A 72089-nucleotide genomic window follows, 5' to 3' on the forward strand; every position below is an offset into this window, starting at 1 on the left:
TTTTTTTTTTTAAGAATGGACGTCGAAGCAGCACGGATGCTCGCCAGGGGCCTCAAGGTCCACAAAAGAAAAGGTGCCGCTGTTGCTCCTTAGATTGATTTTGATGATTACAAAGCAGTTGAAGGGGTACTAATGTTTCTCACTTGAAAAAGACTTATTTCTATTCAGGGGCAAAATTATAATTTTACCAAAATCCTGATTTGATAGTATCAAATGATAGAACAAAAGATTTATGATCCAATGGTGAAAATTTTATTGATTTTGGACTTGTATTTTGAAAGATATGCATGATTGAAAATCATGAGTTGACCCATGAGTCGACTCATGGCACATGAGATGACTGGCACACTGAAATTTCTGGCCGGTACAAACTTGGCACACCCTGTGAGTCGACCTATGAGTCGACCCCCAAGATATGAGTCGACTCATGAGTCGACCTCTGCGGGTTTTAAGCCAGTTTTACAGAACCTTGGATCCCGTTCGATTCTGTGATGATTTTCCATAGAGGTCGACCCATGAGTCGACCCCCAGGCATGAGTCGACTCATGAGTCGACCCCTGTGACGAAATTTTTCCACAACGGCTAGTTTTTAACCCATTTTAAATACTTTTAATGCTCATTTAATATGGTCTAACGGCTCTTTTTCCAGTCTAGAATGATTTCCACTATTTCTTAAAGCTATAAAAGGGACAAAAAGGTGGGAATCAAGAAGAGTATTCAAGAAGAGAGATTTTGAAAAAGGAATTTCAAGCAAACTTTTCAGCCCTAAGCAAGAGCTCACTCAAAGTATTCAAGAAGCCTTTAATCCAAGCTCACCAACTCCTCAAGTGCACATTCAAGTCTCCAACCACCTTGAGAAAATCCAAAAGGATCTTCTTCTCTTTGAGTAAAGTGTATTTAAAGTCATATTCGCTCATTAAAGGAGCTTTCTTTGTACTTATTTGTGCTATTGATTGCTATACTCGGTTTGAGTGATTGTTTTTGTTTTGGAGGGGTTTCAAAACAAGGGAAGGTTGATCCGAACCTAGAATCGGAGTGTATTGGGTTGGCTTGTATCCGAAAAATAAGTGGACTAGCTTGGGATAGCTAGAGTCGGAGTTTTCGACGTTTGTATTCGGATTGAATACAAGATTAGTGGATTGAAATTCTCAAGTAGGAGCTTGGGGAGTGGATGTAGGTGCAAGGTTGGCACCGAACCACTATAAATCTTTTTGTTTGGTATGTGTCTAATTGCTCTTCTTTAACTCTTCATTATTCTCTTGCATTCTTGCTCTTGCCATTAGCCTTGAATTAATTCTACTCTCCCTATTTATTTAGCTTTGTCAAACATTTCTCATAAGTCATAAGTTAAGCTTAAAATTTTTATAAACCCAATTCACCCCCCCTCTTGGGTTGCATAGCTGGGCAACAAGTGGTATCAGAGCCCGGTGCTCTAGCCCTTCTTTGATCTAAACAATCAAAGAGCCAAAGATCTATGGCAACTCAAGTCGGCACTTCTCTAGACGAGGGGCAATCCACCAACCGACCTCCACTTTTCAATGGGTCTAATTACACCTATTGGAAAGCTCGGATGAAAATATTCATTCAAGCACTCGACTATGATATGTGGAGTATCATAGTAAACGGTCCTCACACACCCACTAAAATTATAGATGGTGAGGAATCAGTCAAATCCGAGAAAGAATGGGATGAGGTTGATAAGAAGATGGCCCAATTAAATGCTAAAGCAATGAATGTCCATTTCTACTTGCTCATCTGCTAAAGAAATATGGGATAGGTTAGAAGTAACCCATGAGGGAACCAATCAAGTAAATGAGTCTAAAATCAACATGCTTGTGCATAAATATGAATTGTTTAAAATGGAGCATGATGAGTCCATAACTGGAATGTTTACTCGCTTTACTGATATTATAAATGGTTTAAAGAGTCTTGGTAAGTCCTATACTAACAGTGAGCTTGTAAGAAAGATTCTCAGGTCCTTACCAAGAACTTAGGAAGCCAAAGTGACCGCCATCCAAGAAGCCAAAGACTTGAACATTCTATCCTTGGAAGAGCTTCTTGGATCATTGATGACTCATGAGCTAAGCATGAAGCAACATCAAGAGGAAGAAGTCAAAAAGAAAAGAACAATTACCCTCAAATCCACAGCTCCACCAGATGAAGAAACTGATGACACTGAAGATGAAGAACGGGATGAAGAGATGGCACTCATTACCCGAAGATTCAAAAAAATTTTGAGAAAAAGAAAAAAAGGGATGAGGAAGAGGCCATTCACAAAAAGGGAACAGAGCAAAGAAAAAGAGAAAGACCAACCCCTTATCTGCTACGAATGCAAGAAGTCGGGACACTTCAAATCCGAATGCCCACAACTGAAGAAAGGTCCCAAGAAGTACAAGAAAAAGATCATGGTGGCCACTTGGAGTGCGAGTGATGACTCAAGTTTCGAAGAAGAAAACTCAACCGAACAAGCTAACCTGTGTCTTATGGCACACGAAAATGAGGTAATTTTCGAAACTCCTAGTGACTTTACATTTGAAAAATTATATGAAGTTTTTTATGATTTAGTTGATGAATTAAAGAAACTGGGGATGAAGAACAAAGATCTAAAATTAAAAAATCAATCTTTATTGAAACAAAATAAAAATATTTCAATTGAAAAATCCATCATGCTTCAAGAAAATCAAAGTTTAAAGAATGAAATTGCCAAGCTAAAACCAATAGTAGAAAAATTCACCTTGAGTTCAAATAAACTTAATATGATTCTTGATAATCAAAAAGCCGTGTATGATAAGGCTGGACTTAGCTATAACCCCTTGAAGAAACAAAAATATCTGAAAAATATTTATGTAAACTCTTTAAGTAACAAGTCTTCTAATATTACTTGTTTCAAATTTGGTAGAGTAGGACATAAGTCATACATTTGCTTCTCTAACAAGTCTGCAAACTCAACTATAAAGAAAATATGGGTTCCAAAAGAAACCATTATGACTAACCAAAAAGGATCCAAGAAAGCTTGGGTACCTAAAACAAAAACTTGACTTTTGCTTGCAGGTGTGTCTAGCATCCCAAGGAGGAAACAGGAAATAGTATCTTGACAGTGGATGCTCGAGACACATGACTGGTGATGAATCTCAATTCATCACTCTTGATGCTAAGAATGGAGGGATGGTCACCTTTGGAGATAATGGCAAAGGAAAGATCATCGGTATAGGTAACATTGGTATCACTCCCTCCAAATACATTGAAAATATTTTGTTAGTAGATGGTTTAAAGCATAATTTACTAAGCATTAGCCAATTTTGTGATAAAGGATATAAAGTTATTTTTGAATCATCTGTTTGCATTGTAACTAGTCCTATTAATGATGGCATTAAATTTATTGGACATAGACATGGTAATGTTTATATGGTAGATTTAAATGATTTAGCCAAAATAAACATGCAATGCCTAGTATTCTTGAATACTAAAATTAATGAGACTTGTTGGCTTTGGCATCGCAGACTTGCACACATTAGCATGCATTCTCTTTCAAAATTAATTAAGAAAGAATTAGTTCTTGGTTTGCCAAAATTAAATTTTGAAAAGGATAGAATTTGTGATGCATGCCAACTAGGTAAACAAACAAGAGTTTCATTTAAATCCAAAAATGTTGTTTCAACCTCTAGACCTTTAGAGCTTTTGCATATGGACTTATTTGGACCTACGAGAACCACTAGTCTAAGAGAAAAATGATATGGTTTTGTAATTATAGATGATTACTCTCGTTTTACTTGAGTTTTCTTTTTAGCACACAAAGATAAAATTTTTCATGTTTTCACTAAATTTTATCGAAAAGTCACTAATGAGAAAGGATTTTCAATTCAAAATATTCGAAGTGATCATGAAACTGAATTTGAAAATCATGACTTTGAAAATTTTTATGATGAAAAGAGAATTGGCCATAACTTCTCTGCTCCTAGGACACCTCAACAAAATGGGGTAGTAGAAAGAAAAAACAGAACCTTAGAAGAAATAGCCCGTACCATGCTTTATGAAAGCAACCTTCCAAGATATTTTTGGGTGGAAGCAATTAACACAGCATGTTACATTTTAAATCATACTTTGATTAGACAAATTTTAAAGAAAACCCCCTATGAGCTTTGGAAAGAAAGAAAACCTAATATTGCATATTTTTATGTTTTTGGTTACCGATGCTTTGTATTAAATAATGGTAAAGAAAGACTTAGAAAATTTGATGCAAAATCAGATGAAGCAATCTTTCTTGGCTACTCCTCCACTAGTAAAGCTTTTAGAGTTTTTAACAAAAGAACTTTAGTAGTAGAGGAGTCGATACATGTTGTCTTTGATGAATCTAACGATCTTCCTTCAAGAAAGAATGAAGGTGTCGATGATGCAGATCCTCTTATAGATGGAATGAAGGAGATCACTTTGAAAGATTCAATAATTCAAGAGGATGAGGAACATGAAGATAAACAGGATGAGGGAGGTGAAGAACATCAAGAACAACCTCAAGGTATAAATAACCTACCCAAAGAATGGAGGTATGTTCACAATCACCCTAAGGAGATAATTATTGGTGATCCTATGCATGGGGTAAAAACTCGTTCTTCACTTAAAGATGTATTTAATCATTGTGCTTTTATCTCTCATCTTGAACCAAAAAATATTGAAGAAGCTGAAAATGATTATAATTGAATTAATGCAATGCAAGAGGAACTTAATCAATTTGAAAGAAATAATGTATGGACTTTAGTATCAAGACCTAAAAATTATTCAATAATTGGCACAAAATGGGTCTTTAGGAATAAATTAGATGAACATGGAAATGTAATAAGAAATAAAGCAAGATTGGTTGCTAAAAGTTATAATCAAGAAGAAGGAATTGATTTTGATGAGACCTTTGCACCTGTTGCAGATTAGAGGCCATTAGACTTTTACTTGCATATGCTTGCTTTATGAAATTTAAATTATTTTAAATGGATGTCAAAAGCGTATTTTTGAATGGATATATTACTGAAGAAGTCTATGTAGAACCAACCCCAGGTTTTGAAAATCATACTTTTCCTAATCATGTTTTTAAATTAAATAAAGCTCTATATGGTTTGAAACAAGCACCTAGGGCTTGGTATGATAGGCTAAGCAAATTTTTACTAAATAATGGTTTTTCAAGAGGTAATGTAGACACAACCCTCTTCATTAAAAGAAATCAAAATGATATGTTAATTATACAAATATATGTTGATGACATTATTTTTGGATCTACTAATGAATCTCTTTGTCAAGACTTTGCTAAGCTCATGCAGGGGGAGTTCGAGATGAGCATGATGGGAGAACTTACATTCTTTTTCGGACTCCAAATCAAACAAACAAAGAAAGAAATTTCCATCACCCAAAGCAAGTACACCAAGAAATTACTCAAAAGATTTGGAATGGAGAACTCCAAAGCAATTGGCACACCCATGAGCCCCTCATGTAAGCTTGACAAGGATGAAGAAGGTAAATGTGTAGACTTAAAATATTATAGAGGTATGATTAGCTCTCTATTATATTTAACTGCAAGTAAGCCTGATATCATGTTTAGTGTTTGTCAGTGTGCTAGATTTTAATCTAATCCTAAAGAGTCTCACTTGAATGCTGTTAAAAGAATCCTTAGATATTTAAATGGTACTCAAACTCTAGGATTATGATACTCTAAGGATTCATTAATCGATTTAATAGGATATTCAGATGCTAATTTTGCTGGATATAGATTAGATAGAAAAAGCACTAGTGGAACCTGCCAATTTTTTGGAGTTAACCTAATCTCCTGATTTAGTAAGAAACAAAATTCGGTAGCACTGTCTACAGCTGAGGCCGAATACATTGCAGTCGGAAGTTGTTGTGCTCAAATCTTGTGGATTAAGTAACAACTCGAAGACTTTGGTATCAAACTTAATAAAACACCCATAAGATGTGATAACACTAGTGCCATAAATCTTACTAAAAATTCAATTCAACATTCAAGGTCTAAACATATTGAAATAAGACATCATTTTATAAGAGAACATGTTCAAAACAAAGATATAATTCTTGACTATGTTTGCACTGAAAATTAATTAGCCGATATCTTTACAAAGACCTTAAGTGAGGATAGATTCTGTGAAATTAGGAGAAATCTAAGAATTCTTGATCCATTTGCCTAAATATTTCTCCAATTCCAAGGAATCGATGTCAAAATTTTTTTGAGCTCAATTTTCATCATTTCTCTTGGATCTAAAAGCTCAAGATTATCATTCTCACAACTTGTCATTGAGCAAAAATTCTTCTCCCAAAATTTTGAATTTTTTCGGACTTTATTCATATTTTTTCTTGAAATTTTGTGAATCATGAGTCGACCCCCTAGGGTCGACCCAATGGCATACTTGAAATTTTCGGCCATCATCCCACGAATTCATTTCTTTTTTAACCAAAAGCCCATTCATGAGTCGACCCCTCCTTCCTCGTCTTCCTCCCTTCAAGACTCATCGTCCTCATCTTCGTTCTCTCCAAAACCAAGGATTTAGCCCAAGATCATTCTCCCATCACCTCTCCACCTCAAATCACCCCTTGGGAAAGGAGCTTTTCACATCTTTCTCCCTTGATTGAAGCGGTTGGACCGTGCCCTAGCTTCCACCGTTCTTCTCAAAATCATGATTTTTCTCCGCCAAAATCCCTTTCCATCTTCTAATAACCCTCCTTCTCTTCACCCATTTGATCTTCCGAGTCTCCTTGCTTGCTCTTGTGGTGAGAATGGCCCCAAAAATGAAACTCTCTCAAAGAAGAAAATCAGTCCGTGAGCTGGAAGAAGGCGTCTGCAGGAAAAGGCAAGCTTCTCAGACCTCCTCTGCTCCCATTCTGGCTTCAACGTCTGCACCAGGTCCCTCTCAGTCTCCTCTCAGCCCTAGTAAAATTTTTCTCTCTGACAGGAAGGTAGAAACCGGTAAGAATGTGGACTTCAGATTCTTTGAAAAAGAATATTTCTCCTTTGGATCAAAGATCAAAAATCAAGGTTGGGAATTTTACTGTTCTCTCAAAGAAGTTACATATGTAGACTTGGTTAGAGAATTTTATCTGAATCTGCACTATGGCAATGGAACAGTAACTTCTACTGTAAAGGGAATTGATATATGCTTAGATCCTATTATTTTGGGAGAGATTCTATATTTGCCCTGTGAGGGATATTCTAACATGGAACTCCCAGTGAAGGAAGAAGGGATCAATGTAATTTTAGGAGGAACCTACTCAGGAAGTCTAAATAAATTAGAAGCTAAGATCTTGTCAATTGAAATGAGAATTCTATATCAATTAGTGACAAAGCTTTTCTTCCCGAGAAGTGGTAGACATGACCTCCTTTCTGGTCGAGACATATGTATAATGTTTCATGTGATCACCCAAACCCCCTTAAACCTCCCTGCTTTAATGATTGAGGCCATGAGAGAAACACTGAATAAATCCAAGGCACATCTGCCTTTTGATATGGCCCTCACACTAGTATTCAGAAGGTTTGGAGTCAGTTTTGAGGGGGAGGCATCAGCTAGGCTCTCTCACTCAGACACCATCAACCAACACACTCTGCACCGCATGGGATTCACTAGGATTGATGGTGGTTGGATCAAGGGTACAGAAGAGAGAGCTGAGGATAGAGCTGAGGACAGAGTTGAGGACAAAGCTGAGGAAGAAGGTCCCTCATCACCTCTCCATGACTTTAGGGCAGCATCTCCAGACATCCAGTTTGTTTCAGATCCAGAGGCTGGCCCTTCAGAGTCCACCAGGAGGCACACACCATTTCAGCAGCCAGACAACAGAGCACCTCCCTCAGAGTTCAGATTGGCTGATGATCAGATTGAGCAGATTTCTCAGCGTGTGGCTTCCTTGCTTTCTCGTCAGTGGAGCACTTCTGTGTTTGCACCGAGATCCACATCATTAGATGCATCTGATCAGACCTTGATCCCCCATATCTCCACTGTATTTTAGATGATCTCAGATCAGTCAGTTCGGATTCAGCAGCTCGAGGATTACATTTTGAGACTGACTGGGAGAGTACTTGACTTGCAGGGGTAAGTATTAGCTCTGGCCCATCCACAGCCACAGGAGTGCACTATTGAGGTCACAGACCTAACTGCGGAGGCTGGCAGACTCAGAGGTGTATTAAAGGGTGGATTTGATTTCTTGAGGAGAGAGATCAGAGGCTCTAGTGAGCATGCTTCTACACAGTTCACTGCACTGCTTCAGTCTGTTTCGAGAGCTCTGAACGTTCTTGATTCCATCAGGCTCTCTCTTGCAGTCCAGTCTATGGCCTCTCAGCCTTCAGAATCATCTCGCCCACCTACTCGTGCCAGCACCTCCACTCGTGGCAGAGGCAGACGGGGTAGAGGACGAGCTCTTGATCGTGATCCATCATCTCCCCACCCCATCTCTGATACATCTGATTCTAATCCATAGAGTCATGAGCTATACTAGATCATTGTAGTTAGTCTTGTCTTTTGTTTCGTTCTAGGATCTATCTTTTGGACCATGTAATGATGTTAACTAGTTGACTTTTATATTATGGAATATGTATTGAAACAACTATGGTATCAATCATCTTTTAATTATATATCTACTCTTTGTAATGGTATCAATCATCTTTTGATTATATATCTTCTCTTTGTTGCTAATTCATATCTATGGTACTCAATGGCATATTTTATTTTATGATTGCTGTATTCAGGGGGAGTAAACATTAATGATTAGCACAAAAAGTTTGAAGAAATACTAAAGAGAAAATGTATTCAAAAAAAGAGGAGGAGTTAACAATATTTGATGATGTCAAAAAGGGAGAGAAATTAAAGAAAAATATCAAAAGCAAGATTATTAAATGACTTAAAAATATAATGAGTGAATTGCTAAGCAAAAGTATCAAAAGAAAGATAAATAAAAGTTTTAAAAATAAAATGAGTGAATTGGGAGAAATTAAAATATCAAAAACAAGATTGCTAACAAAATGAATGAATTACTAAGCACAAAGCAAATGAGCAACCTTTAAAATTACTTCTTAGACATGCTCTGATATGCTTTAAAATTAGACATGCTCTAATACATCTTAAAATTTGACATGCTCTGACATGCTTTAAAATTAATTCTTAGACATGCATTGATACACTTAATTGTTAAACATGCTCTGATACTAAAACTAAATAATCAAATGAGAATGAGCGAATTTTTAAAAAATTTGAAAAACAAGCAAATGAGCAAATGAGAAATCATAAGGTAAATTCTGTCTTGCTCTGATAACAAAAATAAATTTTTTACTCTGATACCAAAATCACATAATCAAATGAGCAAATTTTCAAATCATTAAGCAATAGGCAAATTATTTATGTAAATGGACACATGTATCACATGCCAAAAGAATCAATCTTCTTTTCAATTTCCTATTTATCTTCAAACTACCTATAATGCATTTCATTCCTTTGAAATTCATGATCATTGATTCATATAAATGCTTTTGTTCAAATATTTTGTCATCATTAAAAAGAGGAAGATTGTTGCTCCTTAGATTGATTTTGATGATTACAAAACAGTTGAAGGGGTACTAATATTTCTCACTTGAAAAAGACTTATTGCTCTTTAGGGGCAAAATTATAATTTTATCAAAACCCTGATTTGATAGTATCAAATGATAGAATAAAAGATTTGTGATCCAATGATGAAAATTTTATTGATTTTGGACTTGTATTTTGAAAGATATGCATGATTGAAAATCGTGAGTCGACCCATGAGTCGACTCATGGCACATGAGATGACTGGCACACTGAAATTCTTGGCCGGCACAGACTTGACACACCCTGTGAGTCGACCCATGAGTCGACCTCCAAGGCATGAGTCGACTCATGAGTCGACCTCTGCGGATTTTAAGCCAGTTTTACAGAACCTTGGATCCCGTTCGATTCTGTGATGATTTTTCACAGAGGTCGACCCATGAGTCGACTCCCAGGCATGAGTCGACTCATGAGTCGACCCCTGTGACGGAATTTTTTTGCAACGGCTAGTTTTTAACCCGTTTTAAATGCTTTTAATGCTCATTTAATGTGGTCTAACGGCTCTTTTTCAGTCTAGAATGATTTCTACTATTTCTTAAAGCTATAAAAGGGACAACAAGGTGGGAATCAAGAAGAGTATTCAAGAAGAGAGATTTTGAAAAAGGGATTTCAAGCAAACTTTTCAGCCCTAAGCAAGAGCTCACTCAAAGTATTCAAGAAGCCTTTAATCCAAGCTCACCAACTCCTCAAGTGCACATTCAAGTCTCCAACCACCTTGAGAAAATCCAAAAGTATCTTCTTCTCTTTGAGTAAAGTATATTTAAAGTCATATTCGCTCATTAAAGGAGCTTTCTTTGTACTTATTTGTGCTATTGATTGCTATACTCGGTTTGAGTGATTGTTTTTATTTTGGAGGGATTCCAAAACAAGGAAAGATTGATCCGAACTTAGAATCGGAGTGTATTGGGTTGGCTTGTATCCGAAAAATAAGTGGACTAGCTTGGGATAGCTAGAGTCAGAATTTTTGATGTTTGTATTCGGGTTGAATACAAGATTAGTGGATTGAAATTCTCAAGTAGGAGCTTGGAGAGTGGATGTAGGTGCAAGGTTGGCACCGAACAACTATAAATCTTTTTGTTTGGTGTGTGTCTAATTGCTCTTCTTTAACTCTTCATTATTCTCTTGCATTCTTGCTCTTGCCATTAGCCTTGAATTAATTCTACTCTCCCTATTTATTTAGCTTTGTCAAACATTTCTCATAAGTCATAAGTTAAGCTTAAAATTTTTATAAACCCAATTCACCCCCCCCTCTTGGGTTGCATAGCTGGGCAAACAACCGCGGTCTTCGGATCAGCAAAGAAGGTCAAGATGGAGGAGACGAGCCTGGCCGTGCCTGTCCAGGCGGCCCCCACGATCGACGTTCCTTCGGACGTCGAACCAACGGCCCCCCGGGCCTCTTCAAGGAGTCCGCCGACTGGAGCTCTCGTTTCGAGGGTCCGCTCCATGGAGGCGCCCGTAGTCGAGAGGGGGAGGAGAAGGAAGTCGGTGGCTCGCAGGGTGGGTAGCCGCCGAGCCGCTGCTGACGAGTCCCTCGGTTCCGAAGAGGAGCCAGAGAATCCCTTCAATGACAGAGACCTGATCAAGCGGTTGATCGACGGCTGCATTCTGCCTGAAGTCGTCGAGAGGATCGACCGCGACAATCCTGAGCAGCGGGTTTGGGACTCCATAGGATCCTTCCTCGAGGTAAACAAATCTTCATTTAACCGACTATTCGACCCTTGCTCTGATCCCCTAGTCGTCGTTGCAGATTGGGCACCAGCTCCTCGCCAATATCGAGGCAACGAATCGGGCGAGGAGGGATGCCATCCAGGTGGAGGAGTGTCATCGGGCCGAGGTCGCTCGCCTCAAAGAAAAGGCAGCCGAAGTAGTTGCCCTTCAGGAGACCCTGGAAAGAGAAAAGCAGGCCCGGGAAGAAGAGAGGCAGACCTCGGAGGAGACGGTGAGGAAGGCGGAGGCCGAGGTCGCCAACTTGGCGGAGCAGATTTCGGTCCTGGTCTCGGAGGTCAGGGTTCTTGCAGTGGAGGAGTTCAAGACCTCCGCAGAGATGAGGGACTTGAACGTCAGGTTCGGTCAAGAAGCATTCATCAAGGGGTTCGAGCTCTGCCAGGAGAAGGTGGTCAGAAAATTTTTCGAGCTCGACCTCAACTTCTTGGGTGAGGAGTCTGAGGATGAGGCCGATCCTTCTCCTGCCGCTACTGCTGCCGCAGCCCCCCCTCCAGGAACACCGAGCTCTCCAACTCCTGCTTCTGAGGTCTGAGACCTCCGACCTTGTATCTTTATTTTACCGTAATTTTTCTTTTCCTTTTTATCTTCAAGAATCATTCAATCAAAAAAATTAAATTTCTCACCGTGGATGGCTTCTCTTCTCCCCCTTCCCCCCTTTTTATTTTTCTTTCTGCAATGAGACGCGCCTTGACGCTTCTGTCTCTCGATGGCAGTATCCTGCCAAGGCACTTCCCCTGCCCCAGGGGATCCCGCTGAAGTCCACGATCCAGCGGCTGAAGAAGGAGGTTCTTCACGCGATGAAAAGGTCGAAGAAGATGGAAGGCGAGCTTCGCAGGTTAAAGGAGGGTTACTCTGAAGCCACCTCGGAGGCCACCCGCTTTCGGAATCTCCACGTGAAAGGGATCATGGAGTATAGCCAGAGGAAGGCGGACTTCGCGAAGGAGCTTGAGGAATACAAGAAGAGCGCTAGCGACCGAATTTGGGCTCAAGCTGTCAAGATTAGTGCTCTCAGGGTGGAACTGTCGGCTGCGAAGGAAAGGATCGGCCAGCTGGAAAGAAGTTCATCCCGACTCTTGGCTCGGGCCGACGGCGACCGGGAGTGGTCGAAGAAGGTCTCCGACCTTCAGCAGCAGCTTCAGGACGTCGAGGTGAGCTACGACATGCATCGGGCCGGTTAGCGCAGGCAAGTGGATGAATATAAAGGGAGACTCAGGGTGGCGGCCGACGAAGTCGGCCATCTTCAGAGGCAGCTGGCTGACAGGGCTCAGCTTACTTCTGCTCGAGATTCTAATGAACTCCAGTCCCTAAGAGGAACCGTCGAAGGGCTTTCTGTCGCCCTCGGGGAAAGGACGGCTGAGCTGCAGCAATTGAAGATCCAACTGGCATACGAGCAGCAGGCCGTCACGGATGCGGAGGCGAAATCTGAGGTCCTGAGAAAGAGGCGTCGAGAGGCAGAGACCGAAAGCCAGCGGCTTCGTCGGGCGCTCCAGGACACGCTGCTGAAAAAGAGAGAGTTAGAAGAAGAAGTTGAGAATCTGAGGCAGTCCTGGATAAGGGGTGGAGTAGATAATTCTAGGTCGGAAGGAGCAGAGCTTCCCTAGGGCTCTTCTTGGCCTTCTGTCTTTTCATGTATACATTTTTCTTTTTGTTGTTTTATCTCGCTTTTGTCGTTTTGCTTTTCTTCCTTTGGCCTTCTGGGCTTCGTGGTGTATATTTTGCAAATGGAATGAAAAGAGAATTTTGTGTTATCTCATCCGCATATTGTATTAAATTATCATCCGCCGAACTTCTCTTGTCGTTCGACTTATCTGACGTTGACGTCGTTTGGAGGTGCCCAGTCGTCGATGCGCTGGTTTGCTTTCCTCGTCGTTCGTGGCCGTAGGCTCGAGCTTGGTGGTCTGAACTCCGCATTACTTCGGAGGCATCGCTGTCTTCTTGACCTATGTCGAGAGCCTTCTTAGAGGCCGGGGGTGTTTGGTAGGAACTTCCCGTCTTTGTTGAGACGAGGTTCCTTAGGTCTTTGGTGTGGTTTGTCCTTCATCTGTTTCCGACGTAGTTCGTCGCTCTTTCTTTTTAATTTCTCTCCTCTTTTCAGAGTGAGGGCCCTCCCCTTGCTTTTTGCAGAGTTACGTAGAAGTGTGAAGGTGCCGCTGAGGGGCCTTTCCCCTTCATCCGATCTTGTTGGGCGGTCGAGTTTCGTCACCGTCAGGACGAAGTTCTCCTTTCATTCCTGACGTAGTCGATCTCAGCTCAGGTTAGGACAAGGTTCTCCTCCTGTTCTCAATGGGGCCGCGGGGGCACATAAGGGCCATTGCAAGGGTCTCTCCCCCCATCCGGTCTAAAAGAACCGGGCCTTCGATTTTGCTCATGTCAGGATGAGGTTCTCCTCCTGTTCCTGACATGGCTGTGGGGGCACATTAGGGTGTTGTAAGGCCTCTCCCCCCATCCGGTCTAAAAGAATCGGGCCTTTGACTTTGCTCATGTCAGGATGAGGTTCTCCTCCTGTTCCTGACATGGCTGTGGGGGCGCATTAGGGCGTTGTAAGGCCTCTCCCCCCATCCGGTCTAAAAGAACCGGGCGTTTGACTTTGCTCATGTCAGGACGAGGTTCTCCTCCTGTTTCTGACATAGCTGTGGGGGCGCATTAGGGCATTGTAAGGCCTCTCCCCTCATCCGGTCTAAAAGAATCGGACCTTTGACTTTGCTCATGCCAGGACGAGGTTCTCCTCCTGTTCCTGACATGGCTGTGGGGGCACATTCGGGCGTTATAAGGCCTCTCCCCCAATTCGATCTCAAGATAATCGGACTTTCATTTTAGTTATGTTAGGATGAGGTTCTCCTCCCGTTCCTAACATAACCTTGTTTTAATTGTTTGAAGGGGTTATCCCCAGTCATAACAAATCCATGCCAAATGGGAGGAGCATGCAAAGTCGAAAGGAATTTAGGTTCAGGACAAAGTCGTAAGCGATACATTTACAGGTTTTCCGAGTTCCATGGTCGTGGAAGGTCTGCTCCTCCTTGAGGCCCTCCGGCGATGGAGTCGATGGTCCTAATTGGAGGCCGATTTCCGGGCTACTCCTCCCTCCTTGGCGGTTCAAGTTGCAGTAGGGCCCTTGGCCAATCTTCTCTACCCTCAGGCCGACGTCGGATGAACCTGTCGAGTCGACCTCATCGGATGAGCTCCTCGATCTCGTCTTGGAGCTGGATGCATTCCTCTGTGTCGTGGCCGTGGTCACGGTGGTAGAGACAGAACTTGTTGGGGTTGCACTTCCCGGGGTGTGTGCGCATCCTCTCTGGCCTAGGGAGCTTCTCCCTGACCTCCATCAGTACCTGGGTCTTTGAGGCATTGAGGAGGGCGTAGTTGCGGAATCTTCCCGGTGGAGAACCCCATCGAATCCCGCGATCCGAACTTCTCTACCTGCGTACCCGAGGTGGAGTATGGGCATGCTTGTGCCCAGGAGGGGATCGAGAACGCGGCCGAGCTTCTCTCGACCTTTTTTCGACTGCGGGCTTACTGGAAGGTCTGCTCCTCCTTAAGGCCCTCCGGCGATGGAGTCGATGGTCTCAATTGGAGGCCGATCTCCGGGCTGCTCCTCCCTCCTTGGCGGTTCAGGTTGTGGTAGGGCCCTTGGCCAATCTTCTCTACCCTCAGGCCGGCATCGGATGAACCTGTCGAGTCGACCTCGTCGGATGAGCTCCTCGATCTCGTCTCGGAGCTGGATGCATTCTTCCATGTCGTGGCCGTGGTCGCGGTGGTAGAGACAGAACTTGTTGGGGTTGCGCTTCCCGGGGTGTGTGCGCATCCTCTCTGGCCTAGGGAGCTGCTCCCTGACCTCCATCAGTACCTGGGTCTTCGAGGCATTGAGGGGGGCATAGTTGCGGAATCTTCCGGATGGAGAATTCCGCCGAACCCCGCGATCCAGACTTCTCTGCCTGCGTACCCGGGGTAGAGTATGGGCACGCTTGTGCCCAGGAGGGGATCGAGAATGCGGCCGAGCTTCTCTCGACCTTTTTTCGACTGCGGGCTTACTCGAGTCTCCCGCCTGCCGCTCTCTCGCGGTCTCCTCATTCTTTATTTTGAAGGCTTCTTCCACTCGGGTGTACCCTTCAGTCCGAGCCAACAAATCAGCAAAATCCCTGAGGTACTTCTCCAGAGAGAACAAAAGGTTATTCTTCTGAAGGCCACCCTTCAGAGCGGCCATTGCGACTGATTGGTCCAAATTCTGGACCTCTAGTGTTGCGACATTGAAATGGTTGATGTAGGCCCGAATGGAATCTCCTTCCCTCTGCTTGATATTGATGAGGGACTTCGAACCCTTCCGGAGGCGCCGACTGCTGACAAAATGGGCTACGAATTGGTGGCTCATCTGATCGAAGGAAAAGATGGTACCCAGCTTCAGTGCCGAGTACCAGTTTCTCGCCGCTCCCTTCAAGGTGGATGGGAAGGCTTGGCATAGAATGGCATCGGGAGTGCCATGAAGCAGCATCATCATCCGGAAGGCTTTCAGATGATCAACCGGGTTCGAAGTCCCGTCGTAGCTTTCGAACTGGGGGAGTTTGAAGTTTGGTGGGATCGGTTCCTGCATGATCATTTGAGAAAAGGGAGGGTCAGTGCAAATATCCTCACCATAAGCGGAGGGAGCGTGGTGGAGTTCTTCGATCCGCCGGTTCATCTCTTGGAGTCTCCGGTCTAGGAAATTCTCTCAACTTCGGGTCTCGAGGGTCCTCTGGCAGAATGGGGGCAGGGATCTTCCAGGGGTGGAGTCGTGATCCGATTGAGGGCTCTCCACCATCGGATTCGTCTTCCCAGGAAAGATGGGACGACTGGCCCAAGTGGCCCGCCCCACCGTCGGATTCTGGTGTTCCGATGACACCCTTTCCAGGCGCACTGATGCCTGCGGCTGCTGCTGCTGCTGCATGGTCTGCACAGCTTCAGTGAGGCCTCTGACCTGCTGCGCTAGCAGATCAAACTGCTCCACACCAACCACTGTCGTCGGAGGAGGAGGAGGAGGTTGGAAAACAGGAGGTAAGGTCGGAGCCTGAGATCTGGCTGCGGAGGTCGTGGATCGTCGCGTGGATGCCTTGCGGGGAGGCATCGAGCAAAGACCAAGTAGAGGAAGGAGGAGAGGATGCCGGAAAAGATGCCCGGGGGTGGTCCCGTTGAGCACTCCTTTAAGAACAAGGATATTGCAAAGATACACCCCTTCCTCTAGCGCCAATCCTGTTGGTGCAAAAATCTGTCTGCACCGGAGAAGCTGGAGTCGAGGGAGTCGCGGTCGCCGTCGGGACCTGCAAAAGAAGTCCAAACCGGAGGTGGGGTTGCTCCGGCAAGACCCTCCGATGCTCAAGTCAGTTCTCTGCCTCAACAAGAATGGAGTGCTCGAACAAAAATTTTAGCAGAGTTTCTAGGTAAAAAATGAGAGCTTAGAGAATAACATATCTGGGGTTTCCCTTTTTATAGGCGGATGATACAACAGACTGATAGCGACGTTCATAACCGTCTGGTAGTGGACTGTCCATAGTCAGGAGGAATTTATTGCGAAGGATAGTGGAGCGGAATCATGGCTGTCGCCGTAGCTCGCCATGTGGAATCAGTTGCGGGGAGTGGAGCGGCGTCCGTTGTCGTGACTCGTCAGGGAGTGGTGGAATCTCACCAGATCCGCTGCAGGGGGTGGAGCAGAATCGTGGCCGTTAGTACGGCCTGTCAGGAAGTAATGGAGCTGCGTAGGGTCCGCCACAGGGAGTGGAGTAGCATTATCTGTTACTGTGGCCTGCCAGGGAGTAATGGAGCAGCATGGAATCCGTCTCCGGAAGTGGAGCAGGATCATAGCCGTTGCTGCGTCACGCTAGAGAGTGCAGACCTGTCGGCTGAAGTTCGGTTGGAGTGTCTGGCGGAGAGGGGTGGTTAGCTATCCATTTAAGAGGAGCCCGGAGTCCGGCTCCCGTAAGAGTCCGGACGAAGTCTTCCTTCAGTCGAAGTCGGGGATGGGGTCCGACTCCCGTAGGGGTCCGGGCGGAGTCTTCCTGCAATTAAAGTCAGAGGCGAAGTCCGGCTCCCGTAGGAGTTCGGACGAAGCTTACCAGCAGTTAAAGTTGGTGACGGAGCCCGGCTCCCGTAGGAGTCCGGGTGGAGTCTGCTTGCGGTCGGAGTTGTGGGCGGAGTCCTGCTTCTGTAGGAGTCCGGACGAGGTCTGTCTGCAGTCGGAGTCGGGGATGAGGCCCGGCTCCCGTAGGGGTCCGGGTGGAGCCTTCCTGCAATTAAAGTCAGGAGCGAAGTCCGGCTCCCGTAGGAGTTCGGACGAAGCTTACCAGTAGTTGAGGTTGGTGACGGAGCCCGGCTCCCATAGGAGTCCGCACGGAGTCTGCTTGCGGTCGGAGTTGTGGGCGAAGTCCGGCTCCCGTAGAAGTCCGGACGAGGTCTATCTGCAGCCGGAGTCGGGGATGAGGCCCGGCTCCCGTAGGGGTCCGGGCAGAGTCTTCCTGTAATTAAAGTCAGGGGCTAAGTTCGGCTCCCGTAAGAGTCCGGACGAAGCTTACCAGCGGTTGAAGTTGGTGACGGAGCCCGGCTCCCGTAGGAGTCCGAGCGGAGTCTGCTTGCGGTCGGAGTTGTGGGCGGAGTCTGGCTCTCGTAGGAGTCCGGACGAGATCTGTCTGCAGTGGAGTCGGGGACGAGGCCCGGCTCCTGTAGGGGTCCGGGCGGAGTCTTCCTATAATTAAAGTCAGAGGTGAAGTCCAGCTCCCGTAGGAGTCCGGACGAAGCTTACCAGCGGTTGAAATTGGTGACGGAGCTCGACTCCCGTAGGAGTCCAGGTGGAGTTTGCTTGCGGTCGGAGTTGTGGGCGGAGTCCGACTCCCGTAGGAGTCCGGACGAGGTCTGTCTGTAGCCAGAGTCGGGGACGAGGCCCGGCTCCCGTAGGGGTCCGGGCGGAGTCTTCCTGCAATTAAAGTCAGGGGCGAAGTCTGGCTCCCGTAGGAGTCCGGACGAAGCTTACCAGCAGTTGAAGTTGGTGACGGAGCCCGGCTCTCGTAGGAGTTCGGGCGGAGTCTGCTTGCAGTCGGAGTTGTGGGCGGAGTCCGGCTCCCGTAGGAGTCCGGACGAGGTCTGCCTGCAGTCGGAGTCGGGGACGAGGCCTGGATCCCATAGGGGTCCGGGTGGAGTCTTCCTGCAATTAAAGTCAGGGGCTAAGTCCGGCTCCCATAGAAGTCCGGACAAAGCTTACCAGCGGTTGAAGTTGGTGACGATGATCAGCTCCCATAGGAGTCCGGGCGGAGTCTGCTTGCGGTCGGAGTTATGGGCGAAGTTCGGCTCTCGTAGGAGTCCGGACGAGGTCTGTCTGCAGCCGGAGTCAGGGACGAGGCCCGGCTCCCGTAGGGGTCCGGGCGGAGTCTTTCTGCAATTAAAGTCAGGGGCGAAGTCCGACTCCCGTAGGAGTCCGGACGAAGCTTACCATTGGTTGAAGTTGGTGACGGAGCCCGGCTCCCGTAGGAGTCCGGGCGGAGTCTGCTTGCGGTCGGAGTTGTGGGCGGAGTCCGGCTCCCGTAGGAGTCCGGACGAGGTCTGTCTGCAGTCAAAGTCGGGGACGAGGCCCGGCTCCCATGGGGGTCCGGGCGGAGCCTTCCTGCAATTAAAGTCAGGGGCGAAGTCCGGCTCCTGTAGGAGTCCGGACGAAGTTTACCAGCAGTTGAAGTTGGTGACGGAGCCCGGCTCCCGTAGGAGTTCGGGCGGAGTCTACTTGCGGTCGGAGTTGTGGGCGGAGTCCGGCTCCCATAGGAGTTCGGACGAAGTCTCCCTGTAGCTGGCGAGATCAGGCTCCCGTAGGAGTCCGGTCAAAGTCTACCTGCAATTAAAGTCAGGGGCGAAGTCCGGCTCCCATAGGAGTCTGGATGAAGCTTACCAGCGGTTGAGGTTGGTGACGGAGCCCGGCTCCCGTAGGGGTCCGAGCGGAGCCTTCCTGCAATTAAAGTCAGGGGCGAAGTCCGGCTCCCATAGGAGTCCGGACGGAGCTTACCAGCAGTTGAAGTTGGGGACGGAGCCCGGCTCCCGTAAGAGTCCGGACGGAGTCTTCCTTGCGGTTGAAGTTGGTGACGGAGCCCGGCTCCCGTAGGAGTCCGAGCGGAGTCTTCCTTGCGGTTGAAGTTGGGGACGGAGCCCGGCTCCCGTAGGAGTCCGGACGGCGCTTACCAGAAGTTGGAGTTGTGGACGGAGCCCGGCTCCCGTAGGAGTCCGGGCGGAGTATGCTTGCGGTCGGAGTTGTGGGCGGAGTCCGGCTCTCGTAGGAGTCCGGACGAGGTCTGTCTGCAGCCGGAGTTGGGGACGACTCGTGAGGGTTAATCCCGTTGAGAACTTCGGCTGAGGGTATTTTATACCCAACAAGATTCTTTCCAACTAAATAGTTAGAATAAAAATTACTCATTCTTATTCTCATGTTTCATTTTGATTTTGGAGGACAATAAAAATATCATAATCCCTCAAAATCAAATTCTCATGCTTCTCTAATAATCCAATCTTCTTCTTATTTTGATTTAGTCACAAACTAAATGCATCAAGAAATATAATAATTATGATCCCGATTTCAATTTCAAACCGTAAACTTTTGAATTAAAAAAACATGCGAGGGAGATGGATGGTCGTGATCGACTCATATTTTTTAATTATTATTTACAACTTGATAAATATTTTTTTTTTTTATGAAGATGGATAGTTCATACAATTCTAGTACGAATACATCTAACAAAATTAAAAATAAAATATTCTGAGAGCTCATGAAACAGCCGTCCCATTGATCCAAATGACATTGTCCATGTTGTGCCATAGAAAAAAAAATCCAATCCATTACATAGTTTACCTCTCGTTGGATGTTTTTTTTTTCTAGACATAACATTTGTTTTTTTAATAAAAGTGAAGTGTATGCTCACTGATTTATCCATGAAAAGTTGGGTGGGGGTTTAATTATGCAATAAGTTTAGATTCCAAATTTTGCATGAAAAAAATGATTCATCTTCTTTTGTGACATTCATCATTAGATCATACAATAATCATTTCTGTACAGATGGATGGAAGATAGAAGAGGATTGTTGGAGTGCTTTGCAATCTATATAATGCATGATCCAATGATTTGTATCGCAAAAGAAGATCAATCATTTTTTTACATGAAAGATATAATTCGCTCTTTATGCAAATATTTGGGAGTTGGCTATATAGATTGAAAAACATATATGGTTTGATAATTGGAGTTGGGCTTAAGCAAAAATTTTAAAATTAGTTAAATTATATATTTGAATAAATCAATCATTTCGGACCCATGTGTCACTTCTAACTATAGCTTAGTCTTTGGTTGATCTAAAAACTACTTTAATTAGATAATTAAAAATTGACCAGAGCTGTCAAGACAGACCTGTCTGTCCCGACCCGTCACAATCCACCTCTAAATGGGACGGGCTGGTCTGTTTAACTGACGGGATAGGAAAACTCCAACCTAACCCAACTCGTTATGGGCTGCGGGTTAAATAGACCAATCCGCTAAAATTTTTTAAAAAAATCTGTAAATAGTAATATAAATAGAGAAAATATAGTACTAAAAAAGAGAAACAATGTAGTACTAAAACAGCAAAATAAATAAAGAATGATAAGTATCCACATATTTTTATAGATAAAGGAAATATAGTGATCAAGCATCATGAAGTACTGATAGATCGTGAAGCACAAAAATATTATTTAGAAAATATTTGAATAATTTTAAGATTGATAAATAGTAAAAAATTCGATGGAGTAGGCTAATCCGATAGATCCAACTGAAATTGGCAGCTTCGATATGGCTGTTAATTTGTTCAAGATAGCTAGAAATGTATTATTTATCTTGATTAATAACTCGCTAAAGTCTTAAAGCTGGAACATGCAATTAGGAAGAATGGTGGGTGTTGGAGCATGGGGCACCGAGAGTAAGTGCAAATCCTCCACAATTTTGCGCATCTAAAACTTTTATAGCAAAGGTATGTGAAAATTCTACCAAAAAAAAAAAAAGTACGTGAAAATTATTATTACTTATGCAACTTGGGGCCGCATCAAATGCGTTAGGATGGCAGAGACCCGAGCTTAGAGAGAGGAAGAAAAACCCGTCACTAGGGCTTCTTCTCCAGGGGAAAAGAGGCCGATTCAACTGGTGTTCGACCAATTTCGGTGGGATCTTCGTCGTTAGGCTGCGGTGGTGGTCCAGACCGAAGACAAGGTGAGGCAATAGATGAGAATCCGAGCTTCCCTGTTTCGACGGAGAAGAACTCCGTGCGAAACGAGAGTGCTGGAGATGGAAGTTGATCGCCGGATCTTGATGAGATTTACTCGCTGGACTTTGTTACGGGTCCCAATCTCAAAGGGACAAAGGCGGATAAGGAAAAATCCATTGATAGGCCAACTTTGAGCCTCTCGACGGACGTCTCTAGGAGATGGTGCGACGGACTCTACTACTGGTCCTGTTCTTCCACGAGATGTCTCTCATTCAGAGCGAGGGAAATCGTCCGATGCTTCTCAATCAACCTCATCCCCTCGTGTTGCTCCGCATCAGACCGGAGGATCGACGTCGGACGCACCCCAGTCCTAGGCACAGGTTGTGCAAGGGATGGGCAACAGAGGATGAAGTGGCGGCTTTGGAACGAAGATTTTCTCAGGTGATTGTGTTTTCAGATGAAGACAGTGACAAATCTAGCATCCGCTGGCATAAGGCTCTGATTGGTAATTTATTGGGTCGAGGCTTTTCTTTAAATTTTATCCAAAAAGAAATGAGATTGAAGATCTTCATGCCTCATCCCTATCTGAGGGTCTTCTTCTCTTTGAATGCCCCTCGGTGGAGATCAAAACTCAGATTTTGGACCGAGGACCATGGACTCTTGCAGGGCAACTTCTTGCCCTGGAGAGTTAGAAACCCAAGTTTAAGCCGAGCAGAGACTCTGTCCGGCGAACTCGTATTTGGCTACGGCTTTCTGACCTCCTGTAAGAGCTCTAGGACAAGGATAAAATTCTGAAAATTGCATCTGCCGCGGGTACCCCTCTCTATATTTAGATGACTGGACTGAATCCTCCACTTGCATGGGATATGCTGGAGTTTGTATGCTCACAGACATTACTAAAAATATTGAGTCTGGGTTGTTTGCTGTGCACCACAGCACATCGTCTATCGTGTGATGGATGATCATGCATGAATGCATATTTGTTGCCATACGGTACATAATATATCGTCTATTGTGTGAATGGACGGTCATGTATGGATGTATATTTATTGTACATGATCATATATGGTTGTTCATCCTGCGATAGGCGATGTATATTATACACCGCATCATACGGTGCACAGGACTCAAAAAAAAATATGGTACGGTGCACAGCAGATGGTCTGCACTAAAAAATATTTATCCAGAGACCCGAGTGCGGGTCAAGGACACACTTTGGTAGCAATTCATTACTGGAAATGTGTTATTCCTGTGGGAGGCTGAGGCAAACCATAGAGTCCTGCAGCCATATTTCATCAAGAGAGCCAGATAGTAAACTGGTGTTTGGCCCTTGGATTAGAGCTGCGAGGGTTCTAATGGACTCGTCGTTACCTCAGGTTGGTCAAGCTGCTACTACTCATCCTTCTGCTAAAGGATTCTCTTCAAATGACCAGACGCAACCAAAGAAGATCTTTAAGAGATCTCCTCCTAAATCTCAGTCCATCACTGTTAATTCCTTGACCCCTTCAACTGTAACTCCTTCGAAATTCTCCCCTCTAGTAACTACTTTTAATGAGAACTCAGAAGAAAGCCAGCTCATGGAGGTCTCTGAATCTGCTGCTTTATCTATATCCAAAGAAAAATGAAAGCGATCTCCCCCAAAACCTGAATTGCATAGATCTCCTGGATCCTCTCCACTATAAGCAAAGATTTTGGTGGTTGAAGAATTAGAAAATAAGCAGCATGACGATGCTCCTAAGGCTCCTAAACAAAATATTTTATCAACAAAAGTCTTTAAAGAAATCTAGAAGCCAATTAGTGGATCCACTTCCTCTATTTCTCAACAAGAACAAAATGCAGAGACCATGCAAATGGAGATTAATGCTACAAATCAACCTGGACCTTTTGCCTCATCTACCTATTTAGGTAATTTTGTTTCGGTTGCCCCTCTCTTTGAAAAGTTGAAAGATAAGTTAGCTGGGGTGGATTCTCCCATAGATTTTGTTCCCCAACATACGCTTGCTAAAGAACCCTATATAGAAGCCATTTCAGAGGCTATAGTGCAGATTTCTTTTTGGGGGTGGGGGGGGGGGGCGCATAGCGGGGGAAGACATCCAAATCCCTATGAAAATCCTAGCTTGGAATTGTAGAGGCGCTGCTAAGTGCCCCTTTTATCAATTTTTTGAAATCTCTTTTTTGTCAATATAATTGTGATATATGCTGCACCCAACACCTTCCTTCCCATCGATTGATATCGTGCCTGAGCCATTACAACAGTGATCAGAAGTGACACACATTTATGAGAGGCATGGAGAAGACTCTAATATCTTAATATATGCACCTTTCGATAGTTGTGATACTTGTATATATATATATATATATATATATATATATATATATATATATATATATATATATATATATATATATATATATATATATATATATATTTTACTAAAAAATTTTATAATCATCAACTATTGGATTACATTATTTTGAAATTAATATTACAATTTTTTTTAATCTGAATGCACATGTTATAATTTCTATTGACTGCACAAAAAATTAATTATTGAGCTTGATATAGATTATATGGTTGGAGTTTAGGATTATCCATCATTTCTAAGATATTCTGTCATATTAATTATAAATAAAGTTGAAAAAATTTGAATTTATATTTTAAAAAAATCAAAAATATTTGAATAGATAAAGATACTTGGAGAATACCAAAATTAGCACTTCATCAAGTTGAAGATGCAAATAATATTTTTTGAAAGTTTTGGAAATTAAATTGAGACTTCAATTTTGGATATGAAGGGGTGACCACTAGGTCGTTCTTTTTTGGATGGCATGTTGGTACGAACGTTTTATGGTTGGCATGCAAAAAGAGATGATCCGTGCGAGGAGTGATTTAGCTTTTTTTTATTCTAGTTAAAGTCTTAAGTCGTCCTATGATAGGTCTCTAATTGCTGACTTCACATCCACATGGTGTGAAACTTGATAAATCAGCACATAAAGTCATAGGACGATTTTGTTTCGAACAGTATTTTGATAAATATTTTGAGAAAAATATTATTTTTATATTTTTTTAAAATAAATATTAATTCAATAAAAAATTATAAAAATATAAAATAAATTATTTAATTAGTTGATAATTATAGATGAATATTACAAAATTTTATATTAGTACAAGAGAAAATGATAATTTTTTACAAGATGATTGTACCTTACAACTTAAAACAAACTCATGCCATACATTTACAGCAATAATCAAAGCTCTCATCTTGTTTCAATAGCGGATGGTGTTTAATGCGCCCGCCCCCCCCCACCCCCACGGGCCCTTTTTTTTTTAAATCAAAGCCACATGTTAAAATAATGGATGAACGATAACATTGTGACAAAATAATAGCAGTCAAACATGACCCGTGAGTGCCCTAAAAATGCATTTGTACCTCAAAACCATTATTCTCTGGGATGCATTTGGTACCCTACTTTCCTGTTCTGGTTACTAGTAACGAATCTAACCACCTATCCCACCAATCTCATAAACCTGATCAAACGGACGCAATCAACTAAGATCACCAAACCAACGGTTGAGATTTCTTCAATACAAATCTTAAACGTTGTGGTGGCTTCACGTATCACACATCTCCTTCTAGTTCTCTTTCGAGCGTCGGAAAGGTGGAAGGAACCGAGCAGCAAAAAGAGAAGCCAATGCTGCCATGCTGATTATTATTACAACCGAGAAGAAGACGACGCCATGAGGAACGCAAGAGAAGAGGAGAAGAAGAAGGAGAAGGGAAGCAGCAATGCAAGGTCCAATCTCGAGTCGAGGTTCAATCAGACCCTCAGAATTGTCCAGGAGTACGATCTTGATCCACTCTTTTCATTAGCTTCGCATTAGATTTGTTCGCTTTTAGCTTGTCTCGGATGATGCCGAAACCCACCGATTCTTGGCGGAAAGTCTGTTGATCTTGTGATTTTTCAGTTTTCTGATCTATTTTTACGTTTTTATAGCTCGGGATTGCAAAAAGATTAAATCTTGTTTGTTCTTTGCGTGTTTGATCCTCAATTTTGATGGTATGTGTAGAAAATTGATCTGGCTTTGTGTTAAAATAAGCTTTCGGTGACTTTGGATGTGAAATTATTTTGAAATGGTGTTTTTAGAATGGATCCGTTGTTTGGAAATCTTGAAAGAATTCTTCTTCCTTGGAAAGCTTTCATGAGGTTTTCAGGTATCGGAATCTGACACTGTGTGGCTGTAAATCTTGAGAATTCTAGAACATTTTGGCCATTAATGCATCCCTGTCTGTGCTGTAATGACAAGTGTTTATGAAGTGTATATGGAGATTATGGTTGATTCCCGCAGCAATCGGATGTTTAGGTATATAAAATTTTGTATTCCGCTTGATTGCTCAAAGTTCCAATAATCGGTGAAGCAAAGAATTTAGTTGTTAATTAATCTTCAACTTCTTAATTTGATTAGATCAACTCTCAGTAATGTTTTTACACGGAGAAAAAAAGAAACTTGAATTTGTCTGTAAAAAAATTCACTTCTTTTCTTCCCTCTCTTCTTTTAAAGAGTTGTCTATCTGCTTCTGTTGGGGAAATACCGACCGACCCCACTCACGCCGACTCATCGTCGGGCCTACATGACCGGCGCCCGACTCTGCCGACCGATGGCTGCCATTACCGACCGACTGAGGATACGTCGGTCGGGCAGACCCTCTCCTCTCTCCCGATCGGCTGCACTATGGAGTCCGATGCCCGACTCTTGCAGCGCGTCCGACTGACTGTCGGAGGGGTTCCGAGTTTCCACCCGACGTCCCTCAACTAGCCGCCGACCTATAGTCGGTCGGCTCCTTCAAATGCCGTACGACTGTCGGAAACTGTCACTCCTGACAACGGCATGCGGCACTGCCGCCTAGGGGCATTATCCCACCTAAGGCATGGGTCAACCCTAGCGATTTGACAGCCCACGGCGATTTGACAACCTCACGCTGACTCTGACAGTCCTCAGTGAGTTGACAATTCTTTGATTGTCTGCGCCATTAATGACGGCGCCATACCATGCTCCACTATATATATCGGGGAAGGCAACAGTGCTGGGAGGTCCTTTTGAAACCCTTGAATCCCTCCTCCTCTCTAACTCTCGCTCTTACACTCTCTCTCGTTGAGCTTCTTGATTCTTTTCTACTATTGCCTAGTCTCCTCACTGACTTGACCGTCGGAGGGTCCCCGCCGGAGCCACCTGCGATCAGTGCGGACTTTCTTTTGCAGGCGCTCGTTCCCGGCGATCAGGCGACGAGGGGATTGGCCGCAACAGATTGGCGCGCCAGATAGGGGGAGCGTAGTGCTTCATCGACAGCATCAGGGATTGTAACCCCCACGGAACTCGAAACATCTCCTAAGATGATAAGAACAAGAGCTCAACGGTCGAGAGTCACCGGATCGGCGAGGCGTTCTTCTCGTCGGGAAGAGGCCTCTCCTCCACCCTCCATGGCGGAACCTAGCTCTCCGCATCCTGCGGTGACCACGGAGGCACAGATCACGGTGATTGTGCGGCAGATGACCGTACTGACAGACGCAGTCAAGAGCCTTCAACAACAACCAATCCGACTGCCGCTCTCGCCGGCCGAACAACCGGTGGCACGTCCGATGCCCTCCAGGAGCTGCCGCCGACGCCCGCATCGGTCTCCGTCGCCTCCTGGGGAGCATCTGTCACAGCGCTCCCACCGAGAGGAGGAGAAGCGGCCGCGGTGCGACGCCCATCGGTCTCGACGGCCATCTCCCTCCCAGCTGGAACGAGCAAGGAAGGAGAAGCGACTGCGAACACCGTCCGCTTCTCTCTCGGATTCCTCCGGAGACTCCACCCCCGGGATCTCTCAGCACCGACGGATCGACGACTACGAACGCAGGTTCGAAAAAATCGACCGTCGGCTTGACCAGCTGCAGATAGACGGACAGAAGTCCTCGAATGACGTCGACTTCCAGACCGCCCAACCTCTCTCCCGACTCATTCTCGACGAACCGATCCCCAATCGGTTCAAGATGCCGCATGTGGAGCCTTACGACGGCTCCACCGACCCAATCGACCACCTGGAGAGCTATAAGGCTCTCATGATGATCCAGGGGGCGACCGATGCTCTTTTTTGCATCGGCTTCCCCGCCACACTCCGCAAGGCTGTCAGGGCCTGGTACTCCGGTCTTTGCCCCGAAAGTATCCACTCCTTTGGGCAGCTTGAGCATTCTTTCGTGGCTCACTTCAGCACCAGTCGGAAGCCGCCACGAACCTCGGACAGCCTCTTTTTCCTCAAACAGGGAGAAAATGAGACGCTCCGATACTTTGTGACGCGATTCAACGCGGCCACGCTCGAGGTCCGGGACCTCAACGAAGACATGGCCATTTCGACCATGAAGCGGAGGCTGAGGGCATCCCGATTTACTTATTCCTTGGACAAGATCCTCCTCCGAACGTACGCAGAATTGCTGGAGCGCGCATACAAGTACATGCGCGCAGATGAAGGAGCTTCCGACCGACGTCTGACCGAGTCTAAGGGCCCAAAGGAGAAGCGAAGGAAGGATCGGCCCCCGCCGAGCCTAGCAGGCCCCCGACCGTCAGTCGGGTCTCACCCCCACAACGGAATCAGAGGTCGCCCCGACGACGGAGTCCAAGGCCGACACGCCCCAGGTATGACTCCTACACTCCTCTCTCTGCTCCTCGTGCGCAGATTTTGATGGAGATCGAAGGGGAAGAGTACCTGCGGCGGCCTCCGCCGCTGAAGGCAAAGGGCCTCGACCGGCGGAAGTACTGTCGATTCCACCGGGGCCACGACTACAATACCGAGCAATGCATCCAACTTAAGGATGAGATCGAAGCTCTCATACGCCGGGGATATCTCGGCAAATTCCGGAGGAACCCGCCGACTCACCCCGTTGCCGACCAACGACCCCAGCCGACTGAAGAAGCAACAACTAATCAGCCTACGACCGGGGTCATCAATATGATTTCCAAACGACTGGGCCCGGGGACGTCTGCTGGAGGGGAGCCAACGAAGAAACTGCGCCCGGACGATGTAATTACTTTTACAGATGAAGATGTTCGAGGCATCCAGACTCCCCATGACGACGCTGTTGTTGTCTTGGCAACAATAGCAAATTATGATGTGAAAAGAATCTTTGTAGATAATGAAAGTTCAACGAATATTTTGTTTTACTCGACCTTCTCTCGGATGCGACTGTCGACCGACCGACTCAAGAAAGTCTCTACACCCTTGATAGGCTTCGTTGGGGATGCGGTCACAGTGGAAGGGGAAGTTACTTTGCCCGTGACGGTTGGAACCGAACCACGACAAAGCACGGTCCACTTGACTTTTGCGGTCGTCCAAGTACCCTCGGCCTACAACGCCATACTTGGAAGACCCGGACTAAACGCCCTCAAGGCGATAGTTTCGACGTATCATCTCCTGGTTCGGTTCCCGACCAAAAATGGAGTCGGGGAGATGCGCGGAGACCAACAACTCGCCCGACGATGCTTCCAGATCTCCGCTTAAAATGAGGAGTTGAAGGGCTCCCTAACAGTCGACAAGTTGGACCAACGAGAGGAGGAAGAATGTGGTGAACCGGCCGAACAGCTTGTTCCCATCCCGATAGCGGAGAATCCCGACCGAAAGGTATGGGTCGGGTCTCAATTACCCGACCCCGAACGACGGCGGTTGGCGGAGCTGCTGAAGGCCAATGCCGACATATTCGCTTGGTCGGCAGCTGATATGTCGGGCATCCCCCCGGAGACAATAACACACCGACTCAACATCGATCCAGCGATGAGGCCGGTGAGGCAGAAGAAACGGTCTTTTGCTCCTGAAAGACAGAAGGCCATCGACGAAGAGGTGGACAAACTACTCGAGGCAGGCTTCATCAGAGAAACTACATACCCCGATTGGCTCTCCAACGTCGTTATGGTCAAAAAGGCCAATGGGAGTTGGAGGATATGCATCGACTACACCGACCTAAACCGTGCCTGCCCGAAGGACAGCTTTCCACTCCCAAAGATCGATCAGCTGGTAGACGCGACGTCCGGCCACCGATTGCTCAGCTTCATGGATGCTTTCGTCGGATACAATCAAATCCGGATGGCGCCCGAAGACGAGGAACACACCGCCTTCGTGACCGCCAAGGGCCTCTACTGCTATAGAGTAATGCCCTTCGGGCTGAAGAATGCTGGAGCCACTTACCAGCGACTCGTCAATAAGGTCTTTAAAGACCAAATCGGGCGCAACATGGAAGTGTACGTGGACGACATGCTGGTAAAGAGTGCACAGACCGCAGATCATGTTCGAGATCTCGAAGAAGTTTTTCGCACTCTACGACAACACCGAATGAAGCTGAATCCGACTAAGTGCGCTTTTGGAGTGACTTCGGAGAAGTTTCTCGGGTTCCTCATTTCTCAACGTGGAATCGAGGCCAACCCCGAGAAGATCAAGGCCATCATCGACATGCGGCACCCGAACACCAAGAAGGAGGTCCAGCAGCTGAATGGAAAAATCATCGCTCTCAGCCGGTTCATCTCTCGATCGGCTGAAAGATGCCTCTCGTTCTTCAAGACCCTGAGGCAGGTGAAGGGCTTCTCTTGGTCGGATGAGTGCCAACGGGCCTTCGAGGATCTGAAGAGGTATTTGGCTTCTCCGCCGCTGCTTGTGAAGCCGGAGGTCGGGGAGACGCTGTATCTCTATTTGGCCACTTCCCCCGAGGCGGTTAGCTCGGTGCTCGTCCGAGAGAACGAGAGCCGAGTTCATCAACCTATATACTACACCAGCAAAGTGCTCCGTGGTGCCGAAGCTCGGTACTCGGAGACAGAAAAGATGATTTTTGCCCTGACCGTGTCTGCGCAACGACTCCGTCCATACTTTCAAGTGCATGCCATTGTGGTCCTCACCAACCAGCCTCTGAGGGCGATATTGCGCCGACCCGACACATCGGGACGACTGGCGAAATGGGCGATGAAGCTCAGCGAGTTCGACATACAGTACCGACCGCGACCTGCCTTAAAGGCCCAGGTCCTGGCCGACTTCATTGCAGAATGCCTGACGGCCGACCGAGGATCGGGAGGCGAGAACCCCGGAGGAACTGCGATTTCTAAGCCTGACCCGGGGTCCACCTGGGTACTGCACATCGACGGAGCTTCAAACACTCAGGGGAGCGGGGCCGGATTCCTGCTCACTAACTCGGAGGGGGTAGTCACTGAGTACGCCCTCCGATTCGACTTTAAAGCCTCCAACAATCAAGCCGAGTATGAAGCGCTCCTCGCCGACTTGAGGATAGCAAAGAAACTTGGGATCGACAGCCTCCGAATATTCTCCGATTCTTAGCTAATCGTGGGGTAGGTCAAGGACGAATTCGAGGTGCGAGATCCAGCCATGGCAAAATATCTCCAGAAAGTGAAGGATCTTGTGGCGCGCCTTGGATATTTCGAGATCTCCCATATCCCCAGGTCGGAGAACGCCCGGGCCGACGCACTCTCCAGGCTGGCGACTTCAGCTTACGACGCTTTAGGCCGGACGCTCGTGGAGAATCTCGAGCGGCCGAGCATCGACAGGGCCGAGGAGGTGCTACAACTGACGGCCGAACCAAGCTGGATGGACCCGATTGTTCGGTACCTGACCGACGGGGTTAGTTCTGAAGATCCCACGGAGGCCAGACGGCTCCGATGGTTGGCCTCCCAATACGTGATAATGGATGGCCGACTCTACAAAAGGTCGTTCTCCCTTCCCTTGCTCAGATGCTTGGGACCGACCGACGTAGACTATGCGCTCAGAGAGGTGCACGAAGGGATCTGCGAAAATCACTTGGGGGGCAAATCCTTGGCCTACAAGGTCCTGCGGCAGGGTTACTACTGGCCCACCATGAGGAAGGATGCGGCTGAGTTGGTTCGGAAGTGTGAGCCATGTCAGAGGTACACCAACGTACAACATCGACCAGCCAGCCAAATCACTCCTATTGTCGCCCCATGGCCCTTCGTCCAATGGGGGGTCGACATTCTCGGTCCTTTCCCTCCGGTATCTGGCCAAAGAAAGTTCATAGTCGTCGCCATCGACTACTTCACCAAGTGGGTGGAAGCCGAGCCTCTGGCGTAGATTACCGAGCGGAAGATGGAGGACTTCGTCCAGAAATCCATCATCTTCAGGTTCGGATTGCCGCACACCATTATCACCGACAACGGACGACAGTTCGACAATCAGGACTTCAGAGACTTCTGCGTGAGATTTCACATCACGCACCGACTGACTTCGGTCGGGCACCCACAGTCCAACGGTGAAGTCGAGGTAACCAATCGGACCATACTGCATGGGCTCAAAACCCGACTGAATGAAGCTAAAGGCCTTTGGGTCGAGGAGTTGAACTCCGTCCTGTGGGCATACCGGACGACCCCCCGTGTCCCGACCGGGAGTCACCTTTCAGTTTGGCCTATGGGACGGAAGCGATGATACCGCTCGAGATCGGGCTACCATCAACTAGAGTCGAGCAGTACCAAGAGCCGGGCAACTCTGAGTGCCGGAGAGCCGATCTAGACCTCCTCCCCGAGCTTCGGAGCGAGGCTCAACTTCGCATGGCCTCTTACTGACAGAAAGTGGCCCGATATTACAATGCCAAGGTCAAACCAAAGCTCTTCAGGCCTGGGGACCTAGTCCTAAGAAAGGCAGAAGTCTCGAAGCCTCTAGACCAAGGGAAGCTAGCTCCGAACTGGGAAGGGCCCTACATGGTAGCAGACACCTACGGGCCGAGAGCCTACCGGCTGGAGACTCTGGAAGGGAACCCCATTCTCCGGACCTGGAATGCCGACAACCTAAAGTTGTATTACCAATAAACTTTGTACCCGTTCACTCGGAATATAAATTCAGTTTCAAATTTCGGAGTCTGGAATCTCGACTCTTCGACTGTTGGTCGGCGCTCACTAAGAAGTACGAGCCCCGACGTCCCGACTCGGACTTAACGTTCCACTGGGGACCGACGGTCTGATCACCGATGATGCATCGGACGCTTACAAGGGCCGATATATCCATGACAATGGGAGTTACACTCCTTCTACGGTCGAACTCTCGGGCCAAACGATCGGCTGACTCGCCGATTTAGCCCCGACCAAGAAAGGCAAAACGCCGACGCAACCACTGTCGCGTTCACGACTCACCGACCGAGCAACGGCCGGTCGAAGGATATTCGGCTTACCACCGTCTATCACGCAGCGCGACGTAAGTACCCGACGTAAGGGTATTGGGATCCGACTTGTCATCGCTTCCCCGACTAAACGCGTCAGACGCCATACGACTTGTCATCGCTTCTCCGACTAAACGCGTCGGACGCCATACGACTGAACGCATCGAAAGACATTCGACTGCCGGACCCTATGAAATGATCCGACCATCGAGTCTTGCCCGATGGTCGGTCGGCTTTCGACTCGATGAACACGCCCGACTCATAACCGGGCGACAGACGTCCGACTTAAGCCCTCGATCGTTGGATTATACGACAATCGGAAGGCTGATCCAAAGTCGGAATTCGCTCTGCCTTTGCAGCGGCGCGCGCTACCGAACGTCCTAACTAATCTATCGGGCTAGCGACTTATGTGTTCAAAAGTATCCCACGACACATGAAAGAAGAGAGACATACAAAGGAGAAAGGTTCAAGTTAAAAAAATTTTGACTTCGATTTCATTGAAGTTCGGGTTAAGTTTACAAAACTGGGCCGAAGCCCGAATACAAGTATAATATATAGAAGTAAAGAAAAGTAAAAGACCGACTAGTCCTCAGAATCGGCCTCTTCCATCGGGCGGAGATCAGGGACGGTCGGCGAATCTACTCGGGCTTCAGGAGTCGGGGCTGCTTGACCTTCGGTGGCCTGCTCCGCATCTGCTTCGGCTTCCGCTCTGGTGGTGCGACCTCCCGGCGATGGGTCGGCCGTCTCCTCCGCAGCTGGGGCCTCCGGCTCTGGCGGAACGATGCTGCCGAGGTCGAGCTCCGGGTACAAGCTCCGAACGGCTTTCCGAGCGTCCTCGTACCCCACTCGGTATGAGAGGAAGCCGCTCTCCAGAAGTTCTTCCCAGTACTCTTCCGAGTCGCGGAAGTCTTCTATAGCCCGACCCATGGCTTCCTTCGCCGACTCCGCTTCTGCCCTCGCGATGTCTGCGTCGGCCTGAGCGATGGACAGACTTTCTTCGGCCTTAGCGAGGTTCCCGAGGCTTACTCGGAGCTGCTCACGTTCAGCCTTGAGCTCCTTGGCGAAGCTGTCCCTCTCGTGACGTAGTCGACGGACGGTTCGGGACTTCTTCTTGGCGTCGTCCCGAGTCGACTGCAGCTCGAACTCCGAAGTCGCCAAGGCGCCTGTGAGTCGGGAGACCTCATCGGTAAGACGAGAGATCTCCCCTTCAAGCCGGCCCTCCCGGTCGACCGACTGCTGCAGCTGGTCGACCAGAATGACCTTGTCGGCTTCGGCAGCCGCGGCCTTGTCTTTCCAAGCCGCGCGCAGATCGCCGAATTTTCGATATCCGGCCTCTAGCTCGGATATGTTATAAATCAGCTGCACAAAATAAAGCCGACCGTCAGAAGACCGAACTTGCAGGAACAATAATGAAAACAAAGAAGAGGGAGACTTACCCGGATCATCGTCGGGTAGAATGAAGACAGCATATCAGAGATCCGCTGATTCTTCATGGCCTCGATGTCGGTCGGGAGAAGGAGCGCCTGGCATAGCCGTCTGGCCAAGTCGTGGTTGGCCAGGCCCGACGCTCCTTCGGGAAGTGGAAAGTCGGTCGACGCCCCCCACCGGCCGACCTTCCTTCGTCGCCAGACGCCATCGGGCCCTTCCCTCGGGCGGACATCCAGGCCCTGATGTCGGAGAAGGATGGCATGCTTGAGCCCGATCGAGTATCCCCCGAAGGCGCGGCGGCAGCGGACGTGGGTTGTTCGGGCTCGCGCGCCTCCTCCTCCCGGACCTCCTCTGCCGGCTGAACAACCGGCACGCCCTCGATCGATTCCTCGGCCGCCCTTCCCTCGGGCGAGGCTGCTCCCTCGGCCGATGGTCCCTCGGACGGGACTTCGACGAGCACCGTCGGCACCGACAGTGCGATGACGGGCTCCGCCTCCGACCCAGTCGGCTCGCTCGGTGGAGCTACTTGGGGCCTCTTGGGAGGCCGCGATGGCCCGGTCCCTTGTGCCGGCCTCTTCCGTACGGTGTACTGCCGGACGTCGACAGCCGTCAGTCTCGCCCTCGGTGGCATATCTGCAGACGACGACAGATGGTCAGCACCATAAAACAAAGGAAAGAAGAAAGGAGAAGGAAGACGAAAAACGGACCTAAGCGAGGGACCGGGCTGAGACCGGCGTCGTACAGGGCCTGCTCGGTGACGAGCTCCCTCTACTTCGGCACCGAAATATCTTTCAGACGGTGGAAGTCTTCCTGGTCCCCGACTTCCACCCGACTATTCTCGTTCGGATGAGTTTGGGGGTCCCCCCAACGGATAGAGAACCCCCAAGGAATAGAGGAGGAGATAAAAAAGAATTGGTTCTTCCATCCATGGATCGACGACGGAAGACCGGTGATGAAAGAAAGCCCCTTCCGAAGATTAAAGTACCACCACCCTCGGGCTTTAGGGTGGGGTCGGAGGACAAAAAATGCTCGGAAGAGCGAAATTCGAGGGACAGTCAGCAAAAGCTGACACAGCAGAGCAAAACTGACTATTAGCCGAACCGAGTTCGGCGCGAGTTGCGCCGGGCATAGCCCGTAATAGTCAAATGCGTTCCAGACGAACTCCGGAACCGGAAAGCGAAAACCGGCCCAGAGGTCTTCGACGTAGAAGGCCACTTGGCCCTCAGGCGGGCTGTTGACCCGACCGTTGGCACCAGGGGCGAACAGCCGAAATTGCTCCGGAATGCAATATTGCTCCCGGAGCCGATCGACGTTCGGCCCCGAAAGTGAAGAGACCTCCACCTCCGGGGTCGATCGAGGATCGTCGGTCGGATCCCCCGACCGACCTCCTCTTGGAGATGTTCTAGCCATGGACCAGAACAGAAGACGGAAGATAAGAAAAGGAAGGAAGAGAACCGTGAGAAAGCAAGGAAGAAGACGAGCGACGATGAAGGCTCCCAGAAGAAAAAGAGGACTCCTAAGAAGAAGAAAAAGCGGAGACGATTACCTGGAACAGGGGACTACGCGGGCAGAGTCTCGACAGCAAAATGGGGGAGTAGAAATCTGGATGCAGGCGACCTTGTATATATAGTGCCCCCCGACGGTCGAGATGGAGGCACGACCAACGAGGAGCTCCCAGATCGCGCCACGTGGCGACATCCGAGCCATCTTTCGGCCCGACGGTTCGACGCACCCATCCTCAGATCGAGCCACGTCACCCCCATCCGCTCGAACAGACTCGGCCCAATGACCACCTGCCACGTGGTAAAAAGGCCGTGACGTTTCGCATCCCCGAAGGGGCGACGGGAACGACGGTTTCCATTCCCAACGAGATGGGACGTCTGACGCCGATGGGACGGGACACCTGACACCGACAGGACACCTGACACCGACTGGACATTAAACACCGACGGGACATCAAACACCGACGGGACACCGACGAAGTATCTGACATGGGACGTCTGACGCCGGCGAATCGTCCGGCATTCATGAGGCACCTGACACCAGATCAGCCCACGGTACGGTCGTCAGAATCAGGACTTAATACGATGGGAATCCACTCCTTTCGCCCGACGCTGCCGCCCAAACAAAGACATTGGCCAGCGCACCATCCGACTCAGGAGTGGAGGGGGGCAACAATCTGTTGCGGCCAATCCCCTCGTCGCCTGATCGCCGGGAACGAGCGCCTGCAAAAGAAAGTCCGCACTGACCGGAGGTGGCTCCGGTGGGGACCCTCCGACGGTCAAGTCAGTGAGGAGCTAGGCAACAGTAAAAAAGAATCAAGAAGCTCAACGAGAGAGAGTGTAAGAGCAAGAGCTAGAGAGGAGGAGGGATTCAAGGGTTTCGAAAGGACCTCCCAGCACTGTTGCCTTCCCCGATATATATAGTGGAGCATGGTATGGCGCCGTCATTAATGGCGCAGACAATCAAAAAATTGTCAACTCACTGAGGACTGTCAGAGTCAGCGTGAGGTTGTCAAATCGCCGTGGGCTGTCAAATCGCTAGGGTTGACCCATGTCTTAGGTGGGATAATGCCCCTAGACGGCAGTGCCGCATGCCGTTGTCAGGAGTGACAGTTTCCGACAGTCGTACGGCATTTGAAGGAGCCAACCGACTATAGGTCGGCAGCTAGTTGAGGGACGTCGGGTGGAAACTCGGGGCCCCTCCGACAGTCAGTCGGGCGCGCTGCAAGAGTCGGGCATCGGACTCCATAGTGCAGCCGATCGGGAGAGAGGAGAGGGTCTGCCCGACCGACGTATCCTCGGTCGGTCGGTAATGGCAGCCGTCGGTCGGCAGAGTCGGGCGCCGGTCATGTAGGCCCGACGATGAGTCGGCGTGAGTGGGGTCGGTCGGTATTTTCCCAACAGCTTCCATAAGTTTCTGTCCCGACTTCAGCACTTCAACCCATATCAGCATTGATCTTGTTCGTATGTCTATCTTCCACTTAAATCTATTTTGCTGATTCACACAAGTGAAAACTATTGTGGGATAAATACCGTATACATGGTTAAATTTCTCAGGCACACATTCATTTAGCTCTATAAGAGAACATATTTGGATAACAAATACTTGTTTCTTAAGAAAATTGGAAATTCTTGTAACTTTTAACTTGTAAATACAATTTCTTTTGCACCAGCTAAATTGTATGAAGGTTTTTTGCATTTGAAACCTTTTGCTATGATCTTGTAAACTATATTTTAGCTACTACTTGTGATCGTTAACCTAGTATGGTTGGTGCAATGCTGGCCAGGCATGTAGTTTATCAAAATATTTAAATACTTTACCATTTCTTTATCTTTCTTATGCAGGCTACTATTAGGCAGCAGCTTTCCTGGTAAAGTTTTGATGACCCACAAATCTGAGACCTCGAGCGAGTTGACTTCACTTGTACACCATCAAAACTTTGGGAGAAGTTACTCTGAAAATGATATAGGCCTAAGTAAAAAGGTAAATAATTCTTCTGAGGTGACATGTTGACTTTATCTTCAAAACTAGAATTTAATTAATCTGCATTACTTGAACATTCTTCTTTAACATTTTCAAGTGTTTAACACTACAGGAAGAGCTTCAGAGTTCTGGGAACATGACCAGAAGTGCAGAATTTCAAAAGTTGAAAATATCTATGACAAACAGTGAGAGTAAATTATCAGATGCCCTAAGATCCGCTTCTGGAGCTAGAGCTGTAGATTCTGCAAGAATTACAAAGTTCACAAAAGCACTGTCTGGATCATCCGTCATATTAGGTACACTAACCTGTTTATTTTTGCTTGGTTCCAGATATGATTGCAAACTTGATTAGTCAGTTTTACAGTAACTTTTGCTACATTATCTGCTTGGTTATAGTGCTTGAACAAATGCAACGACCTTATCCCCTATCCTCAACAAAGCTGGATTCAAAGCTAGCAGAATTGGACAAATTCCAATTTTGAAAATGGAAAAAGTTAGCTAGAAGGAACCTTTATGATTTGCTATGTCACTAAGATGTTGGAAACCAAAAGGTAGTGGGAGACAGAAATTGATTGGTCTGCTGATTACCTATTTGAATTTTCACAGCATTACCGGGAGCACGTATTGTTTTCTTTTCCTTCTCTCATGTAAACAAAGAAACATAAAATAAAAAATGGATAGACATGAAGAGGAGCTGTTGATACTTTCTCAATATGAAGGTTTTCAGAGTCACTGTAATGGGGCATGCAAGGCCATGTGACAGCATGGCAGGTGCTGTGTCATGTCAGAATGAAAAAATGGGGGACCTTTTGGCTTGGTACTAAGCAATATAATGCATGCCAAGGCATGCCAAACTTGTGGGGGTCTGTATGGGCTGGCATGGGTCATTGCTCTACAACATGCAAGATATCTCCGCATGCATGTTTGCCATGCCAACATATGGCTGGTGCAAACTTGCACTTAAAAACCTTGCTTTATATATTGTTGAAGCTTTCAAAAAGTTTCCTTTTGTAGGGCTTGAGTTATTTTTCTATTTACATTTAATTACATATGCATCAATTGCAGTATCTTGTATTAGTTCTAGAATTTGGTGAACTTTAAATATTTTAACGATCTTTGTCATGCAGAAAAACTGCGTGAATTAGCTTGGAATGGCGTACCACCAGATATGCGTCCTAGCATATGGAGGCTCCTATTGGTATGTGACTATTGGATAATAGACTTAGGCTAGCAAGCTGTTTAAATATTTAGATATGGTACATCAATGTTCTGCGTGAGTCAAATGCATGATAGTGTAAATTTGCAGTTTTGCAGAACAGACTACAGAACTTGTTCATGTTTTGGTAAGGCATGCTGTTTTTTTTCCCCTTTTTTGTTAGCTTTTTTGGCGTTAATAACGTGGTCATTCATGTCAGAAGATGGTACCTTTACAGGTTACTTTTTGATATTTTTTTCCCCACAGAGAAATAGTAAATTCAGTTGATGTTGCTCTAACTAGAAAGTACAAGTATACTGCTTCTAGACTGAGCAATTTTTGTAACTCAAATCAGAACCTTATGTCATAACTATTTGGATAAGTAATTTGCTGTTGAAATGTTTATTTGCCTGCCGACACCATGTCACTGATCCCAGGCATCCAAGATTTCTGCTTGCCCATGAGGCTTGAGGCTGAACTATGATGTTGAACCAGCAAGTAACCCACGCTATGTGGTAGGATTTAGTCAACTATAGAGGGAATCCAAGAAGGGGAGGCAGGAGCAGAGGAGGGCAAAATTGTAATAAACACAACTAAAAGTAGTTCTCTCTATCCATAGCTGCTAGATCAACAAGTGATTGCTAACCAAGAAGGGAAAAAGAAGATGGGCCACATGGCACATCTAATGCTCCCATTTAATGCTCGACACATGTTGTGCTGGGAGAGAGCTGGACTCCTCTTTAATATGTAGGTGTAGATTTAGGCAACATCATGATTTTGCAGTTCGTTGTTGGTATGAATAAACCATACCGGGAGAGTTGGACTTCGCTTTTTGTTATGTGCTGGATTATCACCAATACTAGTAGAAAATCATGCAGTTACATACTATAACACAATCTGTTAACAAATTTTTATCATCATCAAATGTTTCTGAAATGTACCATTTGCTTGTGCTTCCTAAATTAAAAAAAAAGGAGCCAAATTAATGCTTTTCTGCTGGATCTTATTGATATCTTTTTTCTCAAAAAGGGAAAATCTCGGAAGAAATCATTTCTAGATTCATCTTGATGAAGTAATAAAATGAAATAAAGGGATGATAAGGCCCATGAGGGTTCCCCAGCCCCAAATAGGTCAGCTATAAGCATTGTTTAAAATATGGCTGTTTTTCAAATTACTTTTTGAATTTGAATAATAGGATCCTGAAAGTAAGCATCAGATACATAATCTAGAAGCATCCATGGAATATTCATATTTGATGTGTATCCAATATGAACATGATATTGACATGTGCTTAGAAGTATCCATGCTTCCTTGGGCCTGGTTGATTTTGTAGGCATGAAGACTAAGGAGAAGCAACATTAGCATGTGTAGCCACATATGGTGGTTATGATCTAGAAAATAAATCTAATGTGTACCACTACTGTACCCATTTATGTGTTCTTTTGGGCCAACTATCAGGATATAGTTAGTAACTTTGTTTTTTTCTTGAAGAACTAGGAAAGTAGAAGCCTAGGTGAAAAATAGGGTGAGGGTGGCACTCAAACCCATGTCATTGGTACCTATTACCTAACCTCCAATGACTTTACTAACTACACTACTTCCAACCCTCTCACAAAGTACTTTTTTTTAAAAAAAAGGGTTAAAAATTAAAAATCTTGTTCTAACCAAAGTAAACTAGACTAGCAAGAGAATTCAAAGTAAAGAAACAAGATAATTCTAGACTAGCAAGAGAATTCAAAGTAAAGAAACAAGATAATTCTTTCTTTTTCAGGACCATAACATCATAAATATTAGCAAACTAAAGGAAAACATATATCCATAAAAATATATAAGGAGGACCATTATAAATTTGGAAAAAATTGAAAGATAAGTGAATGCTGCATACCTTGTCAATGGTCGTTTTCATGGGCACGATGCTTAAGATAGAAAGTTAACAAGACCTTAACCCATCTTTCCTTCTTTTTTCTTCTTGTTCTACTTTTCTTCTTCTTCTTTGCTAAATTACTTCTGTAAGAGGTCTAATATATCACGGTTTAAATAAAACTAATCGGAAAGCTTAGTATAAGTAGGAAAAAAGAAGAGAGAAAAAAGGCTAAAAAACAGTTCAAAACCTGAAAGCCATGCAACTTATGTCAACTATAAGAACACAATAAAAAGTAAGAAATGGGAAAAAAGAGCATCAAGCCTTCTTTGCCATCCCCACTGACCAATAACCCTACCTCATACTTTTATATCTATGAGACTGCAAGAAAATTGGTTTCATTACTTTTCTTTGCTGAGAAAGAAATTATGCCATTTAAGGATAGCCATCATATTAACAATAAAACAGTGCAGTTGATGTAATGTTAGGAGCCAAATATGTCATGGAAGGATATAGGTTTTAGATTGGATTCCCGACTCCACTTACTTTAGGTCAAGGTAATCAAAGGTGAAAGACGCCCTTAAGGCGCTTGGGGGGTCTAGCGCCTTGAGGCGAGAGGCGCTAAAAAAGCGCTTGCCCGAGTGAAGACGCTAAAATTTGAAAAAAAAATAAAAAATATAATATATAAATAAATAACAACTAGAGATAACTATTATAACATGAATTACCATATAATTAACAATTTAAGCATAAAACATATATAAAATAGTAAAATGCTCAACTAGTTTAAGATAAAGTATATGATAATAAGCCATAGGCAGCTTTAAATTTATGAATGAAATATAAAACATAACAAATTCTAAAGTTCATCAATAGAGTCTTATAAATGAAACAAAAAAGATAAACAGTCCTAAAGCCTAAAGTTCATCAATGGAATCATCAGATTCATTTTCACTTGCATAGTTGTCATCACTTTCATCTTCTCCTCCTTCATTGGATTTATATCCTTCAACATCTTCTTCTGTCTCATCTGAATCAACCTCCATCTCTTTCAGACTAACTTTGCCATACCAATTGACCATTTTATCCTCTGGTAGTAATAGAGTTGAGAAGTTAAATGGGTGGCTTTTTAGATTTTTTTACACTTTTCAGTCATTAAAAAAAATAATCGTAAAGTTTACTGAGGCGCGAAAGGCAAACATCTAGCCTCACTGAGAAAGGTCCTAAAAAGCATCAAAGGCATGCGCCTGAGTGAAGGGGCATCGCCTGAAGCATCAAGAGGCGATGACCCCTTTTGGCGCCTCGCTTGAGCACCTGAGGCGTGCCTTTTGGCGCCTTTTACATCACCGCTTTAGGTATGGCTATATAAGATCATCGATGATGACCCCATGACTTATCTAGCATGGTCTCTTCTTAGTTTATAAGAAGAAGAGGGAAAATATCTGAAATAAATGTGATTCCAAACCTATTTACATCCTAACATATGCTCAATCTAATTTTTCTAAAGAGGGCCATCAGCCATGCCCTTGTGACTCCTGAGAGTGTTAAATGTTAGTTACAACGAAAATCTATCCCAGATTTTCTCCTTCTCGGACATCCAAAGGGGTAGTAAGATAGTTGGCCAACCTTTCACTTTAGATCTGTACTTTAGAGCAATGTAAATGTTTTCTATGAAGTAGCATACTGCAAGACCACCATGACTCGCATCTGCACAGGATTTTCTAGAATTTCAAAATTCTTCTAGCTCCATTGGAAAGTTATTCATAAACCTCCGAAAATATATGTAGGTTTCTAGAATCACATGAACCCTCTCCTTTTTTTTTTCCATTAGATCAGCTTTTCCTAGATCCCTCTTCCCCATTGAGCTTGGTTTCTTAACTGGTTATTAAGTGAAGTCCAGATGACATGTCAAGTTGTTGTTTTTTGTTGTTTGTTTAATTATCAAGTGGACTATGATTTTCCTCTTTTTTCAATTGCATTTATATAGCACCAGTCTATGTCCAAATTGCATAAATTCATGAACATATCCATGAATATGTTGTACTTAATAATTGATGACAACATGATCTTTTTACATTTTAGTTAATCCCTATTGACATTCTTTTTTTTTTTTAATTTATAATCATTCATTAGGATATGATAAATATTTGATATTATTTCAGTGGATTTTGTCTTTTTTTTTTTTAATCTATAAATTTGAGAATAACTATTTTATCTTTCTGAGCTTAGATCGAAGAGGTCAAGGCTTCACATTAGGTTGATAGCCATTTATAGAAAGAAACTATAACTATGAAATGAATTTAATCAAACTCAGTAAGATGCATAAAATGCAAATCTATCTCCGACATAAGTCAATGAAATTTTAGGTTCTCTTTTTCTTAGCAATCCATGAATTTATGTACCATGATATCCCAATAGTCTCAAAAAGAACAAGTATTGGCCTACACGACAGAAGATATATGCTTACTTGCACTTGAAATATTAGGCACTATTGGACTTATTTGTCTTTATGTTTAGCACTCTTATAGAAAAAAGATTGGTTAACCCATGAATAAAACATCTCTTCATGCCTCACTGAGATCCACTTCCTGCCTTCCCCCAATAAAAACCTGTAATAAACTTCTCTTCCAAAAAGAACATATGATTAAAGCACTGCCAGTTTTGAGAATAGTGATGATCTCTATATGCAATAAAGTTTTGTTCTCGCTTAACTTCCAAGAAAAATTAGGCCACCAGCCACCTTGATGCTCCTAATTCTCAAATAATGGCAATGAAATTTTTCCACTTGAATTTTATGAGATAGATTCTCTTAAACTAATGTATGCTGGCATTTCATTGTAGAGCCTCTTCCTGCTAAGTTCTGTCCCACATGGTAACTGTTAATAACATACCAATTATTACTCTCATTATAGTTCGATGTCCTCAAGATTCGTATGCTAGAAAATATCAAAATTGAACCAAAGGATTTAAGTACCAGTCCATAGAGTAAGGTACTGGTACCATCCTATATTGACTATTGACGCATGGTACATCACTCGTCATTTTTGCCAGTATGTCACCCCTCATTTTTTCTATGCTAGCGTCGAGTGGCATACTTCATGTCACTCTAGTACCATACCATACCAGTCCTACATACCATACCAGTGAATAGCTGTATGGGTACCACTGCCACTACTTCAAGCCTGGGTTCGGTCTTTCATTAATTGGAAGAACACCATGTTTCTGTTCACTTCATTAACATTAAACTTAATCCAAACAATCATTAACTTATTCTTTATTATAATGTGCAGGCTATGACTATCTCTGTTCTAGTTCATATGTAACTATTCATGTTGTCTTAAGAAGTATCCCTCCATACATTGTTTCCTGTAGAAAACATTCCTTGCCCGTGCACTTATATAGTAGTACCAAACTGCTTATGCATGTGGTGTTAAGAAGTTGTGATTTAAATATCAGCTGACAACAGGGATATGCATCACCTAATCCAGATAGACGTGAGAGGCTTTTGACGAGAAAACGACTTGAATATGCCGATTGTGTTTCACAGTATTGTGATATTCCTGAAACTGAACGTTCCGATGATGAGATCAATATGCTTCGCCAGGTTAATTTTAGCATAATACATAATCTCCAAACCTTTGCATTCATTTTGCTGGGATTCAGTTCTTAACTCTGCATTAACTTTTTGCTCTTGCCGCTCAGATTGCGGTTGATTGCCCAAGGACTGTACCCGATGTCACCTTTTTCCAGCAAGAGCAAGTTCAGAAATCCTTGGAGCGCATTCTTTATACATGGTTAGATTTCTTTCATTCAATTGTTGCTTGAATCAAAAGGTGACCTTAGCTGTAGAATTTGACCCACACTTTGGGCATACAAAGTGGCACATAAATATGAATTATATTGAATTAGTTTCTAGTGAAAGTGCATAATAGGAAGCATCTGTATCTACTTCAGCGAAATAAAATAAAATAAACCAAGAAAAATTGTTGTTGTTTATTTATAACTACCGTTGCAATTTGTTTCATTTAAACATTTAATCTCCGTAATTTTGAATGGAGGATGTTCGTAGAGCTCATATTCAAGTCATTATTTGCAATCAGAGTGGAGGTTCTGGTTTACAGCAGCAATACTTGCTGCTTCAATCTGCATGCAAATAACTTGCCCTAATAGTGAATTACTGCTCAATGTTTCCAATTGTATTGCTCTACTCTTTGCCTTTTTGAGTCTTGAAAACTCTGTTTTATAAGGTCATAATGGCATATTTTTCTACTATTTTTCTAGGATACAGCTTGGATTGACTTCCATTTCTAAGTAAAGCTGTGCTTCTGTATTGATGAATGTATTGATCATAAGACCCACTTGTACCATTGAAGTTGGGTTGCTTTTTGTGAAAAGGGCAAAAATCCACAAATAGCTAATAGTTTATTTCTTAATTCCAGTTCAAGTACTCATAGTTTGAATCGCAACTCTTCTTCTTCTCTTAAACCTTGCTACCTTAGAGGTTGTATCTTTCTTATTTTCTTACTGAATGTCAAGAAACATTTTTTTTACTCAAGCAAATAGTTTTCAACAATGAGACATGGCCATTGCTTTAGGATGGACAGTTTTCATTTTTCACAGATCAAAAATCATGAATTTGCTCTAACCTGGTGTTAGGTTTTAAGAAACTAATGTAGTTGATAGATTAGTGTGCCTCAATGCAATGGATTGGGGAGTGCAGTTCTCTGAATTTTTACAAATCTATAACTTCAGATGTTTTCGGAAGATCATGATGTCTCTGATCTTTTGCAGGAATTTTTATGGCAAAGCTAGTTGATTTTGTAGGGAATGATGGTCTTGCTTTGCCATTTGACTCACTCCTCTTGTTTCAAAATACATTTTTTATGAGCTTTCGCCCTAAGTTTAGTTTATTTTCTTCATGAATGTTGCCTTAAAAAAATGTTTCCAGGGCCATTCGTCATCCAGCAAGTGGATATGTTCAAGGAATCAATGATCTTGTTACACCATTTCTCATGGTGTTCTTGTCAGAACATCTAGATGGTCGCATGGGGAGTTGTTCTGTTTCAGATCTCTCACCTCAGAAAATCTCTAATGTCGAAGCTGACTGCTATTGGTGTCTCTCCCAATTGCTTGATGGTATGCAAGACCATTACACATTTGCTCAACCAGGAATTCAGCGTCTTATTTTCAAACTGAAAGAGCTAGTTCACCGGATAGATGGTACTTCCATTTTCATTGGATATCTGCTTCTTTGTCTTTTCTTTGGCAAAAAATTGTCTTATGCTTTTTCATAATTTTGGAATCATTACTTGTGTATAGTTATTTGGCTTGCTTCCATGTTTCCACCTTTGCTGCAGGTTGTTCAACACAAATATCTTAATCTATAGGAACTCCAAAAAATGTGCACAGCATTCAAACAAAGATACAAATACTAGATATATTCTATTAATTTAAATTTACAGGGTGCCTGAAACTTCTGTTTACCTGAGAGACAGTTTATACTATTCAAAAGTTTATTTTGCCTACATCAACTGTTTAACTCAGTCACTCACCCGGTATCTTTGTATCTAGTGTTAGTAACAATTTCTAAGTTCCCAATATAAACATAATTCCAGTTATTGACCTCTGACTTAATTTTGGGCTTGTATAGAACGAGTTTCAAGACACATGGAGGAGGAAGGGCTGGAGTTTCTTCAGTTTGCTTTTCGTTGGTTTAACTGTCTCCTTGTACGTGAGGTAAGCTTTTCGCTGATTGTTAACAAATGTATGATTGGGATTTTAATTAGAAAAATTAATCTAAACTATCATAATTCAAAAATTTGTAGATCCCATTTCATCTAGTTACACGTTTGTGGGATACTTATCTTGCGGAAGGAGATGCACTGCCAGATTTTCTTGTGTATATATGTGCTAGCCTTCTGTTAACAGTGAGTTTACTGCTCTTCACTTGATTTCTGTTCCAAGTCTCAAAAACTGAATGCCGGAAGTAAACTTATTAATCATATACCTGGAAATTTAGAACTCCAACAACTTGTAATTGTTACTTTTCTATATCTTTTTTTAAAAAAAAAAAAAATGCAGCATCCTTAATTTGCAATTTGATCAACATTGACAGTAGACTCAATGGATGGGACAAGGCTTGTTGCTAATGTTTATGGTTATCAGTGATAGATCTCTGTTTCTGCGTTCTTGTACTTGGAATGGAATGCATTTTTGCCTATTGATCTAATAATATGTTTGACCATGAAATTGTTATCGTAAGCTTTGTATTTCTAGCCTCCATGTTAATATGGTTTCAAAACATAGATGATTTCAATATTGGTGGTTGCAAAGTTGACAATCCCATTTTAGGGTGAACATATGATGAAGGTTGAACTCATGTCTACAAATTGTCCACAGTACACACATTGTTTCACTGAACATGGCCATGTAGAATTGAAAAAATACATTTGATGTGAATCCCTTACGATTACTGCTGTGCTTGGTACTCTACATTAACAATGGCACTGCAACAAACTTTCATGCCTGAATTTTCACTTTCAAAATAGCCACCCAGAAACCTGTTACCTCAAAAAGTTGCCATGCTTTTTTCCTGCTTTATGCATTTGTTCCCTGTTTCTAGCTTGATGACTATCCAAAATTCTAATTTCTAATAAATGAAGCACAAAACTCATTTGTTTCTAGTGAGCCTTCCACTCATTACTTGTTCCAGTTCCTTGGTCCAAGAAGCAGCAATAGAAATACCCTTGTATTATCCCCTAATGATACAGGGATTGATATTGTGGCATCAAACTGCAGAAGGTAATGATGGAAAATGTAAATGTTGAGGATCTGTTTTAGACCAGTTGATTAAACTACTGATGCTACAACTCCATGAATAACATTTTTCCTTGGGGCTTTTGGGATTAACATATAGAAAAACAGTGATCAAGGACAGTGATAGATTCTTTAAAAATTTCCAGCATCCTAGTGCAATTTAACTGACTTGCATTCTAGGGAACTGATATATGCATTGCATTAGATATTGTAGTCCAATAGCCATGTTTGTCAGAAGCAAACAAAATTCAAGGAAAGAGATAGTTAAGGGTGGCAACTGATCCAAGTCTGATTGGCTTTAGGGGTGGCAATTGGTTGGGTCTAATCATGTTCAGGTCATGTTGAGGCATAGGGATTAGGACAAGCACATCAACTCGATTCCAACTGATTTATTAAATGGGTCAAAAACTATAAAAAATATCTGAATCCAGCCTAGTTATTAAACAGGCACACAATCAACACACGTAACCCATTCAATAAGAAAGTTGAGTCAGAATTGATCTATGATGGATGACCTGTTAACATGATTTGACACACGTATGAATCCATCAAAGAAAAGCATTTACGATGGATCTTGAATGCATCTGCTTGTAATCATGCTGACCTGATGCGGTTATAAAACAAGTCAAATTGGGTTAGACAGATCAAGATTCTTAACCTGAACCTAATTAGTTGAATCGACTCATTTACAACAAAAACCTCTTTATGCTAAACCAGGATGGCAGGACCAGCTTAACTCAGGTTGGTGGTGCAGTGGGTTTGCAGGTTGCCCATCCAACTCTCCAGTGATATCATCTCAATTATAGTTTGTGGGTTGCCGTACTCTAACATGACAAAGATGTAGCTTTTCAACCTGGATGCTAAACATGGTCTGGTACCAGTTTAGATTTTTAGTGGCATGATGCCATAAATTCTTGTTAATGACCTTAGCCCATTTGGTAATGTGCAATATATGGAGCTCGTTCCTTGCCCATCATGACCAACTTACCATCATTTTCAAATGCATTAAGTGGCCATATGTGTATATTACCAAATTCTAACCTGCAATAACATATTTTGGCAATACCTTGTCCATTGATTTAGTTCAAATAGATGAGTATAAAGTATATGGGAGCATTCAGTTAAACTCAATTATATATCAAAGCATCAGATGCCTCCTTGTTAATTAAGGTCACATGTCACAAGTCTTGGGTGTAATGTGTTCCATAAAAAGATGCATACATCCTGATCAGCAACTTCTAAATAAAAGTTCTTGTAGCATTTTCAGAAATATCAAGCTAAACCATGAAGTAGCTGTCTTTTGCTAACACCTTGCAGCAACCCATGATGGAAACTCATTGCTGACTATGAAAATCCACATTTAGATCATTAAAATTAGGTGGTCCAATAACCTCCACAAATATCTTTTGGAACTTCAGCAATAGAACCTGTCTGCTACGATATAAAATTTTGGAATCTGATTGCATCTGTTTTTTAGGCTTTTAGCTGAGAAATTACAACACATTGAATTTAAGGGAGAAAAAGACCCTTTCGTCATCGTTAATTAGGGATCCACTAATTCCTCTATTCTCTTGAGCAGTGTTTTGAACCTGGTGACCTAGATCAAGCCACTAGATTGGCTGAGTCATGGGTTCCTAGTTCGACCTGTGACCAATCATGAGGCAGCTGGCCAATTATTCCCCTGCGTTTCGATCTTACCTTTTCCAGTCTTGAAACTTTGAAGGCCTAAAGCTACCACAACTCTTCCCTCCCCTTCCCCCACTCCCCTCCCCTTCTCTATTTGTACAAATGTCTGGATCTAATCAAGGATGAGGAAAAAAAAAAGTGTGTAGTCTGGTTAAGATTGAGAAGAAAAGGAAGAGGAATAGGTTCTCCCCATTTCTCAGTAAATTTGTTGTCATCTTCCAAAACCCAACAGGACTGCCTTCTAGCCAACAACATATGTCAGCGCCCCCTCCCCCCCTCTGATGAGTTCTAGACCTTCCATTCAGTGGCTAACCATCATCTCAATGTCATAGACAAGTAAAGCAAAACCTCTTCCCCACAACCTGCCCATCCATCCTCATCCTAGTATGGACCTCCTGCTCCTCACCGTGCCACCAAGCATCTGATGGTGATGCTTGAGCCATCAGAGGACGTCAAGGAACAAGAGAGCCTAGTGCTTAGTTTTTGAAAAGTGCAAATTTTGGGATCATACTGACCTTGTCACAACAATGACATGATGAGGGTCATTCAGGCTGCTGGCCCTTCTGTTTTGAACAGCCAAACTTCTCAGGTCAGCAATTCAAAAGGTTTTTCAGGCATATAGCAGATGGTGGTTTTGGGTGGGTAAAGCTGTTTTACCCCAACAAATCTCAGAACATTGCTCTTGGGAATCTGCTTGGAATATCATGTGCCATGATCAAAACATTCATTTCCGCACATCATTGCTCTTTTTTTCTTCATCTTCTTTTACTTTCAAGGCATCTCTTTCTTCCTTCGAAGAGGTGGCATGAGGCATGGGAGATGTGGGGCAACTGGCAGCTTGTGTCAGCCTGTATTGGCCTCTTAACACATCACAGCACATAATATCCTAGGATCAGATGGGAGGCCAATCTGTCATGTCAACTTAGTTGCAGTCCAAGTAGGTTTAGATTTGATTCATATATGCTTCACATGGAGGTGAAAAATCCAGCCATAATATTGTTTTAAGCCAATTAACCAGCTGATGGACGAGTCCAGGACCTTCTTTCTTGATATTTAAGGAGATTAGCATGGGACATTGGTTTTAAACCCTGAGCCACAGGCAAATGAATGATTCCGAACATCCAAACCCTTGAATTCACTAGCATTTTGTGTTAGAACACTGAAAAAGGAACACTCATTTTGAAATGCCCATTCTAGAAGATATCAGATAAGATTTCTCAGTGAGGACTGCATGCTCAGATCTGGTGTTGGAGGTGGGTTACAGGTTTTTGGAAATCTAATTAGGGATCTTCTAAGCCTGTTTTATTCAGATGTTGTTTGCTATTTGCTTTCTGCCAGTTTTGACAGTGCAATCAAAACAAATTTTTAGAACACCATTATAGAAGAAAAAATTAAATTATTTAAGATCTGGAAACTTCTGTACTGCATGGTTGGAGAAAAAATTAGTGAGTATTGCAACCAAGATAAGAGGTCTAAGGTTATAAATTTGTCTAGGATTGTTCTTAATATCTCAAATCCATAATCAGAAATGTGAAAAGAATTTGCAAAAGCGAGATTACAATGATCAGAGATTTCCTGACAGGCGATGTTAATGCCAGCAACAACCTGCTTTCTTTGCAGAGTTAATAATATTTACCTATCTCTACCAATTTATCATGTCAACAATGAAGTGTTCTCCTTTCTTCCTCATCTTATGGTTAGACTGTGATCTCATATATAGCTGATACCCATCCATGATTTCATAACTTCTTTGAAAGATTGATAGGCATACTCCAAGGGAGAAATAATTGTAATTCTATCTTAAAATTCCCAATCAGGCACCATTGAAGCATTGGGATCTTGTAAAATGCAGTGTCTGTTCCTTATTCTCGGCTTATTGTCTTGAAGTCTTATTTTGTTGGTAAAGAAACATCATTGCCATTCAATTAGTTCTCATATAGAATATTCTGGTTTATCATGCATAACTAATCCAAATGCTTCATTTGCTTCTGATGTAATTTAACCTATCAATGAGTATCGCACATGCAAGTACTATCTCACATCCTCTACATTTGATTGCATCTACAGCTTTTTGTAAAAACTGCATCTGTGCTCAGTTGCTTGTGCTAACAATTATATGTTTCCTGTATCCACCAAGACATTTTTCAATGTGCTATCATCCTGTTACAGTGGTCAGATGAGCTCCTAAAGCTTGATTTCCAAGAGATGGTCATGTTCCTCCAACATCTTCCAACGCAGAATTGGACCCACCATGAGCTGGAAATGGTTCTATCAAGAGCATACATGTGGCATGTGATGTTCAACAACTCTCCTAGTCACCTTGCAAGCTAGGCAAGTTAATTCTGGTTTCCTAATTTATTTTTCTTTTATCCATTCTTTTCTCTGCAGTTAAATTATTTGCCTTTATATTATTTTCCAACAGTGGAGGAGGAATGAGTTTTCATTTGTAATCTTATACATGTATTTGCTAGGTGACAGAATCTGTAAATGTAACAGCATATGAATATCCAACATTATATGGAGGTACCTTTAATCAATGTCAGGGGGTTTGTGAGCCAACAACTTTTCCTTTGTTTGTTAAACTATATTTGTTATCTGCTTGCTTGCTCATTTTAGCAGGTATATAGGTTTGAGCTTATCAAGGACTAGAAAAAGAATTGAGCCTACTGTTTAACCTGAATCTAAACTTTATTTAGGTGCATAACAAGACTAGTAAGCCTCTCTTTTGGAGATCAGTCAGGTGGAAATTTAGCAGGCAGTTTCATTGCTCTCTCCCAACCTAGTGAGGACCCTGGCTTGGTATTCATTTCATCAGTGATCAGGAAGTAACAGTTGGAGATGGCTAAGAAAATGTGCTTGCTTATTGAGAAAAGGCTGCTGCTAATGATTTGTCTTTTGGTGCTCATATAGCGTGTGGCCGATGGCTTTGATTTTTGGAACCTATAAAATTTTGGCAGATAGTCTGCCTCCTTTGTGAGAGGCTAATGGGATTTCAGCTTGACATTTCACACTAAAAAACGAAAAAAAAAAAAAAAACATCCGATATCTGTGTGGGATATTTGCATTACATTACTATTGAATGCATTTTACGATGTTTTATGGAAATGAAACTAAACTGTATTTATAGTTTTTAGATGTATTATGCCATGCCATGTAAACTATTGATCATAGCTCAACTGGATGCCTAATTTCTCAGTTATAATGCATGGCTCATTGTCACCTGGGACTGGGACTGGGAGTAGGTTCAATGCCGATTTGCCGGTAAAAGGCATGTAGTTTTGACTTGAAACCAGAGACAACGTAGTTGAGATTTAATGTTTAATTCAGGTCAAATCTCGATATGGATCAGCCCAACGATCCCAACGCTATCAACCTCCAAATGCTAAAACATAAGGCCTAGCTTTCGGAAGTAGGGATAAGCAATTGGGGATAACTTCTTGGTATCTTCCATGGGTATAACCAGTTACCAAATAAAGTTCAACAACAAGGATAATTCAAAAATGAAGTGGCAACAACTGTGTTTGTCCCCATAATATCATTACCCAGTTTGGCATGCTTATGCTGGTTATTATTCATCACTACTTTTCCTTTTCTCCTTGGCTAATGAAAGGATTCTTTTTTTTTTTTGGTATTTTTAATAATCAAGTGGGAATAAGATGTGGGAATAGTCGAATTTGGGGACCCTAGAGGGCCGTATATTCCTGTTTATCCCTGTTTTGAAGGTTGTCGTTTACAAACCAAACCCCTCCCCATTCCATAACAAACCAACATAATACCATTATCAAGGATGATCAATGGTGAAAATTTTAGTCCATCAGAAGCCATCGATAAGTGTGAAAATAAAACAATTTCATTTTTTGAGCGGACATAATGAAATAATTTATTTGTGCACTAAATAACAACTTGAGAAATTTTACTCTCAGGAGCTGATTTGCTAACCCAAAGATCTGAAATGCATAATAGAACTCTAAGGCACCTACTATTTATTAGTAATCATCCTGTTTATACGTTGTTTGGTGCTATCATTGTGATTGGACTTCAAACATCTGCATCAAAGTAAACAAGAGACATGGGTAAACGTATGATTACTTCCAATATGATAGGATTATGTAAACAAGAAACAACAAAATTCTCAAACGAAATGTCAATTCCTGTCTCGAAGTTTTCTAGGGATCAACTTCCCCGTCCATGGGCAGTGGTTCTCTATATGGCACTTCCTTGAGTTTGCAAACCAAGGATAAGAACAACCAGTATGATCTGGAACTTGTATTAACATGACTACAGAAATATTATCTATTCCCTAAGAAAGGACTGGACTTAATTTACTCATCACATAAGCAACAAGCATCTGAAATAGACTTGGTTATTTAAGAAGAAAGTTCTAAGTGAATCAGTCAAGCAATTGTCTGGAATAAAGTCATGGATTTTTGAACAAGAAATGTGCATGCTATTGTTTTTAACTCCCTGCTACAAAGACAAACATATTTGTTGCCGGATGATTGCAGAGTTATACTCCTTTTATGGAATTGAGAAACTCAAAGAACTTGCAGATGTGGCCCAAGCTCCAGATTTATCTATCTCATGCTTTGAGCTTAGTAGGCACCTCAAGATAGCCATACCCATACCATTGACATAACTTCTGATGTGCCCTTCAAAAGGTGAAGCAGGTTTATGTCCTTGCAAGAGGACTATTTCATCTTTCTTGGGCAATGATCTCATGCGATTCAATATCAGCTTTCTTGGGCAATGATCTCATGCGATTCAAACAAGTTCGAGTGACCTCCTTTTTGGCTGCAAAAGGGAAAATAAAAAAATGCTAATGCACTACAAAAATGAAAAATCCAACTATAGAGGCATACTGTTAACAATATAATCTTCAATCCATTTTTGCTTAACAAACTAAAATTAATTCAAGCACTTCACCTATGTTCAACAGTACCTTCTTGAGTCCTAGCTCCTTATCTTATGCTAAATATTCTTGAAATAAGTTAATAATAAGAGGGCCATATCTCTATTATAAGCCATTATGATGGCTCAGAGCAACCACTATAATCGCAGCATCACATGTTATCAGCAAGAAGAAATTTTCAAATCCTTTAGCTTCACAGTGGGTTTATTTGACTGTTTAGCAGTTCTAGTCTGTGACTTTCATCTATAAGTAACATAATTATAAGCAAATCTTGTCACATATTCACATATATAGTGCCAGATTGCAGTGTAACACTAAACACCAAACAATCGCAATATTGATTAGGAAATTACATAATAGTATAATACACTCATATGTCAGCTATCTGTTTCTGATGGGCTTCATTCAAGGGAAATTATAGGTATCTCTCTTTGTTTTTTTAATTTTATTTTACAACATTGAAGCTGACAATTTGATATCAAAAGCATCTAACTCAAAATTCTAGATGCCATCTTAGTTCATGGATATGGATCAAGAAAAAGTTATTTTATGATGGGATCTTAATGGACTAGGCAAAGGAAAGAGAAATCAATTTGCCTTTCTGCGTGGCATGACAAGCGATTGTCTTGCGAATCTGAATTACCATAACATCAACATTTATGTGACTGGCTATCAATCTAGTTCTATCCTCCAAATATTTCATCTGAGATAGCATCTTAGTATTATAGTTGAATTGTTTCATTCAGCGTCAAGCATGGTAGCATGGTGCACTGCTGTGTAATTCTATAGCATACATATTATAAATTGCTTGCTGGCATCCAACCACTTTATTTAGATGCTGTACTGGACATTCTGTTGCAATAAAAATTGCTGTAATGTTAGAATGCCTCAGAAGAATATAGAGACCGCATCACATAGAAATCCTTTTGCATAGAAATTTTCTCCCAATATATGAACTTAGTCACCCCTTTGTTTTCCACTTTTAGCATGAGTTCAAGTGTCATTGGCATCCCCGTTGTTTAGGCATTTATTTTCTGCACAAGAATAGTGTCCAAGAGTTTATTGGCATACGTTGGGCTAAGAAAAAGTTGAAATCTCAACCCTATATAAAAGCGACCATATTTCCCGACTTTTCAGTTTCCATTATAACCTTAAGTTTTTGTAAAAACTGCAACTAAAGTATTATATAAAAAAGGGATTCTAAGATTACTAAAATATCAGAAAGAAGCTAAGGGAGAAAATCTTGCAGGTATATTAGTCCATGATTGTGGGTTTCATAAGAGTCTCACATCCTCCAACTTCAAATTATTAGTGATGTTAGGCATAGTATAACTTAAACTAACCTAGACTAATAGCAAAATTTTAAAAAATTTATAAGGAATGATCAGAGGTAATCTTTTTTATTTTTTAAATATATCATATAACTAAATTTTTCAGCATACACATCAAGCACACGCATTGTAACTAGTCATTATAAATGTCTTATTATAGCGGTTTCTCTTCAGTTACATGGGAACTTGAATTTTGAAATTTTAGGCTAACTTTTATCATATTCTGTCATAGATTTTTTTTTTTTTGTCTTTCTTTCTGTGTTTTCTTTTTGAGGGGAGGAGGTCGTAAATTTTGAATGGTTTTGACTTGTAATGGATCATAAATATTTTTCCAAAAATGAAATATTAGTAATACTTTATATAAAAAGATCTTGAGGTGAGTACTTTCAATATTGCTTGTCTACTATCTCCCTAACAAAGAGGTGAGATGCCAACAATCATTTGCCGCTGCTATTAACTCCTTAGCTGAAGCAGTAATGAGCTGAATTTTGTTCAATTGATTATTAAAAAAAAATTGTATTAACAATCTCAATTTTGAGAAAAAACCTAGGAAATTTCAAATTCAAAATGTCCTACTAGTAACTTGGAATCTTACCTGTGCAACATCCTCTACTCTCAAATTCACTTACCAAACTTGTTCATGCTAAAATTAGCAAAACAAGGTTTACCGTTTGAAGTTAAGATCAACAGCCATGCTGCCCAAATTTGATGAATATATCTAAATAATTGGGCAATAAATATGCTAAGTTAAAAGCTACTAAAAATGACAAATAATAAAATCATTGCAATTTGAGTCAAAAACATCATTCTTTTTTCATTTGCAAAAGAAACATATCTGTACTTAAGCTGTTAATAAAGAACTTATCACGGACCGGCAATGTATAGAGATGAAAAGATTTTTCTGTTTTTGGAGATGAGATGAAATATGTTCTGCAGTTTTAAGGACTAAAAGAAAATTCCAAAGGAGAGATTTGGTTTTCAGGTTGAGAATTTTTTTTTCCTTTTTTTTTTTGCTTTATTTTTAAGAGATATCTTCAATAACTTGTCTGTCATAGTTACCTCTACTCAAAATGTTTTTCCAATAGATATAAATGCTCATTTTCATTTTCAGAATGTAGAACAATACTCACATACTTCCACATAGAGTTTTCTCCCATATCTAATAAGCTTTTCCTTACTGATGGTCTTAAAGATTTCTGTTTTCCAATTTTACATGTTAAAAATGCAGGATATTCCCATGCAATTATGTGTTGGTATGTTTTTATGTGTAAAATCTCTTCTTCCTTTTACTGTCCTTTGGCAACCATATTGTTGTGAAATCAACAACAACAACATAGAGCTAAAACAACAACAACAACAACAAAAAAAAAAAAAAAGCAAAAGATGCACAATAACAAGATTTGCAATTCACCAAGCAGGATACTCACAAATTTCTTGCCTACTTCTGCAAGAAATTTCTCTGGAAAGTCCACATACTCTGCACATTCCTTCCTTACAGCAGAGGCAAGATCTTTCTCTCTGGCTTTTTCAAGATTCCTGATTAAAATGGTTAAGGTCAACTTATCTGGATTGCAGCCTGACTCCTTCATCAACTTGTACATATCCATTGCCTTCTCCACCATACCAACTTGCAGAAAGGCTCCTATCATTTCAGTATAGGCCCTGGTATCAGGTTGCAAGCCCTCTTTCTTTAATTCAGAAAAAAGCTGTTAAGCAATTTCAATGAGCTTGTTCTTTGCCCCCATGAAAATCATATCAGTGTAGAGAGATAGATCTGGTTTATACCACTCCTCCCTTTGGATAAATGCAAAAACCTAAAACCCTGATTCTTTATCAGATAGATGGAAAAAAGAAAGTGAATAGGACAAATAATAACATCGAAAAATCAGGCAATTAAAGATGGATTTAAATCTATCAAAAGGACAGCACACTTAAACATTCTCACATAGCATTTGAGGACATGGAATTAATTCCTAATTCATGAAATCATCCTTAGTACTTCTTTATTCTACAAAATTTTTCCCTTCTACGGTTGAAGATAGACAGTGATACTCTGGATTCTCTTCATGAGAAAAAGGCAAGTTCATAAGCAATTTAACATCCTCTGCAACAATCTATCTGTTTGTCTGCAATTTTAGATGTCCTTTCTTTCCCAATAGTTCCTAGTTCCTACCATAAAAAATTGAATGTTGCATCTCATCGCAGTTTGAAACATTGTTTCTGAAAGTTTTATAAACTTCTATTTTTAGTGAAAAGTTGGGAAACTTATTTATATTTGTTAAACAGTGGTGGTGTTGACATGTGCAATTACGATAGGACATGGACATCCATTCAGAGGACAACACTATGTGCATACATCCACATGTAGCCAAGTCTTTATATCAAGAAGCTAGAGGCTAGAACCCTCATAAAGGTGTTAAGTTATTAAGTGATACCATTACTTCCATGCCGAACGAAGCAAGGTTTGGGGGATGGAAGTGGGAGTACCAAATACAAACTTGGTTCCACATGTGGGCCACGAGCTTGAGCTCATCTTCCAATGGCAGCATAAAACATTTACAAGCATACATGTGTGCGTACAAGCCACATGTGCACGCACAAAGAGCTTAGTCTCGCAGGACTTGGATCCTCAAGTTTGACAGGGATTACGGAATCAACTTAAGAAATCAAACTTCCACTTTTTATTTGACCCAAATCCTATTAGAAAACTAGAAGAATTGCATATTTCATATCAAGACAAACAATCAGTGCGAATGACCAATTTGTCACAAACATTTAATCAAACATGATAACTTCATGTACAGGGCACGAAAAAGCAGTAACTGGATATCAAAAATTATGGCATTACCAATCTAGGGAGAAACAAATGATGAACTACACGACATGGCCAGCAAGCCAGAAGAGGACAATGGATCCACCTTCAAAATCAACACCAACTCACCAAGACCTTCACCAATCGAACTTTTTATTGAGGCATTACGTTTCTTTTTTTTTAAAAAAAAAATGGTGTACTCGGTCATATTTATATTTGACTGATCGACTCAAATTAATCATCAATTGTAGCAGGTAGCTTCTAACACGTATGATTGAACTGCTAATATCCATTCTTTTCTCCTCCAGCCAAATTAGTAACCATAGAATTCTGCGTAAAGAGAGACGCATCGATTTAAAGCTCAGAAAGAAGTAGAAGAAGAAGAGGAGGCAAACCTGGAGGGCCATCTCCCATTCGTTCTGGCGGCGGAGCTCGGTGAGCACGGCGATCTGGTCCGCCTTCAGGAGCCGGCCGAGCTTATCGCGGAAGACCTCCTCCATTCTATTATTAAATTTGGTATTAGGCGAGGAGGAGCGCCTAGGTTTTGGCAAGGATTTGGCGAGCTTGAGGGCATGGACGGCGTGGATGGCCTCCGTGGACAGCACCCGCCCCCGCCACAGCGGCTTCCTCGACCCACCTCTCAGCCCGCATCGGATTATCCCACAAAGCGGCGCCTTCGGCATTTTAGGAGAAAGAATTCGGAGAGCTGGAGAGGGGAAGCGGAGATGGAGAGAACCCATCAGAGCGAAGTGGAGTAAACAGCAAGGAAAGACTTACATGGAGCTTTTATCCATAGGCAATTGCTCTGGGCTTAGGCTCTATGTGATGGGTAAATAAAATAGCAAGCATGGCTATTATGGATGAGGCCCCGCGATGGCAGGGGACTACAACTACAAGAAACCAAGGTGGGGTGGGGGGTAATACCTCGGCATAAGAGGGATCGATGCCCTTTTGAGATTGAAATAATACTAAAATTATTGATAATAATGCCTCAGCTGCCCTGAAGATGAGCATGGCAGGACCGAAGTCGGATTGTCAAATTTTAGATGCTGATTTAAAAGATATTGTGGCTTAAATTTTTTTCTTCAAAGAACTTTAGCCGATCCTTATTCTTAAGCATATGTCATTCTAGTGGCTGTGATAAAATATTTCAAAAAAAATTAATCCTCTCATGATTCTATCAGACGATAGCACTTTATAATAAACTATGTTCTTCCGAACGGTTGGTCGGATCATGCTATCTAGTGATACGTGATCGGCCTCCGAGGTCTGCTCTCTTCAATCTCTGATTCCGTCGAAGTATCCGACGACCTTAATCCAAAATCTCCAAACGATTGTTACGTCAGATCATTAAGAAGGATGGCTTATGTGGTTATGTCACTCTACGCCGTTTTTATGATTGCCTATCCATATTATTAATAAAGACAGTGGATGGCCAAGGAAAAAGTAAGGCTGCGCTAGCCTCAACCTCCTCAATGTCAACTCATGCGGACGGCCCCCACATGCTTAGGGATTGCCCTTGATCATTTTGAGCCTTCGATGCCTCCCCCTCTTATCCCATTCTCCCATAAGCCACATAAGATAAAAAAGAAGAGACGGAGTGAGAAAAGATGGGAGAAGAAAGGTAGGAAAAGACCGAACGACTACCCCATCTATTAATTGGGGTAATGTGACAGATCACAAAAAGGCCTCGGGAGGCTAATGACAAGTCATTAGTGAAGCAAGTCCCTCATGCTCTCTTGCCATTGCTTGTCAACCTATACCATTAATAGAGGTAACCCCAACATGCTATGAGGTGATATTGTTCGACACTACTCTCAAAGATATTTAATGGGAGACAAAATATCTCTAGCATCCTCTTGCTCTCCATGTCTCCAACTTCTCTTATAAAAACAAAATAAAGAGAGGGCCCAAAGATATGCCTTCTCTTCACAAAAAATACTCGCTCTTCCTCTTCTATTTCAAAAAATCTGATTTGAGCGTTGGAGGATCCCGTTGAAGGTCCTGTTGCAAGAAATCTGACTTGAGTGTCGGAGAGTCTCCGTCGAAGTCATCTCCGTCGAAGATTTTTTTTGCAGATCCAACCACTATCAACCCATCGGACTTCGTCATGCTCCAGCACCTCCAGCGAGGGATGGATTTCATCCACAACAGATGTATATTTAATTCTACATTGATTAGTCATTGAAAAGATTTTGGATATTTATATAAAATTAAGAAACTCAAATAACATCTTCTAACGGATCTTTTTGGGTAAGATCTTAAATTGTTACAAATGGCATCAAAATCAATCCAGCCTATAGTTTATATGGATTAGGGGATACTGAAGTATGGATTTATTAGGACTACTGATGTATTGCATTTTTATAGTAATTATTATTATTAGTTTTTAATGATTTTGATAAATTTGGTATAATAATTAACTAAATAAATATAAGAACCTGATATGTTTTATGTCAATTGCAGGTAATTGAGCCAGGTCACACCTAATTGGGCTTAACCATGTTTTAAAGGTCAAATTAAGTGAAATTGGTTGAGTCCGATTCAGCAGGGTTTGTCATCCGGAGTCATCAGGTCTTGCATCAAAATCAGAGTCCATCTCAAAGCAGAATAACCAAATCAAGATATCAATGGACCCCACACCTTATCCTTTTTGGCATCATCATCCAGAAAAGAAACTAGAGGTGCAGGAAATAAATCAAGCAGTTAATCTCTCCCATCTAGTCAACCAATCTAAATTCTAGATATTTTGGTGTGAGGATCCCTAAAAGGTAAGCTACAGGACTCCAAATTGAGCAAGATTAGATCCTACAGAATTTTGAGAGAAGCAAGAAAGGAACATAATTTACAGAATTGAATTTGGATTCTAAATGAGGTGGCTACAATAGGTTGAAGTTGGTAACAATGTTGGACACAACAAGAAATACCCGATATACCCAGATTCTTCTTAGTGTTTCTTGGCACAAAGATCTGATATGGCAACCAATTTTGGGTGACAAAGAGCTATCTTGGAAATAATTAAATAGAAGAAAATTAGAGTCCAAACTAATTCTGCATGAGGAGCAAACTGAGAAAGAATTGGAACCAATTCTTGAAAAACTTGATTTGGGCAGCCGAAACCTTACTTTATTTTGCAGATTTTGTGGACCCAGAAAGGAAGAAATTTTTCTCCTCTAATTAACCATGCCTCCTTTCCTTCTTTTACTATGGAAATCATAATAAAATCAGAAAATTTGGGCAGCATAAGGAGTAGATGGCTGGTGGTTGCTTAAAGCCTATCCAAAGGAGGAGAGATTTTATACTAAATAAAAAGAATGATATATAGAATAAAATCATGAGAAAAATATCACCTTAACCCTAGCCCTAGCCCTATTTAAGGATCCTAAAACACCAGCAGGAAGGAGGAGAATCATCTTTGAAAGCTAGAAATCAAGCAAGGAGAGTTTGGAGTATCTGGAAGATTTGAAGAGAAGATTCATTCGGCTCTGCAATTCCTTCAGAGTTTTTTCTTTCTCTTGTTTACTTTGAATTTATTTTCTAGAACTCATTGTTAGGATGATTTTGGAGTTTTATTCAAGTAAACTTGAGTTTGATTTTGTTATGATGAAAAGCTAAATTTCTAGCTAGGGTACCTGATGTAGCTTGAATTAAATTTCAATTCCAGAATCTTGTATTAATTTTCTTTGTTAATGCAATTGTTTGTTATTTGCGCTTAATGCTTTTAAGTATTATTATCTTTGGTACTTGATTGATTTCGATTTATAATTGGTACTGGGAAGGAAGATTATAAATTGGAGTTAATAACAAACATCATAGGAATAATAATTGGAGCGGGAGCAGAAGATTTGACCTGTGGGATCTTGAAAATAATCACTGTGCTTGTTGAACTAATTGAAATCTATTTTACTATTGGAAGATAGATTATAGATTTTAATTAGTATATTTAATAAGACTCGGGAGAGATTATTAAATAATTTAGGATTATTTATCCTTGCATTAATAATTAAATTTAGATTATTAATCGGAATAGCTGGAATTGATAATTGATCCAAGTGAAATCAGATATACCTTAGTGCTTTATCAATCAAATTTTGATTCAGCTTTCATTGAGTTCTTTAGAGTTAATTTTATTTTTCATTATCATTCAGTTTCGATCGTTTAGATATTAGTAAAATTAGCGTTCATTTTTTGTAATTAAACTCAGTCCTCGTGGGAACGATCTCTTATTTATCATTATATTACTTGAGCGATTTCGTGCACTTGCGAAATAGGCTATCAAGTTTTTGGCGCCGTTGCCGGGGACTGGTGCTTTAATATCAAGAATAGTTGATTTTACTAGTAATCTATATATTTTATTTCTTAGATATTTAAAAAAAAAAAAATCACTGACATTTCATAATGCTTAACTAATATAGTATAACCAAAAATATAAAAAAAAAAAAATCAAACTTGATTGGACATCTTGTTTCTTTGCATTGTATCTCCATAATTAACTTTAAGGGCACTTAACCCATTAATCAGATAAGGTGGGGATTTGATCACCCTTCCTTAGCCCAAAAACCACATCCTTCATTCTGCATAACCTAGACTTTAATCTAAAATCAATTAAACGTTGGCCCTAGGATATTCGAGCTCAATAGGACAAGAAAGCCCTAAAGTTAGACCGGGTTCGAATTGATTAATTGCTCGGTGTCTAAGGCAAGTGGTTTAAGAAGGTGGTTTTCAATTGGTTCCGTTGTCTGACCTGGCCAACTCAGTTGGTGTCTAAGGAAAGCAACAAGCAGGGGACCTCCCACATCTTACACTTACCTGGCCGAGACAGTTAGTCAGTTTTGGGCTTGGAGTGCTTGAAGGCGATCTTGGAATAGTTAGGAGCTATCTAGATCTAGGTTAACCCTAGGATAGAAAGTCCATTTTGTGCTAACTTGTTTGCCATTAAAATTTAAACCTAATTAAAACACTCTTCTCTTTCATCTCTAGATTTAGGACTCCTTAGGACTCATCTCTAGAACTCTTTTCTCTCTCTTTCCTCTTCTCTCTTCTCTTTAAAAAAAAAAAAAAAAGATAATAATCTTTCAAAATTACAACTTGAAAAAGAGAATCGGGTCGACTGGTAAGAATTGAATCAAATCCCATTTCAAGTCAAGAAATTGAACGCACTTGTAAACAAAACATTAAAGCAGTCAGAGAAAGGAAGAAATCTGAGGCAAAAGTAGATCCAGAAATGGCTGAAGATCCAAGGAGAGAAGTAATCCTAGTAGGAAATAATGAGGTTGCTAGAGAGGCAAACCCCAGGGCACTGCGGGATTATGCCATGCCTACCGTGAATGGAGCTTCATCTAGCATCACAAGACCACCTGTGCAAGCAAACAACTTTGAGATCAAGCCTGCTTTGATCCAAATGATCCAGACAGCAGTTCAGTTTGGAGGATTGCCCAATGATGACCCTAATGCGCACATTGCAAACTTTTTGGAGATATGTGATACCCTTAAGCATAATGGAGTGTCAGATGATGCAATTCGGTTAAGATTGTTTCCGTTTTCACTTAGAGACAAGGCTAAAGCATGGTTACAGTCTCTTCCTGCTGGCTCGATCACCACTTGGAATGACTTAGCACAAAAATTTTTAGCAAAATTTTTTCCTCCTGCTAAGACTGCCAAGTTGAGGACTGATATCCAAACCTTCGTGCAATTTGACATGGAGACCTTATATGAAGCCTGGGAAAGGTTCAAGGATCTGCTTAGGAGGTGTCCACACCACGGGCTGCCTAAATGGTTGGTTGTGCAAACCTTCTACAATGGGCTGAACAACCATACCAGAATTAATATTGATGCTGCTGCTGGAGGTTCATTGATGGGGAAGTCGCTTGATGAGGCCTATGATCTTTTGGAGGAAATGGCCAACAACAATTATCAATGGCCCAATGAGAGAAATATGGCGAGGAGACCTGCTGGGGTTCATGAGATAGACGCTATTACTGCACTCAATGCAAAAGTAGACACTCTTTTCAAAAAATTAGATCATTTGTCTATTAATGCTGTCAATACTTGTGTGCAGACCTGTGAGATGTGTACTGGGCAACATGCTACTCGAGATTGCCCGATTGACAGCTCATTCATGCCTCCAGTACAAGAACAAGTGCAATATGTGGCAAACCAAGGAAGGCAACAGAACAATCCATACTCAAACACCTACACGCCTGCCTGGAAGAACCATCCAAATTTTTCCTGGGGAAATCAACAGCAACAACAAAATTATCAGAATAGAGGACCACCTGATTTTCCACAGCAAGAAAAGAAGTCTAATCTGGAAGAATTGGTTGCAACACTCACTAAGGCCACTACTGATTTCATGGGTGAGACTAAGGCAAACTTTCAAAACCAGCAAGCTGCCATTAAAAACTTGGAAATACAAATGGGACAGTTGGCCAATATGGTAGCTAACAGAACTCAAGGGTCATTGCCTAGCAATACTGAAACGAACCCGAAGGAGCATGTGAAGACAATTACCTTGAGGAGTGGAAAACAACTAGGGGAACAACAAGGGAAAGAGCCTGTTAAAGAACAAGTAAAGGAACAAACTCAAGAAGAGACTATGGTCAAAGAGAAGCTAAAAGAGAAAAAGGAAGAGCCAGTAAAGCCCTACAATCCACCAGTTCCTTTTCCTCAAAGGCTCAAGCAAAGTAAGGATGACAAGAACTTTCTGAAGTTTTTGGACGTCTTCAAAAAACTACACATAAATATTCCATTTGCAGAGGCATTAGCTCAGATGCCTAGCTATGCCAAATTCTTGAAGGACATCCTTTCCAAAAAGAGAAGGCTAGAGGACCATGAGACAGTCATGCTCACCGAAGAGTGCAGTGCAATCATTCAGAACAAGTTGCCATCAAAATTAAAGGATCCAGGGAGTTTTACAATTCCATGCAATATTGGCAATATCGAATTTACTAAAGCATTGTGCGATTTAGGTGCTAGCATTAACTTAATGCCTTTATCTGTTTTCAGGAAGCTTGGACTAGGGGATGTGAAACCGACCAGTGTCTCATTACAACTAGCTGATCGATCGGTGACATATCCTAAAGGCATAGTGGAGGATGTATTAGTCAAGGTGGACAAATTTATCTTCCCAGTGGATTTCATTGTCTTGGATATGGAGGAAGATAGAGAGGTTCCTTTGATATTTGGACGTCCATTCCTTGCAACTGGCAAGGCACTTATAGATGTCCATGAGGGTAAGCTTACTTTAAGAGTGGGACAAGAAGAGGTAATTTTTAACGTGCTTAATTCATCTAAATATCCTCTTGAGAATGATGAATGTTTTAGATTAGATGTGATTAATAAATTTGTTAGTGAAATAATTGATAATTCTGAATATGACTTGATTGATGGTGTTAAAAATAAACAGCATGTTGATGTATTAAATGATATTGAGAAAATACAGGATTCAGTAGAGGCTAAGCCAAACCCCAAGCTTGAGCTTAAGCAGCTCCCTTCTCACTTAAGATATGCATTCTTGGGAGACTCATCTATTTTTCCTGTCATTATATCTGCTCATTTGTCTACTGAACAAGAGAAAAAATTGTTGCATGTGTTGAAAAAGCATAAGAGAGCATTAGGCTGGTCTATTGATGATATTAAGGGAATTAGTCCCAGTATATGCATGCATAAAATTTTAATGGAAGAAAACTACAAACCTTCAATTGAGCATCAACGTAGGTTAAATCCTAATATGAAGGAAGTAGTTAGAGCTGAAGTAATGAAGTTACTTGATGCAGGAATTATCTACCCTATTTCTGATAGTAGTTGGGTGAGTCCTGTTCAAGTAGTTCCTAAGAAAGGGGGGATGACTGTTATTACAAATAATAAAAATGAGCTGATACCCACTAGAACAGTCACTGGTTGGCGTGTGTGTATTGATTATAGGAAGTTAAACAAAGCCACACGAAAGGACCATTTTCCTTTGCCTTTTATTGATCAAATGCTTGAGAGATTGTCCGGATATCCCTTCTACTATTTTTTAGATGGTTATTCAGGATATTTTCAAATTCCTATTGTACCTGAGGATCAAGAAAAAACTACATTTACTTGTCCATATGGAACATTTGCATATAGGAGAATGCCATTTGGGTTATGTAATGCACCTGCAACTTTTCAAAGATGTATGATGTCTATATTCTCTGATATGGTTGAAAAATTCATTGAAATCTTTATGGATGATTTTTCAGTTTTTGGTCCTTCTTTTGATATGTGTTTGACTAACCTCTCCCAAGTTCTACAGCGTTGTGAAGAAACTAATCTTGTGTTGAACTGGGAGAAATGTCATTTTATGATGCAGGAAGGAGTAGTTTTAGGCCATAAGATTTCATCTAGAGGGATAGAAGTAGACAAAGCAAAGGTGGAGGTCATTGAAAAATTACCACCACCAACATCTGTTAAAGGAGTGAGGAGTTTCTTAGGGCATGCTGGCTTCTATAGAAGATTTATAAAAGACTTCTCTAAAATTACCAAACCTCTTTGTAATTTATTGATCAAGGATGCGCCTTTTAAAATTACTGATGAGTGTTTGGTTGCTTTTAACAGATTAAAGAGAGAATTAATCTCAGCTCCTATCATCACTGCACCTGACTGGAATCTACCATTTGAACTCATGTGTGATGCAAGCGACTATGCTATAGGAGCAGTCTTGGGACAAAGAAAGGAGAATAGACTTCATGTGGTGTACTATGCGAGTCGAACACTGAATAATGCACAGTTGAACTATGCCACCACAGAAAAAGAGTTGCTCGCCATTATTTTTGCTTTTGATAAATTTAGGCCATATCTTATAGGAGCAAAAATAATAGTTTATACTGATCACTCAGCAATTAAATATTTACTTGAAAAGAAGGATGCGAAACCGAGACTAATTCGTTGGGTGCTCTTATTGCAGGAATTTGACTTGGAGATTAGGGATAAGAAAGGAGCAGAAAATCTTGTAGCAGATCACTTGTCTCGGTTAGAGTTAAGTAAAGAAATTGAGAACACTGAGGTACCCATTAATGAGTCATTCCCTGATGAACAATTATTTGCATTACTCACATCTAGTACACCCTGGTATGCTGATATTGTTAATTTTAAGGCATGTGATATTATTCCTTCGAAATTTAATTATCAGCAAAAAAAGAAATTTTTACATGATGCAAAATATTATTTTTGGGAGGATCCATATTTATATAAGTATTGTCCAGATCAGCTTATTAGGAAATGTGTGCCTGATGATGAAATTAAAAATATTTTAAAACACTGCCATTCATTAGAGTGTGGAGGCCATTTTGGACCCAACAAAACAGCTGCTAAAGTATTACAGTGTGGTTTTTATTGGCCTAACCTGTTTAAAGATGCTATTGCTTTTGTTTCTTCTTGTGACCGATGTCAAAAAACTGGAAATATTTTTTTTAGACAGAAAATGCCACTAACCAATATCCTTGAAGTAGAACTGTTCGATGTGTGGGGATTAGATTTTATGGGGCCTTTTCCACCTTCTCATTCAAATCAATACATCCTGGTGGCGGTGGATTATGTATCCAAATGGATTGAGGCAGTAGCACTTCCCTCTAATGATGCCAAGAGTGTGCTCAAGTTCTTAAAGAAATACATATTCACACACTTTGGTATTCCAAGAGCTACTGTCAACTCATCAAGAAAGGACTGGTCCCTAAAATTAGATGATGCGTTATGGGCATATAGAACAGCATTCAAAACGCCAATTGGGATGTCCCCATATCGTCTAGTTTATGGAAAAGCATGCCATTTACCTGTGGAGCTAGAGCATCAGCTTACTGGGCAACTAGGTTGCTAAATTTCAATATGGAAGCTGCTGGGGAGAAAAGGTTATTACAGCTTAATGAACTTGATGAGTTCCGCCTCCATGCATATGAAAATGCAAGAATTTACAAGGAGAGAACGAAAAGATGGCATGACAAACATATTGTGAGGCGTGAATTCCAACCAGGACAAAAGGTGTTGCTGTATAACTCTCGCCTAAAGCTATTTCCAGGCAAGCTCCGGTCTAGGTGGTCAGGTCCATTTGAGATTATACAAGTTTTTCCACATGGAGCTGTTGAGCTGAAGAGTGGTGATAGGACCTTCAAAGTCAATGGGCAAAGGTTGAAGGAATACATAGATGGAGGATTTGAGCAACCAAAAACCTCCATAGTACTGATATAATGCATTGGGATAGTCAAGCTAACGACTATAAACTAGTGCTTCTTGGGAGGCAACCCAAGCAAATTTTTTTTTTTATTTTTTTGAGTCAATTTTAATCCTCACTATATTTTCAAGGTTTGAATGGACGTTGTTCACTTTTTGTAGGCACATTGAAGAAGACAAGAGATATGAAATGACTGAGGATGAGTTGCAAACTCACACAAGCGCATAGGCACGCTACAAAGGGGAGTACCCCTAACCTTTAAGAATGCCTTGCTATAATATGTATTGTGATGATGATCTTGTCATTGAGCACAATGTCAAATTCAGATTTGGGGGTGCATTTGCATGAGCATTTCGTGTTAATAATATAGGATTGCCATTATGTTTGCATCTTTATCTTTTTTTTTTTAATAAAATTTAAAAAAAAAAAAATTGGAATGTTGATTCATTGATCACTTGTAAGGATATAGAGGGGGACAATTTTACTTTTGTGTTAGTGTTTGGCTATCTTAGCTTTAAATTTGGAAGTCAAATTCAGGGATTGACTGTTTTATACTTGTAAATACTTAAATAAAATCTCGTATAGGAGATAGTTACTTTGCTTCGCCAATCCTATTTGTGAGCTTTGTTGCAATAAAATGTAGACAATTTACTTGGGAGAAATGATATAGGCATTCCTTTGGCATATCCTTTTTGACCCCTTGTATTTTCTTTTCATCCTATCTCATATCTACTGTTCATATTTTTTGAGAATAAATTGATTATAATGGTTAGAGTATACTGAATTTTTAGTTTTCCTTCCCTTCAAAAAAAAAAAAAAAAAAAAAAAAAAAAGCACAATCTACTCCGCTGTTTCAAGTTGCCTAGTAACTAGGAGCATTCATGAGCCCCATGTTTGCTTTTACGTCAAACAGTGACTTGAATTATGAGTATGCAAAGCACTTTGAGTATATGACTTGTTGAGTAACCGGGTGCCTTCATCACCAATGTCGGTATTCGCGTAAAAAGGCAAATGATGACTTAAGGAAGAGTGCCAAAGTGTATAGGCTGTTCTAAAAGTATAAAATAAAACAAATAAAGGAAGGGATGTAAAGCATAAGTAATTGAGTATGCTCTGATTTATTGTGGTTAATTTATTTTCACTTATGTGACCATAACCATCATTCTTGTTGCTTGCTTTCCATTTTTTTTTTTTTTTTTATCCAAAAAAGTCCTATTGATCTCTTGAGTACGTTGTTTGCACTATTGGAGATGGGCTGATAGGATTTTGCATTCAGGATTGGATGTTTGAACCGAATTATTTTATTAAAATCTAAAGAAAGCAGAGTAGCTATTGATTGTGCGTAATTTTGTTTGAGTATGAATGAGTTTGGAATAGTTAGCTTGTGGGTTTGCCTTTCGATTTTGGGTTGAGGTGGTTAAGCCATGGCATTTGGGTATTACTCCTTTGTGTCTAGATGGATTTTGAGTATATTAATGTTAAATAAAGTTTTTAGCATTAATTTTTTGAGATTCTTCATTTTTGATTTGGACTTTTCTTTTGCTTGGGGACAACCAAAAACTTAAGTTTGGGGGTATTTGATGTATTGCATTTTTATAGTAATTATTATTATTAGTTTTTAATGATTTTGATAAAATTGGTATAATAATTAACTAAATAAATATAAGAACCTGATATGTTTTATGTCAATTGCAGGTAATTGAGCCAGGTCACACCTAATTGGGCTTAACCATGTTTTAAAGGTCAAATTAAGTGAAATTGGTTGAGTCCGATTCAGCAGGGTTTGTCATCCGGAGTCATCAGGTCTTGCATCAAAATCAGAGTCCATCTCAAAGCAGAATAACCAAATCAAGATATCAATGGACCCCACACCTTATCCTTTTTGGCATCATCATCCAGAAAAGAAACTAGAGGTGCAGGAAATAAATCAAGCAGTTAATCTCTCCCATCTAGTCAACCAATCTAAATTCTAGATATTTTGGTGTGAGGACCCCTAAAAGGTAAGCTACAGGACTCCAAATTGAGCAAGATTAGATCCTACAGAATTTTGAGAGAAGCAAGAAAGGAACATAATTTACAGAATTGAATTTGGATTCTAAATGAGGTGGCTACAATAGGTTGAAGTTGGTAACAATGTTGGACACAACAAGAAATACCCGATACACCCAGATTCTTCTTAGTGTTTCTTGGCACAAAGATCTGATATGGCAACCAATTTTGGGTGGCAAAGAGCTATCTTGGAAATAATTAAATAGAAGAAAATTAGAGTCCAAACTAATTCTGCATGAGGAGCAAACTGAGAAAGAATTGGAACCAATTCTTGAAAAACTTGATTTGGACAGCCGAAATCTTACTTTATTTTGCAGATTTTGTGGACCCAGAAAGGAAGAAATTTTTCTCCTCTAATTAACCATGCCTCCTTTCCTTCTTTTACTATGGAAATCATAATAAAATCAGAAAATTTGGACAGCATAAGGAGTAGATGGCTGGTGGTTGCTTAAAGCCTATCCAAAGGAGGAGAGATTCTATACTAAATAAAAAGAATGATATATAGAATAAAATCATGAGAAAAATACCACCTTAACCCTAGCCCTAGCCCTATTTAAGGATCCTAAAACACCAGCAGGAAGGAGGAGAATCATCTTTGAAAGCTAGAAATCAAGCAAGGAGAGTTTGGAGTATCTGGAAGATTTGAAGAGAAGATTCATTCGGCTCTGCAATTCCTTCAGAGTTTTTTCTTTCTCTTGTTTACTTTGAATTTATTTTCTAGAACTCATTGTTAGGATGATTTTGGAGTTTTATTCAAGTAAACTTGAGTTTGATTTTGTTATGATGAAAAGCTAAATTTCTAGCTAGGGTACCTGATGTAGCTTGAATTAAATTTCAATTCCAGAATCTTGTATTAATTTTCTTTGTTAATGCAATTGTTTGTTATTTGCGCTTAATGCTTTTAAGTATTATTATCTTTGGTACTTGATTGATTTCGACTTATAATTGGTACTGGGAAGGAAGATTATAAATTGGAGTTAATAACAAATATCATAGGAATAATAATTGGAGCGGGAGCAGAAGATTCGACCTGTGGGATCTTGAAAATAATCACTGTGCTTGTTGAACTAATTGAAATCTATTTTACTATTGGAAGATAGATTATAGGTTTTAATTAGTATATTTAATAAGACTCGGGAGAGATTATTAAATAATTTAGGATTATTTATCCTTGCATTAATAATTAAATTTAGATTATTAATCGGAATAGCTGGAATTGATAATTGGTCCAAGTGAAATCAGATATACCCTAGTGCTTTATCAATCGAATTTTGATTCAGCTTTCATTGAGTTCTTTAGAGTTAATTTTATTTTCCATTATCATTCAGTTTCGATCGTTTAGATATTAGTAAAATTAACGTTCATTTTTTGTAATTAAACTCAGTCCTCGTGGGAACGATCTCTTATTTATCATTATATTACTTGAGCGATTTCGTGCACTTGCGAAATAGGCTATCAACTACTATAGATTAATCATGGTATTTAAGAATGGATATATGAATTTGGATCTTTAGCCTAACGAAGACGTCGGGATGAAAGGATTATATGAGAATCCGTACAGACGTATATTTAATCAGTTATTGTTAGAAAGAT

General features: G+C 42.0%; 1 protein-coding gene and 1 pseudogene across 4 annotated transcripts; one reads left to right on the plus strand and one right to left on the minus strand.

The window, feature by feature from the left end:
* The first annotated feature begins 24081 nt into the window (after positions 1-24081).
* LOC105051472 (uncharacterized) lies at positions 24082-52232 on the plus strand. 4 transcript variants are annotated; one of them, XR_012134512.1, is made up of 12 exons: positions 24082-25387; positions 37510-37648; positions 37761-37944; positions 38776-38846; positions 44171-44308; positions 44407-44498; positions 45653-45924; positions 46355-46440; positions 46530-46631; positions 51376-51537; positions 51678-51729; positions 51903-52232. XR_012134512.1 is itself a non-coding variant. In XM_073243892.1 (11 exons), exons 1-10 carry the CDS (start codon positions 24942-24944, stop codon positions 51535-51537), a joined length of 1692 nt encoding a protein of 563 aa, XP_073099993.1. In that variant the 5' UTR covers positions 24082-24941; the 3' UTR covers positions 51903-52231. The 4 variants fall into 4 exon arrangements, 3 of the variants coding, with proteins under 3 accessions (XP_073099993.1, XP_073099992.1, XP_073099991.1); XM_073243892.1 differs by lacking the exon at positions 51678-51729 and having other exon boundaries at positions 51903-52231; XM_073243891.1 differs by lacking the exon at positions 51903-52232 and having other exon boundaries at positions 51678-51743.
* Positions 52233-53553: 1321 nt separating this feature from the next.
* On the minus strand, positions 53554-59652 carry LOC105051471 (protein THYLAKOID ASSEMBLY 8-like, chloroplastic; annotated as a pseudogene).
* Between the last annotated feature and the right edge of the window lie 12437 nt (positions 59653-72089).

The sequence above is a fragment of the Elaeis guineensis genome, chromosome 9 (assembly GCF_000442705.2).
Source record: "Elaeis guineensis isolate ETL-2024a chromosome 9, EG11, whole genome shotgun sequence".
NCBI classification, from domain to species: domain Eukaryota; kingdom Viridiplantae; phylum Streptophyta; class Magnoliopsida; order Arecales; family Arecaceae; genus Elaeis; species Elaeis guineensis.

Coding starts and splice junctions, on each gene's coding strand:
- LOC105051472 (XM_073243892.1), top strand. CDS start 24,942: ATGACCCGTGAGTGCCCTAAAAATGCATTTGTACCTCAAAACCATTAT. Junction 37,649..37,760: donor ATATAGGCCTAAGTAAAAAG/GTAAATAATTCT, acceptor TTAACACTACAG/GAAGAGCTTCAGAGTTCTGG. Junction 46,632..51,375: donor GTGCTAGCCTTCTGTTAACA/GTGAGTTTACTG, acceptor ATCCTGTTACAG/TGGTCAGATGAGCTCCTAAA.